This window comes from Prionailurus viverrinus, chromosome B1 (assembly GCF_022837055.1).
Source record: "Prionailurus viverrinus isolate Anna chromosome B1, UM_Priviv_1.0, whole genome shotgun sequence".
Taxonomy (NCBI): domain Eukaryota; kingdom Metazoa; phylum Chordata; class Mammalia; order Carnivora; family Felidae; genus Prionailurus; species Prionailurus viverrinus.
In genome coordinates this window covers 133,861,782-133,925,644 of record NC_062564.1, presented here as the reverse complement: position 1 = coordinate 133,925,644, position 63,863 = coordinate 133,861,782, and the positions used below count along the sequence as shown (strand labels likewise).

The following is a 63,863-nucleotide window of genomic DNA, read 5'->3' as shown; positions in this document are numbered from 1 at the left end:
AGGTTTCTTGAAGCATGAAAATTCCCTATGTGAATGATACTTGACCCAAAATTTTAGGACAACTATAAATACTTGACTTCAAGAGTTTGTTTACATAAGCAGTGTCACTGGAAAAGTATTGCTTTGTAGCTTCCACGGGTCCTTCTGTCGTAACAGACTGGCAGCTTGCTCAAGGAATTGACCAGTGAAAGAAAGTGAATCCCTTCGTATTTGTAGAGCTGTCCATCCCGGTGTGTATGCAAGAATATGTAAGTCAAACACTGTCCCAATGTTTGCTTAGGCAAGAACAATACCTGAGGTGGTGTTTGTTTCTTAAGGTGACTCTTCCTGCTTTCTGACTTAACTAGGATTCCTGGGAGAATCCTGGGCTATGAAGGTATGGCAGTTCTAGAAGTTATTCTGTCAGAATTCTTTCCAGGATATAGGTTGTGGCCAAGAGTACTTCTAAAAATTTTCCAAAAAAGAAAGTATAAATAGGTATTAAGTGTCCAGATCTGGTAATGTGAATGAGTATCTGAGGAGTATATTTGCAGTGGAAGAGACCTGGGAGGTAAACCGATACCTTTACCCAGGGTCACACAGCTAATTTAATTGTAAAAGAGATTTAAATCAAGAGAGAAATTAGAATCTAAGAGAGGTTTGAATCTAGGCTTTCCAACCACAGGTCAGTGCTCTTTCTGCAGGTTTTGATATAAAGGTGAACTTGCCAATTTTGTAATCGTTAATGATTAATCATTGAAGGCAGTTTCCTAAAACATTTTTCGTTAGAAATCTGCTAGAATTTCTATTGTCTGCAATTTGGAAATGGACTATAACATTGCTTAAACAGAGTGGATTATGGGAAGAGCACTAGCACTTGAACTCAAGAGACTTAGGTTCTTATTGATTAGACTCAGAAGCTTGTTTGGTCTCAAGTTTCTGGGACACTTAAATATTCCTCAAGATGGTTGGCTTTAAATAGTCTCAAATCCTGAAAAATTTTATCTCCGGCACACGAATGATTTAGGCCTGAGTTTCTGACATTTTTACAAAATACTGCGATGTCCCTGATTCTAAGATACCACCAATTGTAAAATGTACCATTTTAAGTGATAGTATTTTAAAGAAAAAAGAAATCTTAGAATAAATGTATCTGTTGTGAGATGTGTCTTGATTTCAGAAAATGTTTAAGTATGAAAAATATGTTTTTAGATAAGGAAATGGAATTTTTCAGTGTTATCTTTTGTAACTCCACTCAAGTATTTCTCCTCTGTTTTCATGAACTAATATTCTGAATAACTTACTGTACTAATAAAGGGCCTTATTAAAAAATTGAATTGTGTGCCTTTCATCCAAAAAAAAAAAAGCAGCATTATCTATTGGAACTTAGCTTTGATAATCTTTAATGTATAATGTGTTTATGCTAATGCTTCATTAGTGAAGAAATAATCAAGTCTTTTTCATTTCTCCAAAAGGAATTTATTCTGTAAGTCTAAGTCTTTTGACTCTTCACTTTCACCCTCATCAGTGATGGAAAAGGTTGTTTTGTCAATTTATAGTTTGTATGAATTGAATAATGAATGTAGAACTGTTTGTTTGTAGAATGTAGAAATGAACTGAGATTGTTTTTTGACTTTGAATTTAACAGCTGTGATTTATTTTGTTTCTAAATGAATTAGACTAATAAAGACAGAAATTTTTATGATGAGCTGGCCTATCTTATAAAGGGAGTTGAATGTAATATGTTTATGAACTTTATAGATTAACAGGGCAGATATATTTACCGTTATAAGATCATTAAGTGTCAGGACCTAGAATAAAGGAAACGTAATTAAATAATCAGGGAGTTGTAATTCAGCATTTTAACTCTCTTTTCTATGTTATACATTTTATATTACCTTGATTAATGAACACATGCTTTTTAGAATTCTTAGATTTCTAAAATTATGGCACTAAGATTCATATTCACTAATATAGTACCCATCCTCCCTTCAAACCTATATTTCTGGAAGCATATAGTCCACATTTTCTTTTGTGGTCTCCAAACATAGCAGGGACTTCTCGGAAAGATCATTAAACTTAGGCTCACTGGGTTGGAGCAAAGACTATATTTTAGGATCACTTCCTTATGAAAGAAATACTTTAATGTCATTCCCTATCATTGTAATAGTATCATTTAAAAATTTAGTAACAGTATGCTATAATATATACAACATATTTTTTGGTTTGTGACTAAGTTAATCTCGTCATGTAATTGTCCCTCCATTCAGCAAAATCCTGTAAAAAATGAAATCCTTTTATAACACGACCATAACCTTAAATCTAGTTCAAAGGATTCTAGGACAGATTCCATTTCAATAAGAATGTATTTTTCTCTCATTAATGGCAGATGTAAGCATAAGGGTTTAGAGGTAAAATGGGCTTTATAAATAATTCACTGTTTTATACTTTCTTAAAGGAAACTTTAAGTATAATTACCTGATTTGGATAATAAGGAAAAGGAAAAGGAATCGGAATCTACAAAAAAAGAAGGAAAACAAGTGAAGTGTGAATAAAACAATTTTGTTTTAGCTTTTTTCCTAATTTACTTACCCATCCATCCATCCATCCATCCATCCATACAGTATTGAACAATTATATGCTCTCAACGAGCCCACCTTCTGCTTGGTGAAGCTTAGATTCTAATGGATTTTAAATCTTTTTTTTTTCTCTCTCAAGAGATATGCTTTTGCTTCATTAGTCAAATCTAAAGCCAAAAGGAATCTGTTTGATGTGTTTGATAATTCTTGCAAATTCACCACCAGTTTGTCTACAGTAGTTGATTCTTTGCTTGCTTTTTAATACTACTCTGCCATCTGGTGGAAGGAAGAGTTTCCACTTCAAATGCTAGGGATTCTTTACTGCCACACAGATTTACATAAGATGTTAACAGAGACTCTTATATTCTAATTATAAACCAAAACTTCAAAATTTTTCATTAATTTACAAAAATATTTCTGGATTTCAGCCAAAACAACAACAACAGCAGCAACACCACCACTACCACAAAAGGGAAACAATGCCCCTGCCCCTTGACTAAAACCAAAATGACTAGCAATTAATGATAAATGCAAGTAGTCAGAAATTTAGTGGCTAGGATTCAAGTAGGATACGTGAAAACATTAAAGGGAAAGACTTCCACTGAGGACTTCAACTTTAGTGACAAATTTCCAAAAGCCTACTTAAAGTTGAGAAACAGTTTGAAATTAAATACAAGCAAAAGGAAGGTGCTTATTACATTTAGATATAACACTATGCAAAATCATGTTTATTTTAAAAATAGGTGGTAGACAAGAAGTTAAGCCAGATGCTATTTTAAAATGTGTGTGAATTTTTCACAGCATCATTGCTTAAATACTGTCCAAATTTAACATGTCTCCAATCTGTGTTGTAACCTCATTGTACTGATCATTCTTCTCCCAAACTGCCACGTCCTCAGGTCCCTCAGATACATTTGCTGTTCCCTCTGCCTGCAGTGCGCCCCACCCCCCCCCATGATCTGGCTCAGATAATGTCTCCTCTGTGAATGAAGTCTTTGACCCACAGCCTAAGCCAACTTTGTATTTGCACCTAGAAGTACTTATCAAAATACATTTTTACATTTATGAATCTTTTTCTCATCAGACTGTGAACTTATCTCATAATTTTTGTATTTCTAGCACTCACTATAGACCCTATCGTGCAGTAGACAGTAAATATCAATTGAATGCTATCTGTCTGTACAAATGTAAGTATTACATATAAAGTGAAGGAAATTCTATTTGTATATTTAGCACTGTTCTGGGCTTTATTAAAAGATGGCCAAGAATCCAGACATTAGGAGAGATTGGAGAGGATCCAGCAGAAAGAGCAAAATAATTATACTGTTTGACCTGTGGGAGAAAGCTGAAAAAACAAAAACTTTTTAGAAAAAAGTAAGTAGCAAGATGATTTAGAAAAAGAACAGGTATTATAGAAAGAGTTTAGTATATCCTTCATGAAGTGCAACTAGGCTCATCACAGTCAAAGGAAATTCAGTATAAACACCTTTTTGATGGCAAGTATAGAAGGACATTGAAAGAAGTCACCAAAAATTTTGGGGAAAATTTGCTAGCTCCTTGTCACACTCCACCGCAGGCTATGCGGGGAGAGGGTGTGAACAGCTCGTGCCTGGCAACATGTGAAAGCCCCAAATTTTAAATTTAATAACTATCATCTAACTAATAAGGGTTTTCTAATGTTTGTTTGTTTGTTTGTTTGCAATTTGAGAGTCCCCAAACCCATGTTTACCAAGGGCAGTTGTGGAGGTGGGGGAAACAGGATCTGAGGAAAAAATGACGGTCCTTGTGGCGGGTAAAAACCAAATCTCTGAAAAAAAGAGACATGATGCCAGTCATTTCAGACAACTGTAAACTTTTAAAATGATGAACATGTCATTTGAAAAAAACAACTAGAAGTTTACCTGTCCGCTGGAACTTCCTCCAGATGGTTCAAGCTTGTAAAACAGCACCGGCAACAAGGTAAAGCAACATATGGCAAGACATTATTTATTACAAAGAGATTTGATGAGAATAGGTAACAAGCCACTATTGAGCGTTACGCTGGTCAGTGGTGTACCTTCACTTCTGAAATGAAAAGCAGTTGTGTATCCAATGGGGAAAGGTTGAATTAATTTTGTCCAGTGATTTAGAAGGTGTACTTTTGGCTTTTAAACTTATTTCCAAATGATGTTTTTATTTACATTTCTTAAGAGTAATTACATGTTGCATGCCTCTTTATCTTCGAATCAACAATGATCTCAATTTCATTCTCAGCATTTAGAAGTTCAAAGTGAAGAGCATGTAGAAATGTAAATTTAAATTTCCAAACACAAAGTTTGAAAGCTCCCTCACTTTGAAAGCTCCTTTGTCAAAAAATGTGCAGGAAAGAGGATTTCTTGTCTACTTGGTGCCCTCCGTATTCAGACTGTAATCGACACAGATCACACTCAGAGATCTCATTTGTATAGATGTGGAAGGCACGGCTATAGTCAGCATGAGATGGTTTGGGGTAAAGGCATTATAATGAAACCCAATTTAAACTACATAACTAAGACCCAGGTCACTGTGGAATTTGAGTTCTAGCTTCCTAAATTTATTTGAGAACTTCCTATTTTCCAGTTAGGACTCTTATGTGCTTTAGAAACATTTTTATTATCTTTGCACTACTCTGAGGTAGTTCTTATGACTCATTTTACAGACTGGCAAGTCATGGGTTAGTTCCTTGCTCAAGGTCACGTGGTTTACAGATGCTATGTGGAAATGAGATTTGTGCTGAGAAGACCACTGGGCTGAGGGAACAGTGATAAATTCCTGATTCTATAGCTTCCTTGGACTCTACCTTTCTCTTTTGTGAAAGGAAAAGATACAGGATATGCCTCCTAGCCCAGAAATACTATCTCTAGAATAGAAATGGAGTGGAAAATGGAGGCAATGTACTCACAGGGATGGGCAGAGCAGCGGCAGTGCTCAAAAGGCCAGCCAAGAGGAGAACTTTCATTCTGAAGGAAGAGTCTGGAATTAAAGGGTTAGAAGATTTTTAGTTTTTTCTAAGTCCCATTCCTGTTGTAAATAGGCTGCTTAGTTAGAGGTATTGCAATAGTGGTCAGGCTAAATTATGCCTCAATTCAGGTTTTGTAAGCCTAGAACAGAGTTTTAAAAAAACTTTGGATGCCTTTAGACAAGACATGCATTCTCTGGCTCATAACATTGCATATACTTCATACACTTCCTCATAATCTCATAGTTCAACATACTTGTTTGGCCCCTGAAGTTATCTGAATTTGCAGTCTCTACCCACCAATCTCCACCACCACTGTTGCATCATGCTTAGTATTGGGGACATATCACCAGTGGCTCAAATGAGATTTTTTTTTTATAATATACACATAAATCCACCTTAAGCTTCTACCCCCATGAGACTTACCAGACCTTTGCATAGCCTGGATGCTGTTACAATTATAATTTCTCAAGGAGAAAATGATACGGGAAAAATCTTGTAAGGCAAATGGGTTGGTAGAGAATAGCACAATATGAGTGGATTCAATAAAACAAGTAAATCAGTGTGGTCTTTACTGGTCAGTAGATTCTGAAAGCAAACATTTTTATGGTCTTAAATCACATTTAATTCAAATTAACTTACCGTATGAATTTCAAACCCAACCACTGTACTCTGGAATTAAATTTTGAAAGAAAAATCAAACCCATCATATTCTCATTAAGATTTGTCCCCAGCATCGGAAACAAGGTATATCTCTTTATAAAAGTCACTAATATAAAAGTCAACTAATTTAGATGTATTTTAAACTCAACTATGACTTACCTTCATGCTATTTTACTTTGCCTGAATTTGGGCAACTTACCTCCCTTTTCCTTCTTTTTCACGTTTCTCCTTTATGTTTTTCTTCCTTTTGGATCCAAACCCTTGAATTTTTTTGTGTGATAAGTGGGCCTATTAGAAATCATTAAATTACCCAACACAAGAATATTTTAACAGTCTTCTACTTAGTGCAATAGAATCAGTCCAAATTATATTGTATGTCTTTGTAATTACCTTTGCTTCAAATGGCCCTCGGAGCAATGAATTCAAGGAACAGTGTGATCTTCTAGAACTGTATGCCCATCTAGTATTTAAGCCATATTACTAATACCTTTATGGTCATGGGCCATATGAGTCACAAGGTTTAAAGCTAAACTGAATAACTGGTTGCAGACTAAGAACTCCAACTCCTCAGGTATCTCACACAGAGAGAGGCTTAAAGACTGATTACTGAGAAAATAACTTCGTCTCCTCAGTTGGGATCAGAGCAACATCTTTATCACAAAGAATCCACAATTAAAATTTGTGGCTACCAAGAATATTACAGTGTTTCTACAATATATCATCTAGGGCAGCTATCCACAAGGGAGACTTAATGGACAGAAAAATTAAAGGTTCTAGAACTTTCTATTTTAAATACCATTTATTATTTCAAAATGAACTTACTTTCAAAGAAAACATTTTAAATAAACAGGTAGTGTCTTTAGAATTAAAATCATTTTGGGGCACCTGGATGGCTTAGTCAGTTAAATGTCTAACTTTAGTTCAGGTCATGATCTCACAGTTCCTGAGTTTGAGCCTTGCCATTGGGCTCTGCACTGATAGTGTGGAGCCTGCTTTGGATTCTTCGTCTCCCTCTTTCTCGGCTCTTCCCCTGCTTGTTTGCTCTCTTTCAAAAATAAATATTAAAAAAATAATTAAAATCACTTTTCACTATTCTAAAATGTTTAAAAATGGCAATTTAGGTCTAATCACCTCCAAATATAATTTCACCATTCCTGACAAATTCACAAATTTACAATTGTTATTGGTTAAGACCTCATGACATTTCTTTGCAGCTACACATAAGAACGTTTTGAATTTTGGAATAAGTTCTAAAATTATTTCCCTAGTTGGAAAAATTATAAATACTTATATTTTGATTAATCAAGCTGAACTTAATTATTTTGAAATGACATGGTGTGATATGGTGTAAGAACAAGTGACTCAGAGCTAAGAAAAGACATAAATAAAATTTTGAGGTTAATCAGAGAAAATTTTTCTGATAAAAAGCATACTCTTCCATAAGTTCCTTCAGATGAAATTCCTTGAGGTACCTTGTCTCAGTGACTATCAAGGCTCTTAACAACAACAGCAGCAACACGTTTTTGATTATTTGAAAAAATAACAAAAGGCAATTGCATTGATATCTTTCATTTCAGATAGGAAAATATGTTAAAAAATTAAAAAAAAATAAAACAAAATAATAAAAAATAAAAAATAATTTATTTCCTTATAGATATTGTAAGTAGAATATAGAAGTTGACAGTTTCTTTTACTGCCTTGTTTCAGACCTTAGGAAAAACTCTATTATGGTATCTTTTATTATTTTTGTAATCTAGCCCGTACTGTATTAATAGTTACCAAAAAAGAGTCCTAATGAAAACACAAAGTTTCTCTTATGACACAATTTCTTGCTATAAAATTGCAGTAGTAATATTTATCTCTGACTACACTGAACATTAAGACACTTCAGAGCTTTCTGCCTGTGTTGTCTTTACCCTTATTTTGAGTATATGAGACACGCAAAAAATTTGCAGGACCTCCACTTCCCCTAACACACACAGACAGCTGCACAAGAGCTAGAACCAGATGTACCAAGCAGTGCATAATCATCCACATTTTAAACTGAATTTGGTAAAGAGCACTTGGATTTATTTTTTTCTGTTTGAAGTTACATTATGACAAAGGACATTAATAAGCATCTACCATTTAATAACTGAATATTTGTTTCCCACAGGAAACATCTCTCCCAACCATACTCCTGCCTTTTTTTTTTTTTTTTTTAAGTAGTAGGGTCTAGGGAAACACAATTATAATTTGGTTTGAAGTGTGAGCCTTGAGTTGGTCTTTCACATATAGCTGTTTAAATAAACGACTGGAAATAAACTTGAGTAAGCATTTGGATTTTTATTAGGATATTAAGATACTGAAAATAATGCACATTAATGACAAAAGAGCATTATTCCACTTTCTTGAAGTGTACATGATATTATGAACAAAACGAATGTAGTATTTTCTTCAAGTTTCATAATTAGGAAGTATCTCACAAACAGATGTAGAGAGTGTTCACAAACAGCATACAGGATTTTGCATATGTAGACTTTATTTTAAAGTTTAATTCCAAAGTTAATGTTAAATGCTTAGTGCATACACTGTCAGCAAGCCATTACTCTTATTGTCATCTCACACATGCAAAATATTATATTTTGCTAAATATAAATCTACAAGTATCATGGATGCATATATTTTCAGGAGTGGTCAGGACAGAGAAGGATGCTGGAATGTTAGAATTCTTCCAAATCTTAATTCAAAACAGGAGATTTTCATCTATGTCTTCTGTAAAAAACAAAAACAAAACAAAACACATTTTTAGAAAACAGCCAGAGTTGTAATATAAACAAACAATGATAGAACTCGGGGATTAGAGAAACTATCTAATAAGACTTACAGGATAGTTCTCAAACCTGATAGGGCATCAGTGCCACCTGTGAAGCTTTTATTTATTTATTTATTTATTTATTTTAAAGTTTACTTATTTATTTTGAGAGAGAGAGAGAGAAAGGGAGGGAGGGAGGGAGGGACATAGGGAGGGGCAGAGAGAGAGGGAAAGAGAGAGAGAATCCCAAGCAGGTTTTGCACTGTCAGCACGGAGCCCAACATGGGGCTAGAACCCATGAACTGCGAGATCAGGACCTGAGCCGAAACCAAGAGTCAGACGCTTAACCAAATGAGCCACCCAGGCACCCCATCTGTGAAACTTTTAAAAAGATACCATATGGCTTCACTTACATGTGGAATCTAAAAAACAAAAAGAACAAACAAAAAGCAGAAACTGATGGCTGCCAGAGGGGAGGGCATGGGGAGATGGGCAAAATGGGTGCAGTGGGAGGTACAGGCCTCCAGTTATGGAATAAGACACAAGCATAAAAGGCAGAGCGTAGAGAATATAGTCAGTGGTATTATAATAGCGTTTTATGGTGACAGACAGTAGCTATACTTGTGGTGATTACAACATAACGTATAGACTTGTTGAATCACTATACTGTACACCTAAAATTAATGTAACATTGTGGGTCAACTATACTTCAAGTAAAAAAAGATATACTCTCAGGCCTTACCCCTGGCCTCCTGAATCAGAATCTCCAGGGGTGGGCCAATGGCATGTATACATCTAGAAACTCCACTGGTAGTTCTAAATGCAGGGTTGAGAAGCACCAACAGAGACCTAGCCAAGAAATGCCAAGTATACTAACCTATAAAGGTTGCTAAGATATAAGAGAAATAAATAGAAGTATAGGGTCAGTTAAATCAAATTTCCAACCAAGTAATTGTAAAAGAACTTGTTGCCACACCTTTGGACGAGAGAACAACCTTTAGGGGATATAAGATCACTCTTACCGGTATGGCTCACCCTCACTCAAGCATTGTTGAACAAATAAACAGATTAACTTGAAGCATATGAATGACTACACTGTCTGGGACACCAGGTAATTTTCCTGCTCAGTGTAAGTCTTACACAAGAGTAGGAAAGATTATGAACTTTGGTATATTTCCTTTGAACACTGGCTTCATTTGTAAAATGAATATTTTAGTCTCATTATTTATAAATTTACTTACTGTTGTGCTCACACTTTTTGCCTTCTTTTCATTGTTTGGATAAGAGATGTCCTTCCTTAACTTTAGGCTAATCCTCTGCCTATGCCCAGGATCTCTTCTGGCCTCAGAAATTCTCCCCCTAATTTTACTCTTTTGTTTTTCTTTCTTCTTTTTTTAATTAAAAAATTTTTAAAAATTAGGCTCTGCAACATAGGGCTTGAACTCACAACTCTGAGATAAAGAGTGGCGTGCTCTACTAAGCCAACCAGACAGCCGTGTTTTTCTCATATCCTCAATCTTTCCTTTTTTACTGGACCCTTCCCATGAACATGCAAATATGCTGCATAGCCAGCCTTGAGTGCATGGCACTATGGGGACCATCAGTAAACACTTGTTGAATGAATGAATGAATGAATGAATGAATGAATGAGTGCTCAAGCTTATTTTATTCCCAGAAATGCTTCCCTCAACTTTAAACCCCTTTTTAGTTCTTTCCTGTCTTCAAGCAGCCACTCTTTACCCTTTCTCACCTATTGTTTCTCAACCTATGGAATCTGGCCTCCATCTCTACTGTTCCATCAGAGTTGCTCTTACTAAGGCCACCCAGGATGCCCTTATTTCTATGTAAAAGGAGCATTCTTAGTTTTTTATCTTACTTGACGTCTCAGCAGTATTTGGCACTGTGATCTCTTCTTCCTCTTCAAATACCTCCTTTGAAATGGCACAATCCTGTTTTCTTCCTTCCTTTCAGGAGACTTCTCATTCTCCTTCATGAACTCCTTCTTTCTCCTCTACCCATTATTCTTGGTTCCTTGGTGTTCAACCCTAGACCTTTTCCCACGTGGCTCAACACATTTTTGTGGGGGAATTAATTCCCTTCCATAGCGTTAATTACTTTCTGTATGCTTGTAATCCTCAACTACGTACTTACATTCCAAAATGTTGCCTTGAAAAGCTGACCCATGTATTCATGTATCTACTGTTCATTGTCTCCCAAGTACTTAAAAGTTCACATCACAAATGGAAGTTATCATCTTCCCAAAGTCGGCTTCTGTGCTTGTGTTTTCTGTCTCTGTTCCTCTGTCTCTTTGCCTGGCCTGAGCCCGGAACCTGGGTGTCATATTTCCCTTTGTCTCTATCTCTCAACTGTCTGTTCCCTGCCCCCACATATTTCCTAGCAAATACTTATTATTTCTATATTATATACACCTTGAATATGCTTACGTTCTTGAATATATCATGTTTATATTTTTAAATATTATCTTGAGTGTGTTTCTTTTTCTTTTTCCCCACTGTAACTGCTCTAGTTCAAGTTCTAATCAACCATGCCTGGATTTACCACAGGCAAATCAGCCAGTTCTCTGGCTTCTCCACCATGTAACCAAAAGAATCTTTCTTAAGTACAAATCCAGTGAAACCACTCCCTTGTTTAAAACACTTTGGTGATCCTCCAGTACTTTTAGGATAATGTCTTTAACTGGCTCAGTAGGACCTGCATGATCTGACTCGTTTGCCTATGAGTCTCAGTTGGAGGGTTTTTCTCAAGATTAATGTGGAATGGTATGTCATGAACACCAAATAAATATTACTCCTCTACCTTTCAATTAAACCCCACTTTTACACAGAAGGAAAATGAGACTTGCTGCGGTTAAGTGGTATGCCCTAACTCACATAGCTAACTCATGACAGAGCTGGATATTCGAGCACACCTAGCCCAGATAAAAGGCAGTTAAAATTCAGAATGGCCGTGGCTAAAATTTATCTTGTCCTTTCATGGATTTCCCAGCCATGAGGGAAGGAAGGGCACGCTTACAAATAGAGATTTTGTTGTGTTTTGTTTTCCCTAGCTACAGCCCAAAGCAGTAACTTGTTTGGTTGTTCTGACTGAATATTAAATATCTGCTTTCTTGGTTTACTATGTGATAATTCTTTCCCTCCTTCAAAATAATGTAATCATGGCCAAACCACAGTGAACAAACAAGACCATTAAGAGCTTTTGGAGTCGCTGAACTTCAAGCCCTTCCTGCTCCTCCCAGACAACCACCCAGCACAGAGCCTGAGTGAGCCTACATGCTGAAGAGCTGCCAGAAGTTTCAGAGGAACAGTGAAGCACAACTGGTTTCCTTAAATAAATGGAATCTGTTCAAACTCAATCACTCTGTTAAAATCAAGTGCCATATAAAAGGGCACACACTGGGGCGCCTGGGTGGCTCAGTCGGTTAAGCGTCTGACTTGGGCTCAGGTCATGATCTCACGGTTTGTGAGTTCGAGACCCGCATCGGGCTCTGTGCTGACAGCTCAGGGCCTGATGCCTGCTTCGGATTCTGTGTCTCCCTCTCTCTCTACCCCTTGCCTGCTCACACTCTGTCTCTGTCTTTCTCTCTCAAAAATAAACATTAAAAAAAATTTATAAAGGGCACAATATATCCTGTCCCAGCTACGTTTCCCCCTTTTGATAATGGTGGGGTGGAGGGAGTGGGGCAGCTATACTTGGGTACACTTTGTCTTTTTAACATGGGAATTAGGAAAGTAGTTTTAGCCATTTTGGGGAATATATTTGAATTTATAAGTACTGTACTTATAGAATAGACGTTAGAAGGGAAATTGGTATTATTTATATGGGTTGGGGTCTTAACAGCTTATTCATTTCCTATTAATGCTAATAGGGTATAAACAATATGTCACAGCTTCTAAGACCTCTTCTCACATTATAGCAGGAGTTGGTCTGTGTGACCAAATGAATATGGCAGAAGTATGTCACTTCTGAGATTAGGTTACAAAAGACATTATAACTTAAGTCTTGGGTTCTCTCTCTCTTTTCTCTCACAGATGTCAAGCTGTGAGCAGTCCTATGGAGAGGACCACATGGTGAGGAAATGGAATCTTTCAACAGTAGCCATGTGGGCGAGTTCAGAGGAGATCCTAAGATAGAACTGTCCACATAAACAACTCCTAGATTCCTGATCCTTGGAAACTGTGAACTTGTAAGCTTCTAAGCTTTAGGGTAATTTGTTATGCAGTGATAGGCGACCAATATACAGCACTTGGTGCTTACAAAAATATACATTCTTTGCTCCTTACAGTTGTGCTTATTTCACAGAATAATATTGTAGAGGCAAAGAGCTAACCCTTTATGCTTACCTATTTATCAGTAAGTACTCAATACTCTCAGCTCTTTCTTTATAATTTCAAGGCATTCTACATATCATGAAGAATATATATATACACACACACACATATATAATATATATAAGAATATATATTACATGTATAAGAATATATATAATAAATATATTAATTTTTAAATGTTTATTTAATTTTGAGAGACAGAGTGTGAGTGGGGTAGGGGCAGAGAGAGAGGGGGACACAGAATCCAAAGCAGGTTCCAGGCTCTGAGCTGTCATCAGAATCATGAGATCATGACCTGAGCTAAAGTCGGACGCTTAACTCACTGAGACACCCAGATGCCCCATGAAGAATATTTTTAAAGTGAATGTCATACAAGTTGCTTCCTTTTAAGACATTCTGACCTTTGATAAACTTACTTTTCATGATTGGTTGGCTGCACATTCATCCTACTTGTATGTTGTGAACATAACATATAAAACCTCTGCTTTAGAGGTTGTTTACTGTTGATTTACACTGTGCAAGCAGTTTTGAGTGCTCATTTTTTGAGAATCTTTCAAATCTTGATTATTAAAAACATGCTTGCTAATAAAAATCAGCTTTAACTTAGGAAAACAAAAGGAAGTATGTTAAGACATAGACTGGCAAAACAAATATCTAAATTTAAGTTCCTCCATCACAGGGAGAAAGAAAGAACCCTCTGATTATTATTATTTTTGCCACTGAAGATGCAGTAATAGATTGAAAGCATAATATCTGGACACAACTTGTGATATGAGGCCCTATCTTTAGTGAGTTGGTAACGAATTCTAAGATTTTTCTGACATCTCCCACTGGCAGAATCAGACTTATTGTTTTACTCTTCACATATGACTTTTTAAAGTTTGGACCAATAGTCAGGTTAAGAAATGACATAAAATCCCTCCTTCTTCAGAAGGGTAGCACAGCTCTCTGGATTGACATCATTTTCTCAGGCTTAGCCAACTGCTAAGAACTCAATGTTGTGATCCCCTAAGTATTCCCACTTTTACTCTCTGAAAAAAAGAGTATCATCAAGGGAAGTATGAAGTAACCTTGCAATGACAGCATGTGCCCTGAGGAAGTCCTACCTGGGATGCTGCCACCTTGCTGTCCCTAGGTGTCAATCTGAGCACATAGCAGGACCTCTCCAGGAGGGCTGCAGGCCTTGGTGCTCTCCTGGAGAAGAGGATACCCCTTTCCCTGACTGATGATGAGTTTACCTTCTTTAATTCCAAAGCAGTGGCCCCACTCCTTCAGGGTGATATGCTTATCTTTGTTGGGATCACACTCCTCAAAGAAGCGAGTTATGCAGTGTTCCATGGGCACCAGAGATGCTCGCAAAGGAGCAAGCTCAGAATGTGTTAAGACTCTGCAATGAAATAAACGGTGGTGTATTAATGGCCAGCTTGTATATGAAAGTTAACTCTTAGGATAACTAAGGCATTTTTCTTCCACAAGATTGCTAGGAATGCCAAATAAATAGTACACTCATGAAAAGGTGCAAAATTATGGGTAAGATACACAGCACTTGAGATGTCACAAAGTTTCTTTCCTCACTGGGAAGTACTCTCCTGCCAACTTAAATTTATAGGGATGTGCCTCACCCCCCACCAACAATCATGTTTGTACAGCCTGACTCTTACCCACTGACCATTACCCAATTGTACATATCCAGATGTAAGCACTTGACCTAAGCTGGGCCAATCAGAGCATCTTGGGAATTCAGGATTAAGAATGAGAAGGAATTTAAGGAGTCTCTGCTACAGGCTGGGTCCTAATATCTAAACTTGGGAAACATGGTGTGGCCATATTGTGCTATCTTCAAAGCAGTTTTGTGTTTAGACACCTAACTGCATTTGTTTGGCATGTCAGTGTTCTAAAACAGAGGTGGAAACTTCCTAGATTTGTTTAGAAGTATCTTTGTATAGATAATTAGACATTCTATCAGGGAGATGACCTGTAATGTGAAGGTTAAGAGTTTTTACCTGTCCATAGGATGTTGGTCAAGTTCACCAAACTGCCAGTGCACAGGATACACATACATGTGGTAATTTTTCTTAAAGTCCCGTAAGAGAAGGTCAATGGAATGGTCCCCAGCCAACAGCCTCTTTTCATCCAGGTAAATCTTCTTGACCTGGGATTAGGAAGGGAGAAGATCATCAGAGAATCAGACAAATGTAATGTAATTATCACTGGTAAACTTTACTTGAAGAGTAACAGTGACATGACAGAGGAAAACAAGCCCAGGCCATCATGAGACCGAATGAAATCCTTTCTAGTCAACACTATACAGACTTTCTTATTTCTTTTTTTTTTTTCTTTTTTTTTTTTTTTTTTTAAATTTTTTTTTTCAACGTTTATTTATTTTTGGGACAGAGAGAGACAGAGCATGAACGGGGGAGGGGCAGAGAGAGAGGGACACACAGAATCGGAAACAGGCTCCAGGCTCTGAGCCATCAGCCCAGAGCCCGATGCGGGGCTCGAACTCCCAGACCAGGAGATCGTGACCTGGCTGAAGTCGGACGCTTAACCGACTGGCCACCCAGGCGCCCCAGACTTTCGTATTTCTACATAGAGTAACAGCCAACTAAAAAATACAACCTGTGGTTTTTAGAAGATATTTAAGTATTTTTGATCTTTCTTTTAACCGAGTACTGTTCATCACATTCCTTAAAATTATGAGAAGGTTTTAATGAAAAGGCCTGAAATGACCTAGGCAAAATTGTTGGTTAGTGAAAAGTCCCAATCACCACATTGGCATACTCTTAATTCTCTAAGTATTTCTGTCCAGTGTCTGATCAGAATCAGCTGTGGTGTGACACCATTTGGTCAGCCCCATTAAAATTTCCCTGTTTTGCATCTAATGCTTTCAAGACTTTCACTATGATGTATTAAAAAGAGAGGATAGAAATTATTTCTGGGCAATGCATATAAAACTCTCAGCTTATGATGTTACTCATGAACTAACTGGAAGCATTTAGAACAGAACTACCCATCTCCATGGTCACATCCACCAACTTCTCTCCTTGTTTTCATGGATGAACTTCCTGTGCTCTGAATATAAGCCCAACCCTTCACTGGTGCTCAGAAGCCTACCCCTTTCCATCTCCTCAAAACCACCCTATGGCAGTTGGGTACCTCTTCTATTCCTTATTAGTTTTTACCATCTTTACTGGGGTCCTACCAGAAGCACACAAACATCCTCTACTATCTCCCACTGGTAGATGGGATTCTTGAACTCACATTCCTGTCTGGCTGCCACCCATTTCACTTTTCCTCTTTCTAGCAAAATGCCTTGAATATATTGTCTATACTTGGTGCTTCCGCATCCTTCCTCCTATTCTCTTTTGAACCCTGTCACTCAAGCTTTTCTTCTCTCCAATCTGCAGAAACAGCTTCTGTCAAGGTTAACTCTGTGACCACCACATGCCAAATCAGTGCTCAACTCATTCCTCATTTTACAACCTGTAAGCAGAATTTGACACAGTGAATGCACACCTTCCTTCTTGTTTAATTTTTTCTTCATAGCATGTTTCATTCCACCTGACATACCTTATATATTTGCATATTTATTTACATGTTTATATATTTGCATGTATGCTCATATTTGCAATATGTCTATAAACACACATGTGCGTGCACACACACACACACACACACACACACATTTGTTCAGAGTCTCTTTTCCTAGGATGTTAGCTCATGAAGGCAGAGATTTTTCTTTGCTTCATTGCTGTATCCCCATCATGTAAATCAATTCCAGATACACAGGATGCACTCAATAGCTATTTGATGAGTGCATTTTCCCTGAGAACTTCTGGAATGAATATTCTGCACTTTTAAATCTTAATATATTACTGACATTGCAAATAAGGGATTTCTCTTATATCATAAATCTGTCTGGTCTATGAGGGCAAAAAGATGTATTAAAAATCTTTTAAATTTATTTAAATTTATTATTAGATTTAAATAATATGTTTGGGCCTGAATATATAAGTGCTGAATGGAGGTTCCCTTTGCTCAACCAGGATTTGCTCTGGGGTATGAGGTGAAGAGTCCTTGCTCAGGCCACTGCCCTTTGGACAGGAATGGGGTGGTTTGGCCATGTCTCAAACCTTGTGGCATGAATGGTGACCACTACTGTTCTGTTACTGCATGTGAACTTAGCAGGTGTGGCGAACCAAGTGGGCTCTTGCTGATATGCAGGGGGAGGTAGGCCCCCTCCTCCCCTCAACACACATACCGTTTTTCCTTAGGCTCTGTACATAGACACTTGGGTAGTTGACCTGTGGATAACTTACTTTATTTCTCTGCTTCTCATTTAGATATCCACCGTGTTCAGGGTTTGGCTCATAAAGCTGCATGAGAATATTCTTGAGCCAGTCTCTCATCCTTAGGGGAAACTGAGTCACTTCAAAGTCTGTACAAATAGGAATAGCTGTTCCAAGCAGAAAGAAAATAGATTTTAATCTTTGGATCTTACTCCTATCTTATGGCACGTCCTCATAACAGAAAGCTTAATAACATCTGGTGACTGACGGTACGCTCACTGTCCCACTGTCACAGCAGTGGGTCCTCACACCTGGCGGCAAAACAGAACTGCCTGTGGTGTTTTCAAAACATACCAGATTCCAGCTTTCATTCAAAGACATTCTGATTTGATTGGTCTGGGGTAGAATGTGGGCATCAGGATGATTTAAAAGTTCCAAAAATAATTTATTATTATTATTATTATTTTTTCTTTAAAAAAAATTTTTTTTTAACGTTTATTTATTTTTGAGAGAGAGAGACAGAGCATGAACAGGGGAGGGGCAGAGAGAGAGGGAGACACAGAATCTGAAACAGGCTCCAGGCTCTGAGCAGTCAGCACAGAGTCCGACGCGGGGCTCGAACTCACAGACCGTGAAATCATGACCTGAGCCAAGGTCGGACGCTTAACCGACCAAGCCACCCAGGCGCCCCCCAAAAAATAATTTTGATATGCAGGTTTATTTGATATGCAGGTTTATTTTGATTTTGGTTTATTTGATATGCAGGTTTATTTATTTGATATGCAGGTTTATTTTGATATGCAGGTTATTATTTGATATGCAGATTTATAGGTGGAGGGTAGAGGCTGCAAGAACTATTTATCAGGAGAAAAGAGAAAAAAGTGGAAATTAGATTAACCTGTGGTAACAATGTTAAATCTCAGTGACTTAAAAGAACAAAAACTTTTTAATTTTTTTAGTTTTACTGAAATATAATATACATACAACACTGTTTAAAATGTACAGCATAATAACTTGACATCCATATGTTGTGCAATGACCACCTCACTATCACCTCACTATCTACAAATTTTTTTTTCCTTGTGATGAGAACTTTTAGGATCTACTCTTTTAGTGACTTTCAGATATACTATACAGCAGTGTTAATTACAGTCACTGTGTTGTACATTCAAGGCCAATACAAGTTGACAGGAGGGCTCTGCATACAGGACCATACATATGCTAGCTCTTAAATGCAGCTGCCCAGAACTCACATGGATGATTTTTGCTGAAATTTCACTGGACAAATCAACTCATATGGCCACATCTAAGATCAAGAGGGGGGCGCCTGGGTGGCGCAGTCGGTTAAGCGTCCGACTTCAGCCAGGTCATGATCTCGCGGTCCGTGAGTTCGAGCCCCGCGTCAGGCTCTGGGCTGATGGCTCGGAGCCTGGAGCCTGTTTCTGATTCTGTGTCTCCCTCTCTCTCTGCCCCTCCCCCTTCATGCTCTGTCTCTCTCTGTCCCAAAAATAAATAAACGTTGAAAAAAAAATTTTTAAGATCAAGAGGGCTGAGAAATTTAATACTCTTGTGTGTCAGGAAAGACAGGAGAACTGGAAATATTAGTAAGCACTGCTAATGTGGAGAATCACTTAGTGATAAGGAGATCCAAACACAATTGAGAGTATTTGGGGGGAAGAAGAGCATTAAAAAAAAACTTCTAGAAGAATATATTGTCATAACACTTCTTGGCGGAGACTTAACGTACATTGGAAAAAGGACAAGTAATTTAGCAAAATTCCAATGATTCATTTCAATTATTAAGTGGTAACATTATCATAGTAATTCTGAACCCTGGCTGCTCCTTAGAATTGTCTAGGTTACTTTAAAAACAAATGAAAAAGCAATGTTAAAGCCCCAACCCCGTCCAATTAAATCAGTCTCTTTTAGTTAAGGCTGGGGAATTATTCTTTTTATTTTTTTTAAGTCTCTCTAGAAGATTTTAATGAGCATCCTAGGTTCAGAACTACATTAGCCTTTTTCCATTTGCATGTGGGAGTCTGTATATAGATTATTCAGATATGCATAGATTCACCCCAAATCCTCTCAGCAATGGTGGTTAGCAAGAGTGGCAGAATCTTACATTTGCAGGCTCCAAAATAATCCAGTTGTAGCTGGTGCCCTTTTTTGGTTCCCTCCAGTTTACATTTAGTAGCAAACAGATGACAGGAGCTGGCATAGGTCTGATTGTCAGTGCCACAAACCTAGGAAAGACAAGCATGAGAAAAAGCTCATGTTTCCTTAAAATTTTTTTTTTGAAAAAAATTTTAATGTTTATTTTTGAGAGAGAGAGAGAGAGACAGAGCATGAGCAGGGGAGGGGCAGAGAGAGAGGGAGACACAGAATTTGAAGCAGGCTCCAGGCTCTGAGCTGTCAGCATACAGCCTGACATGGGGCTCGAACCCACGAGCCTTGAGATCATGACCTGAGCCGAAGTAGGATGCTTAACTGACTGAGCCACCCAGGTGCCCCTTGAGCTCATGTTTCTGAATGTACACTAGGAAAATACTCTGCTTCTTAAAGCTCATAGGCAGACTGATCAGTTGTGCTGAGCCAGGTAAGTGAAGTTATTAAAATCATAACTGCCTATTTGCTTAAAAAAATCAACTAAATTATACCAATGGTGATGACAATCTAGCTCTAGATAAGTTCAGTAGAATGCAAACTGCAGACTTTTCAAGGATACAGTGAGTTTTAAAATGAGTTCTGAAGATATCAATGCCATTATTACCTTTTCAAGGTACAGTTGAAATTCCTTATTTTTGCTGGCATTTGTTCCTATTCAGTATTATTTCAAGTATTAGATGATAACTTGGACATTTTTTTTTTGACAAACATTTCAATTGCAAGCCACTTTCCTCCAGATCACTAACTACTTGGGGCCCCTTAGAGACTATTTTGTAGAATACTTACTTGGTCAAGGAGTTTTGCAGGAGGACAAGTCACTGAATCTTGGCAAACACAGTGCGGTTTTCCCTGCTGGTCAGCTTTACAGATGTGTCCTCTTTTACACTGGAAGTTCATGCAAGAATCTGACAGGAAAGATTGAACAGAAAGCATGAGCAAAGCTAAACTGAGTATGTAACCTCAAATTTATCTAGACATGAGCTCCATTTTCACTAATTAAAGAAAATTTGGGAAAATATTAGAAACCATTCTAATGGACATCTTAATGTTCAGATGGGACCCTCTGACATCAAACTGTGTTACACAATAGTCTAGATTTTCTGGGCAGTTTGAATTGGGAATATAAAAAGAACAAACAGCTCTTCTTGGCCTGCCTACAATGGTCATAGTCTGAAGTCTATAATTTAAGTTTGTGCAGGTTGGTCAGAAGTTAATAAGTCATGAAAATTTTGTGTTGAAATTTAAAATCTTTGTGATTGGGGTATGCCATTGGGAATTAGGTCTCAATTAAATACAGGATCTAAATTCACTAGTAAGTTATGGATTTGAGAAAAAATAAAGTAGGAGCACCTGGGTGGCTCAGTCGATTGGGTGTCCGACTTTGACTCAGGTCATGATCTCGCAGTTTGTGAGTTCAAGCCCCACAATGGGCTTGCTGCTGTCAGCACAGAGCCCACTTTAGATCCTCTGTCCCTCTCTCTCCCTGCCCACCAACCCCCCATCTCATGCTTTCTCTCTCAAAAATAAATATGACGTCAAAGAGAAAAAATAAAGTAGAATGAATTCTTCTCAGAAGCATAGGATTTAGGAAAGAAGAATTCTAGCTTTCACACTATTACAAGACTTCCAGTTTGTAAACACATTTGCCCATAGTTGTGTATAAAATGTATGCTAGAGATTGTCAACAGTTTATGAGAACATTTCTGTGGGGAGGATGTAAGAGAGGAAAAATTCTGAGAAGCAGTGACAAATAAATGATGGAATGGGGATAGCCTAATGCGGCCATTCCATTTCTTCCTTGATACAGTCATGAGCAGCTTAGCCTGGACTCACCAGTACCATGTACCATTCTGTTGTCTTCATATGAACTTTCACCTTCATTTGGTAGGCTTTCTGTTTTCTTGGCCTTTATAACAACAAGAGCAGAAGCTGAAGTTTATTTACAGGAAAGCCATTACATAATTTATATTTCCACTGTGTGTACCTTCACAAAGCTTTTCATACCCAAATCATTTCAGATCTCAAAATGATACCAGCCATAACTGTGGAAATAGACAGTAACCCTTTGAGAATAGGAGCCATTTGTTTCTTCCTCAACTGGATTCAGTGCTGTATCTCTGGGGATTATTCAATAAAAGTTGGAACTAACATCAGGAGCAAAGCTGGGACCTCCCCTTTGGATTTTGGAATGGTAGAAATGTAGTATTATCATGTGATTCTATAGTTAAGACACAATTACATCAGTAACCTCTATGGAGTTGTTAATAAAGGTTTCTTACCAGGTTTCTAAAGTGTAATAAAACTCCTACCTTAAAATGGCAGGAGAGTTCTCAGTAATCAAGGTCACTATTGACCTTGGCCACCAAAAGCTGTGTCAAGTCCTCCTAGTGAGTGGCTGCTGGCGTTTTGCCTGAAAGCTCCAAATGATTAAACAACCAATGACGATATGCTTCTTCCCTACTCCCACTCTGTTGCAGTTTCCTGATTATCATTTTGGTGTGTATTTACTTAAAATTGGAGCTGAAGTCTTTATTCTTCACCTTTATAGCTAAATCAACAAACATTCCTGGATTTCTTATTACATTAGAGACATTTTGCTAGACCTTGGTGATCTAACCTGAATATTACATGGCATCTACTCTTAAGACATTAGAGCAGTAGTTGTTAGTGTTTCCCATCCCTCATATCTGTCAGAATTTACCATTTTAGTTAGCTCCAGGCACTTTGAACTGCCTGTATCTGCATCTCTGTGCCTGGAAAACCATGACATCTATTTGGCCTGCTCAAAGGACAGACTGAAAGTGCTGGGGAATTAACACCTCTCTTAGCAATTCTCAGTCTGTACAAATGCCCAGCTCCCTCATTCTCCAAATGGGGTAATTCAGAGGAATGTGCTTTACATGGCTTTAATGATATACCTTTGATTAGCTTCCTTTCCTTCCTGATATCATGTCCCATTCCTCTTTGTTCCCTGAACTTCTCAAATAAACTACTTAAATCCAGGCTCTGCTTCTAGGGGAACCCAAATAAAATAGGCACTTTCAGCCTGGTGATGGAGAGTACAGGAAAATAAATAATTTTAATACATTTTAGTAATGTACTGGTAGAGATAGGCATGGGAGACTGAGAGCACAGAGAAAGGTCATGGCTATTTCTTTATAAAGCTAAGTGCTCTATCAGAAAAGCATCAATGTAAAGAATCTCACCCCTTGGTATTCTCCAGGTTCACTGGCATCTACATTCCCATTTTCACGTGCTCTTTCTTTTTCTCTTTCTCTTTCCTCTTCATATTTGAGGTGATAGGAAATGGACTGAGATCTTTCAGCCTCCAGGAAGGCCTCACTTGGGATGAATTCGTAGTCATCAGTTGCATCGTGTCTGGGATCATCATCACCATCATCATTAGCCCCATGATTTCTGGGCATGGTGTTACCATCACCAGTAGGCTCCACGAGCAAAGCCTCAGAAACAGTCTTTTTATCCATCTCCTCATGGTTGCTGGTAACTTCAGGTTTTTCTTCTTGGCTCTGCCATTCAGCATCTTGGCTGTGCTTAGTAATTTTTGATGCACTTTCCTCTTCCATTTCTGCATTGGAACTGTCCTCTTCATGTTCTTGGTTACCCTGCTCAAATTCAGCTTTCTGCATTTTGCTTACTTCAGTTGGTTCACTGGACTTTTCCAAAACATCATCAGATTTGGTACTATTTTCATCCTCCTTGCTATTAGAATGCTCCTTGGGAAATTCTCTCTCCCTTTCTTCGTTATTGTTGTGGGTACTGACTTCACCTGGCTCTTCTTCCCCTTCCTCTTCTCCATTGGGGATATTTGGATCCTGCTCTTGGTTTCCTTGATCATTTACATCTTGGCTATGTTTGTTGCTCCTGTTCAACTGAGAATGTAATTCATTCATTGGTTGTTCTTGTTTTTTTTCTGTTTTTGTGATGCTTTCTTGTTGGTTAATATCTACAATGGAACTAATATTAGGAGCAAGGAAATCAATGTTCTCTGGGCGTTTTTTCTTTTGAGGCTCATTCGTATCTTCTTTTAGGTCCAATGTACCTTCAGATGGTATGTACTCCACATTCTCACTTAAGTCACTTTCACTCTCCTCTTCATCCTGTAACCCGAGCTCTTGGCTATAACTCTGGTCCTGATCTGCTGACTGGTCCTGGCTTTCCTCCTTTGGCTTTAGTACTGAAGATTTTTCAGCCTTACAAGAAAAAAAGTTTACTCTTGAAACAATTGGTAATGGAATATCTACATCATATTTTAATTCATAAGCTAACCTTTAGTGTTCATTATTTTTTTCACATAATATCAGGTAAACTCATATACAATGTTCCTCACACTTTATAGTTGCAAGTTTATAACCTGAATTTGAATTTTGTGGTATGAAATTATATAGCACCTTGGCCAAAGGCATAAAACTCACTAATTTTCACAGTTCTTTTGATAATTGGAGATCACTGATACGATAATCATCTTTTAAAAATTAAGCTGAGGTGAGAATGAGGTAATATCCTTAACTATGCTTTGAAATTGAGACCTTTGGAAAAATTTTAAATTATAATCGCATAACCATGTTACTTTTACCTTATGGTCGGAATGGTCTTCTACAGGCACTGCAATTTCCTTTTCATTTTCTGCATCTTCAACCCTTAACATGGGGACTGCAGTGTTGTTAGGTGTTACTAACACTTCAGCCTGTTGGATGGAACTCAAGGAATCAGCAGTTGGTTTCGGATGATTAGACAGGAACCTTGCATTTGTCTGAAAAAAAGTAGAAATTGGCTCATGTTATTCACGTCTAGATGCTGATGTCTAAAATCTAGCTACTCCTTTATCGTCATCATTCTTAGTAGCACTATGGTTCATACATAACATCAATTAAAAAATACTCTTTAGAATTTTTAAGAATACAAGCAAATGGCTAGATTATAATCTTAGGTGAAAACAGACTCCCAAACATATTTAAGAAAAAGTTATGTATGCAGAGACTGGGTGAAAATAGAGCAAAGACTATTTCAATAATTGTCACCTTTGAGGTTTGGAATTATTTTCTGTGCTTTTCAAACTTAAAAAACATTCATACTCTATAATTTTAAGAACTGTGGTTAGCAGAAAGTCAAAGTCAAATTAAATTTACCGAAGATATAACTCTGTACATTTTCTTTTTAAATTTTTATTTAAATTCTAGTTAGTTAACATACAGTGCAACATTCATTTCAGGAGAATTTGGTGATTCATCACTTATATACAACACCCATTACTCATCATAAGTGTCCTCCTTAATATCCATCACCCATCTAGCCCATCCCACACCCACCTGCCTCTAGCAATTCTCAGTTTTTTCTCTATAGTTAGGAGTCTCTTATGGTTTTTCTTTCTTTTTTTTCTCTTCCCATATGTTCATCTGTTTTGTTTCTTAAATTCCACATGAGTGAAATCATATGGTATTTGTCTTTCTCTGACTGATTTATTTCGCTTAGCATAATACACCGTAGCTCCATGCATGTTGTTGCAAATGCCAAGATTTTATTTTTTTTGATGGCCGAGTAATATTCCATTGTATCTATAAACCACATCTTCTTTATCCATTTATCAGTCTATGGACATTTGAGCTCTTTCCATAGTTTGGCTATTGTTGATAATGTTGCTATAAACATTGGGGTGCATGTGTCCCTTCGAATCAGTCTTTTTGTATCTTTTGGGTAAATACCTAGTAGTGCAGTTACTGGATCATAGGGTAGTTGTATTTTTAAATTTTTGAGGAACCTCCATATTATTTTCCATAGTGGTTGCATCAGTTTGCATTCCTACCAACAGTGCAAGAGGGTTCCCCTTTCTCCACATCCTTGCCAATACCTGTTGTTTCTTGTGCTGTTAATTTTAGCCATTCTGACAGATGTGAGATGGTATCTCATCATAGTTTTGATTTGTATTTCCCTGTGATGAGTGATATTGAGCATATTTTCATATGTCTGTTAGTCATCTGGATGTCTTCTTTGGACAGATGTCTATTCATGTTTTCTGCCCATTTCTTAACCGGATTATTTGTTTGTTGGGTGTTGAGTTTGAGAAGTTCTTTAACACTGTACATTTTCTTAAGTTAAATTTTAAGTATTCACTGACAAGTAGCAGAAAAGATTTAAACCTTATTCAATATTTATTTTCTTAACACTAGCAGCCTTATATTCATCAAGAAATCTTATGATAAATAATTTAACATAGAACTAATTCAAAAACTGTGTGAAATAGTACACTAAGTCTAGTTAGGAAGAACAGCAATGGAGTATTATTTCAACTAGAAGGATGGCTCTATTTCTAGCAAGACTGAAGGCATAGGTGAAGAACTGGCAGTGATACATGATGGAGAAGTTTAACAACTGACCTAGAGATTAAAGATCTTCCTTCAAGTCTTGACTCTATCAGCTATCTATCTGTCATTTGACGAATTGTGAATCCCACCCTATCATCTGCCAAGGTGAAGTGAGCAGAAATATCAAGATAAGTTTATGTATATTAGTCGTCTGTAAATTATAAAGTAACCAAGTGAAAACTGACTATTGCTAGAAGTAATATCCTACAGTGGTAATACTATGAACTGTCCAATACTGTAAGCAGGTATTCACTACAAATCTTTCTTACAGAGATGCTAAGGATACTCATGTCAGGCAGATCGAGGTATAAGTACAAAACCAGATTTTATTTGCATTGACTTGTCTTTACTCTATTAGCACATTCTGTTGTACCAATTGTATAATATAAGGAAAGGCATGGAGTTCAGGGTTCATTTTAGATGTGGTTTGCGCTCTTGCTTATCACCTTTTCAACTAAAAGGAGTAATAACATTTGAAAAAATTTCCAAAGAAGCCATTTGTAAGGGAGAAAGGATAAAGAATGGTGGCCAGTTTGGCAGGTTTCCAGCAAGGGCATTATGGAAGGCAAGGGATGGAGGAGATTTTTGGCTTATTAGTAGAGAACTGCTCCCCCTCTGCACCCTTCCTCCTCTGCTCTCCCTCTCCAAGCTGAAAGAAATGCAGAAGGACAGCAGCTTATCTTCTTTCAGAAATTTTCTGCAATCAAACTCTCTTTTGTTGTTATTCCCACATCTATAACACCATACCCTCTGGAAATGGGTGGAATCCCTGAACCACACAGAATCCACTTACTTCCGTACAATTCAGTCAATCTGGGAAAATGACACAAGATTTGTAAGAGGTAAACCCTATGGGAAGATATTTAGCTTTTTAGTGTTTGACTGGATCTACATAACAAATTGTCCCCAAAAGAAAACCTTTAAAATGTGTCTATATGTAGATGTGTTATTCAAACATTTGGTTCAAAAGCATTTTTGGTGCCTGTTTATATACTGGGCAACAGCTGCAAGGGAAAACACATTTTTAGGAGAAAACAATGGGTCTGTGGGAGCTTCTTTCTGTGCTGAACATAATTTATCCCACTTTTGTAATTGCAGAGGACATGTATAATTTCAGCTGGAGTAGCTCCAGCTACTAAAGCACAATTCCTAGGAGTGGTCATAAATTCTGTTTTCTAAGAAATGCTTGGTCTGGGTGGCATGATGCTGGTCTTTGCGGACACATCTGTCAACCAAATGTTAGCCACCAGCTATTCAAAAAACAAGGACAGAATCTTAGACATAGTAGAGACGGAGGAAGAGAAGGGATGAGAAAAATTACTTTGTCTACTTAAAGGAGATTGATTCCTCCATTTGGCAAAAAAGAAAAAAAAATGGCATAAATCCTTTAGCTTGATTATGGATGATATGGATCATTTGGGAGACATCTACATGATCATCCAAGCCATTAAAAACAACATTAAAACAACAACAATAATAACTTTCAGGTTATTTTAAGGCTGCTGACATGGTCTCAAATGATTCTGATTTGTGTGTGTCTGATTTACTGCTGTGTGAATGGTGGTGCCAGGATATCTGATCGTGAAGAAAAGAATGTTCTAGTTCTGTCTATTATCAGCATGTTTGCTTGGAAAGTACCCCCTCCCCAACCACCCCCAAGGACGAGTTAGGAGCCAATTTATGATTATCATACCATTTCCTGGCCCTAACCCACTGGTTCTTGTTTTATTACAGACTCAGAATTGATCAGCCAGTATATATTTGATCTTGAAGAAAATGCTGCTAAAGAGTATGGGTGTGCATTCCCAAGACTTCTCATACTAATTTCTTAGGCTTCTCATACTAAGTGATAAACTTACAAAGGAAAATTTATTTCTTCCCATTCTCTTTGGCATTTGGGTCCTGGAAGATCCCCTTTCTAATAAATTATAATCAATATTTTCAGATTTATATTTATTGTATCTTGTAGAATCTGGTAGTTCTGAAGGAAATATTCTTTCAGAAAGTATTTTATATCAATATTTTGAGTCATTCATTCTCTGCTTGGGAAAAAATAATATTAAAACAAAAAAGAGAATTTCAAACCACTATATAAACACATTTTCTTTTAAATGGAGGATTTCTAAATTAAATGTAGGAAGGAGAGATGCAATAACAGAAAAAAGGGTATTTACCGGTATTGCAGTTGCAGTTCCCAAGATGTATAGGAGAAAAACTACAGTCTTCATGCTTTCTAGGCCTGCGAACGAAGAAGATAATTAGCAGTGGTGGGTAAAAGTTTCCTTGTGAAAAATTAAAAGATAATCTTCTTAGCAAATAATGAGCTCGATACTGACCTTTGTATTTAAACGCGATTACTGTCTTTACAGTAATGCCTTTACAGACATGTGAACTGACATATCTGGAAAGATGGATTTAATGACAGTTTTTATCCAGTTGTGTCTGTAAGAATGACTCCTTGATTTTTTGGCCCAGCTGTGTTTGGGCAGCACCTATCTCTGTTTTTGACTGTGTTTCCATGAATAAAGATGCTATGCAGATTTAAGTCTTAAGATTTGTGAGTGCTCACAGTAAAGATAAAATTGACAAAGTGAAGTAATATAGTTTCTCAGGTTGGGATAAAATAGCCTGCCTCTTTGGTGGTGGAGAAACCCATACATTCAATGCAGAGTTTTAGGAATGAGACATTGTACTGCCTAAAGTGGTCGTCAATGTTCAGCTAATTTATAAGTCTCACATTGCAATCTGTGGGTTGGTGGTGGCCTGCAGATGGGTTTGGTTTGGCAGGCACTGTGTATTTTATTTTATTTTAATTTAATTTAATTTAATTTAATTTAATTTAATTTAATTTAATTTAAATTATTATTTTATTTATTTTGAGAGAGAGAGCGAGCGAGCGAGCGAGCAGGAGGGGAGCGGCAGAGAGAGATGAAGACAGAGAATTCCAAGCAGGCTCCATGCTGTCAGCACAGAGCCCGACATGGGGCTCAAACTCACGAACCGTTAGATCATGACCTGAGCCAAAACCAACAGTTGGACACTTAACTGACTGAGCCACTGAAGTGTCCCAAAGCATTGTGTATTTTAAACTAGCATTTTAAAATTCAGAGGTTTCATGCAAAAACTCAGATTTGCAGTTTCTCTTGAACCAGTGGGCCTTTTAGCAACAAAAGGTCTTCATGGCAAAGCCGGCTGGTTCTGAGTAGAGACTGTCCTTTGTAAGGGATGCTGGCATTTGTACCTGGTCTGTTTCACTTGTTATTTGCCTCGAATTTGAGTTTCGTTTGTTCCAAATGAACTTTTTCAGTTTAGAGATGAGGCAAGCAAGGCTCAAAGAGGCTAAGTAAATTGGCCTCCAGGGGAATTTTCTTAAAAGGAGTGAGCTGTATACATTTCTCTGCAGAGTATCTCTAAGCCTAGTAGTCCAACTCCCACTGGTATTAGGAACAGAGTTTTTAGTCTTTAAAAGAGATTCTCTGGATCGCCTAGAAATAGATGTCTCTTTTAAGTTATTTTTTGCAATCATAGTTTTATACATAAATGTATAAATCTATAGAGCTTTAAAAAATAGTTTGAGGTTTATAAAGAAAGTGAGTTCTCCTACTGAAATAGAAATATGTGTATATTTCTAAACAAATACTTAAATGGATATTTAAAATATATATTTAAAAATACATTAATGTCAAACATTCTGTGATTTAATACTGTAACAGCTATCACTTCATACACACACACACACACAAATGCTCCCTTCCTAAAATAATTACATCACAATTGCTATTTAAATCACTATTTAACATTTATGACAATGTGCATACTCTTCATAGCTGAGTCAACTAGTAATTTCCTGTGTTGAATCATACTTACATTTATTTCTTGAACAATATTGTGTTTTGTCTGGCCCTAGAAATTGCCTCCTCTTTTAATGTACTTTTCCAGGTACATTTATTCTTCCCAAATTGTCCAACAAAATTTAAAAGTTCATTTTAATATGCTAACAACAACGACTACCACAACAGAACAACAACAACAAACCCATAGGGGATCCCCAAGCCCCATTTTCCTCAGGGACATGTCCCTCCCAGGTGTTGGCTCTCTTGCTCCATTTGACAGAAGCCCCCCTCCTCCTCCTCCCCAAGCAGCTACCCTGCTTTCCTCCTGGGATCTCTAGTTACCACCACCCTGGGGATCCCCCTTGCTCTTTTCTTATGTTTGAGTTCTTGCTTCCTGGATCCCATATATTTTTCTATCTTGGTGTTCTCCCTCATTTTTATGGAGCACATACTCCAGAAGCTTCCTGAGAAACAGTATATAGGAGACAAAAGTTTTGAGACTCTGCATAGCAAGAAAACATGAGTATTTCATCCTTCACTTGATAGACAGTTTGACCGGATATAGAATTTTAGATTAGAAAAATTATTTTAACGTTTATTTATTTTTGAGAGAGAGAGACAGAGAGTGAGAGCAGGGTAGAGGCAGAGAGGGGGGGGGGGGAACAGAGTTTCCAAAGCAGTCTCTGCTGCTGAGAACAGAGAGCTTCATGAGCAACTTCAACTCATAAACCATGAGACCATGACCTGAGCCAATGCTTAACTGACTGAGCCACCAAGCTGCTTCTAGATCAATTTTTTTTTGTCAGAATTTTAAAACATGATCCATTTTCTTTAGTTTCTGGTGTTGCTAGTAAGAGCACCAATGTTGGTTTTTCCCATTTTTTAAAAATGAGAACTGTTTTTTTTTCTTTCTGTAAGCTTTTAAGTTTTTGTCCCAAGTTTTAATATTTATCTCTAGTATTTTAAAATATTACAAAAACACACACAAAAAAACCAAAAAAATAAAATATTACAATATCTGCCTTAATTTGAATCCTTTTAAATTTTTTTAATTTTTTTTTATTTTTGGGACAGAGAGCATGAACGGGGGAGGGGCAGAGAGAGAGGGAGACACAGAATCGGAAACATGCTCCAGGCTCTGAGCCATCAGCCCAGAGCCCGATGCGGGGCTCGAACTCACGGACCGCGAGATCATGACCTGGCTGAAGTCGGACGCTTAACCGACTGCGCCACCCAGGCGCCCCAATTTGAATCCTTTTAAATTTACTTTAGGCACTCATTAGTCTCTTTGAATTTGGAAATTCAACTGTTCTGAGAGATTTTAATATGTAATTCTTTGATAATTTTTGTCCCTCTAGTTTTTTGTATTTTCTTTCTGGAATTCATAATAGTTAAATGTCGACTTTTGGGATTGGTTTTCTAATTTACTTACAGTTTTTGTTCTTTTTTTCCATGGTTACATTATTTTTGGAAACTTCCTTAATCTTTTTTTTTCCCTTAATCTTTTAAAAAAAAATTTAAACGTTTATTTATTTTTGAGACACAGAGAGAGAGACACAGCATGAGCAGGGGAGGGGCAGAGAGAGAGGGAGACACAGAATCTGAAGCAGGCTCCAGGCTCTGAGCTGTTAGCACAGAGCCCGATCCGGGACTGTGAGATCACGACCTGAGCTGAAGTGGGCTGCTTAATCGACTGAGCCACTCAGGCGCCCTGGAAACGTCCTTAATTTTATCTTTCATCTCTACTATTGGTTTTTTAAACATTTTTTAAACATATTAAAAACATTTCAAACATTTTTAAACTTTCAATTTCTGATTTCCTGATGCTCCCCTCTTTAATATTATCCTCTTCTGTTTTCATTAGTGTGATATACTCTTATCTTTTTGAGGATATTAATTAAATATTTCAAAATTTTCCTTTGAGTCCTGCATTTTCTGTTTCCATATTATCCCAGTTTTTCTTGTATATTTTGTCTTTGATTTTTATGTTAAAAGCTTTTCTCGAATGTCCAATGTCTTTGGTTGTATGGTAATATTTAGTAGCAAGTCACTACACAGCCAGTTAGACATTTCATGGGCAGGGCTTGACACCTTGGAGAGCTACCTTGGAGGGGCTGAGATAGGAACCTAACATTTTTGATGTGGCGCCCTCAATGTCATTGTCAGATTTTTGTTCTTGGAGAGATTTTTTTTCTAGAGAAGATCTCCATACCTCCAACCCCAGGGAGTGGGTAAAGGCTTGGTTGCTACATTCTGTGAGGTGTAGGAGTGAAGGGACTGGAGGTCTCTCAGTGCAATATACTGACTCTCACTCCCCAGATTTCTGTATGGCACCATATCCTCCCCCATCCCCACCGCCTGTCCCTATGGTGCCTATCTAGAGCCCAGGACCAGAGAATAACCTTCCCTTTTCGTTAAGGTTGAAATGGGGAGTCCTCTGGCAGTAGACACAGAAGGAAAGATCTGACATCTGTTTATCTGACAGGCTTTCCATCAGTCCTCCTGGTTTCAACCTCTCCCCATACCTCAACTTTCAAATGACCTGGTACTTCCAATTCTTGAAACTTTTCTGGGTTTTGCAGTGTGAACTGTCTTCTTTGTCTATGGTACCCTTCTCTGAAAATCCTTAGATTTAAGCTTTCCCTATTCTTCCAACTGCTTGCTACCTTCTAAAAATTTGCTGGAATCTTTTATCTTGTCACCTCCTCTTTTTTCTTTGTTATTGTGAGTTTATATTATTATTTCTCTTTTTCTATCATTATACTGGAATTTTAGCAGGGAGTGGCAATATGTTTCATTACCCCATTTCAGTTTTTTAAATCTTTATTTTTGAGAGAGAGAGAGAGAGAGAGAGAGAGAGAGAGAGAGAGAGATAGCAAGTGGAGGAGGGGCAGAGAGAAGAGGGAGATGCAGAATCTGAAGCAAGCTCCAGGCTCTGAGCTGTCAGCACAGAACCTGACGCAGGGCTCAAATGCATGAACCACAAGATCATGACCTGAGCCGAAGTCAGATGCTTAACCAGCTGAGCCACCCAGCACCCCTTCATTACCCCATTTAATCAACAGATTATTTCCATTTCTTCATCAGATTTATATCCCCATTACTACCACTACTACTGTTATTACTGCTGCTGCTGCTGCTTCGGGGACACATAGGAATTACTATGGGTCTTTGTTCTAACTTCGCTAACAAATAAAGATTTTATTGAAGAAAAGGAGCCTACAGGTACTAGCACAGACTTCCTTATCATGTTAGAAAAAATAAAAACACTCTTTCACCTATCCTCCTATTCAAACCCCCGAGGGTGGGCCGCCCAGACTAGGGAACAGTGTGTTGGAAGAACGGAGATTAAGTCTTGGGGGAAAAACTCAAATCACATATAACCTTATAACACCTTAAAAAAACTAATCAATTCCATGTTTAATGAAAGTAACATGTACTCAGCTTGGAGACTTAAATTTAATTCCTCTAATGGACCCCTCTGAAAATGACTGTACCTAATGTCAGAAACTCAGAATACTGACAGTGGCATGTGTGTTCCATTTATATCTTGAAATAAACATTTAGAACTAGTAATGATGTGTAACAAATACTGGAAGTTTATATTACCAAAGTGCCTTGTGTTTATCAAACAGATTTACAAATGAGATATTATCTTATTTGACCTTTGCAACAACCCCATGAAGTGGGAGATGAAGAACAGGACTAGAAAGGCTATGACAGGATAGGCTGGAAGTTGGAAAGATGTTAAGAAGGGAATCAGGCTCAAACTGAGCTTTCCTGGCTCCAGCTCTGGTGCTTTTGTAGCAATTTTGCAAATAAAGACCTCTACTTTACCTCTTACACACAGATGTAGGGAAGGAGGAAAAACAAAAAAAAACAAAAAAACTTCTGAACAGTACTGGGAAAAATTTGGAATTCACTTTGAGTTTTTAAACAAAGCATTCCAAAATGTTAAGGTTTAAGATTTTGCATACTTAGTAAATACATTTTTTTGTGTTGAGGAAAAAAAGTCTTATCATAGAAAGTTGGTTGGGTTATTTGATATCAAAAGTCCCTTTCAATGCTTTTTTAGTTGAAACAAGGCAAAAACATAGAAATTCAATTTCCTTTGAATGAAGAACATGTTTAAATAAAAATATATAGCAACTCCCTCTACCCCACATTCTAACACTTCAGGGATATTGAAAAACACCTTGGAATCAAAAAAAGCATGTAACTGTCAGGAAAGCTGAACTCTGGCTCTAACACTGTTATTAACTGGCTAAGAGGCCTTGGATAGCTTACCCTTTCTTAGATACAATTTCCTTAAGTGATGAACAATGAAGCAGATGACCTTGATGATCCTTTAGCTTTAGTATTTTATAATTCTAAAATTGAAGATAATTCTATGAATTTCATGAACCATAAACTGCTGCTTTTTTCTGTAAACTACTAAATCCACTGAAAATATATTCATGATTTTATTGTATCAAAATTAAATATATTATATTATGGTATTTACTGCTTTGAGCATATAAGTGGTATCTATTTCCTATCTTTATTATTGATGATAATTTAAAATATTTTATTCTCTCAGTGAATGCTAATGTAAAAAGTCATTGAAAAATGCAGTTTCCTTCCTCCATATTCAGAATTTAGCATTCATTCATTTTATCAGATTTATGAAACTAAATCGTTTATATTTTATTAAAAAAATTAAAAAAAATTTTTAAGGTTTATTCATTTTTTAGAGACAGAGACAGAGCATGAGTTGGGGAGGGGTAGAGAGAGAGGGAGACACAGAATCCGAAGCAAGGCTCCAGGCTCTGAGCTGTCAGCACAGAGCCTGATGCGGGCCTCAAACCCACTTGTGAGATCATGACCTGAGCTGAAGTCGGACGCTCAAACAACTGAGCCACCCAGGTGCCCCTATTTAAAAAATTTTTTTAATGTTTATTTATTTTTGAGAGAGAGAGAGACTGGGAGAGGGTAAGAGAGAGAGGGAGACACAGAATCTGAAGCAGGCTCCAGGTTCTGAGCTGTCAGCACAGAGCACGATGTGGGGCTTGGACCCATGAAACGTGAGATCATTATCTGAGCTGAAGTCAAAAGCTTAACTGACTGAACCACCCAGGCGCCCCTATAATCATCTATATTTTAGATCAGCCTATACTGTTTAATAGAATAGTTTTGGAAAACTGTAAAAATATAAAAGAGTACAGTTTAAAAAAATAGTACATTTAGTGCAGGGATTCTTTATCTTGGCACTGTAAACATTTTGGGTGGGTAATTCTTTGTGGTATGTAGGATGTTTACAGCATCCGTAACTTCTACCCACTAGATACCATAGCAAGTCCCCTCTTCTACCCACTAGATATCATAGCAAGTCCCCTACCTGCCACCAGCTATGACAACCAAAAATGTCTCCAGATATTGCCAAGTATCTCCTGACGATAAAATTGCCCTGACTGAGAACTACTAGTTTAGTAGAAGGGGAATGGTGCTTTGGTGCTTTGCCGACTATGTGATCTTTGGCAAATTACTTAAGCCTCTAAGCCTCAGATTCCCCATCTAGAAAGGGGATAATGTCTGTGATGGTTAATTTTATGTGACAACTTGACTGGGCTGCAGGATGTCCAGATATGCCGTTAAACATTATTCCTGGGTATGCCTGTGAGGTTGTTTCCAGGAGATATTGGCATGTCTATAGTATATCTATAGCATATCTATAGCAGATTTATAGCATAGATCTATAGCATATCTATGCTAATACGGCATACGCTATCTAATTCAGTTTTGTGAAGATTAGAAGAAATAATAGTTGTAAAACTGCCTGATACCCAGGACACTCAATACATTTTTATTATTTTTTCTCTCTTCTTTCATAAAAGTCAAATTGTGATTCTTTTTATTTTTGAAGGAAATAAATTGTTTATTAAACCAAGAACCATAAAATACCCAGGAGTAGACCTAACCAAAGATGTGAAAGATCTGTATGCTGAGAACTATAGAAAGCTGATGAAGGAAATTGAAGAAGGTACAAAGAAATGGAAAAACATTCCATGCTCAAAGATTGGAAGAATAAATATTGTTAAAATGCCAATACTGCCCAAAGCAATCTACACATTCAAATTGTGAATCTTGAATAAAAAACTCAGAGCCTCAGAAAATAATATAAGTTTTGCTGTGAGGTCAGAATATTTTTCCAGTGGAATATTTAAAGTCTCTTTTGCCTACACATTTACCAAAGTTCCTTTTAACTTCAGTTTTTCCTACATTCATCACAAATGACAATGAAATTAGGCTAAGAGACTGTTACCACATTTTCTTATAAATAATAGCAACATAAAGAGTAAGTAAGAATCATCAAAAGTGTTGTGGGTTTCAAGACTAATTTCCTTTGATTTTAGTTTTTATAGCAATATGTATAGTTAAATTAGAGAAAACATTGCCCTTTAACTTGATCATAGGATCTCATAAATTCCCTTCACTTTCTTGAATCTAATGCAGCTGAATGAATCAAGAAGAAACACATGTCCAGTTGGCCATAATGTGCATCACTCATTCACTCTTTTATCCATTAAGTGCTTACTAAACACTGCCTAAGCACAAGGCCACATAGTTGTTGTTTTTTTTTTAATGTTTATTTATTTTTGAGAGAGAGAGAGAGAGAGAGAGAGAGAGAGAGCAAGCAGGGGAAGGGCAGAGAGAGAGGGAGACAGAATCCCAAGCAGGCTCCATACCATCAGCACAGTGCCTGATGCAGGGCTTGAACCCACGAACCATGAGATCATGACCTGAGCCCAAACCAAGAGTTGGATGCTTAACCGACAGAGCCAACCAGGCACCTGTTTTTTTTTTTTTTTATGTTTATTTTTGAGAGACAGAGAGAGATAGATATCGAGTGGGAGAGGGGCACAGAGAGAAAAAGAGAGAGAGAGAGAGAGAGAGAGAGAGAGAGAGAGAGAGAGAGAGAGAGAGAGAATCTGAAGCAGAATCCAGGCTCTGAGCTGTCAGCACAGAGCCTGCCGCAGGGCTTGAACCCACAAACCATGAAATCATGACCGGAGCCAAAGTTGGATGCTCAACAGCCTGAGCCACCCAGGTGCCCCTACAAGGCTACAAAGTTTCTGTTTGAAGACTTAAAAAGGAGGAAATCAAGGAAATCAATGATTTAGTATAGTGTGATGTCTACCTAATGCAACAGAAACAGAGATAAGAAGCATTTAAAATTAGATAGTTAATATTACTAACATTTACTAAGTCTTAGGTGCTAAGTTACAGACACTGCTCTGAGGGCTTTGCACATAATACCTCTTTAATCTTCACAATGATCTTATGAAATAGCATTTTGTTTTCATCATGTTTCCATCATAAGGTTAAATAACATGTTCATGGTTACACAAGTGGCAGAGCCATATTTGAGACCTGGCTGTTTTATGTCTGTGTTCTTAACTACTATGCTAATTTGCTCTTCTATAGAAAAAGCTTTCAGAGAAAGTAATTCTTGACCTGATATTTGGAAAACCAATCAGTGGTAGTTTGCTGTCTCAAAGATGGAAAGAACCCGGAGAGTCGAAACAGTATAGATGAAGGTCCAGGGACATAAGATAGCAAACATTTGAGTCACTAGGGTGTTAATAGGGGAAGTAGAAGGAGATAAGGCTCAGAAACAAGGCAAATCTTTGTGCTTTAAACAAGGAATTCCAATTAAAAAGCTATGAAGTCTCAATGGATGACTGTAAGCTGGGGAGTGGTATAATCAGGTTTGTATGTTAAAAAGGGAGACAGACCAATGTGGAGACAGACCAGTACAAAGACTTACTAAAATGAAATTGCAATATCACAGTGAGAAGTGGACAGACCTTTAAATTTTGGCTGTGGTCTTGGAAATGGAGAAGGGATAGATCCAGCTTGTACTGTCTTGTGAGAGCCAACTGTTAAATTTCTAGGAGTACTGGGAACTATTAAACAAAGCCACCACTAAAAATTACATTATATACACTTAATTATATTAAAAACAAAGGAAATAAATATTCAAAACTCATCACTTCATACTCATTTTACTACATTTTGCTGTTACTTACTCTCAAGGTTATTTATGCCTGTTATATCTGTAGGTGGAAATATTTTATAATGTGTGCTACCATGCATCTCTTCCCAGTTCTGTTCAGTGATGTCATGTCTGACATCAGTAGCTTGAAAACAGCCATGGTGGGATGATTACAACATGAAAATCATCAAATGCCACCCAACAACCTCTCTATCCCCACCCCATCCTGCCCAAAGCTGGTTATTAAACATTTACCACTGGAGACTTCTGAGAACTATTTAAAGGCAGAACAGATAAGCATTAATGACCAATTGGACACTGTGGGAAGAAGAGAAGGAAAAGTCTTGGGTTATCACATTTATAATTTGGGTAGCTGGGTAAATTTATCACCAAGCTAAGGGATTATAAGAGAAGGATCTGGTTTTATTTTTGTTTTTTAACTTTTTAATGTTTATTTATTTGAGAGAGAGAGAGAGAGAGAGAGAGAGAGAGCGAGCATGAGTAGGGGAGGGGCAGAGAGAGAGGGAGACACAGAATCCAAAGAAGGCTTTGGGCTCTGAGCTGTCAGCACAGAGCCCAACATGGGACTTGAACGTACAGACTGGGAGATCATGACCTGAGCTGAAGTCAGAGGCTTAACTGACTGAGCCACCCAGATGCCCTGGGGAGGAGAAGGATCTGGCTTTAGAAGAAAGATGATGAATTAGTTTCAGACTCATTGCATTTGAGTAGAGACATACTTGGATAAATAGGTGTGGAGGTAAGCATAGAGCTTGGGGCTAAAGTAGAGTTTTCGATGCTATTACTATCAGAAACCATACAGTGAGTAGAGCAGAGGGCAGGAGCCACAACCCTGGTGAGTAAAGACCATTAGGTAACATTAGAGGATTAGAAAAGGTAAAGGTACAAAGGATGAGGGAAAGGAGAGTCACATAAGAAAAAGAAAGTATTAAATGTCATAGAGAGGTCAAAGTAAACAAGGCCAGTGAATTATCCATTGCCTTTGCAAATACAGAAGTTATTGGAGAGTGGAGGGAGAATAAGTTTGGTGCAATAGTGTTGGTACAGGCCAGTCTGCAGTGACTGGAGACTGTATAGACAGTGATGTGATGAAGACAATGAATGTAGACTACTTGTTTAAGATGGTTGGCTGTGAAAGGAAGGTAAGATGGTAGCTAAGGGGGGACATGTGGTCACAGGAAATTTTTATTTGTATTTAAATGTGGTCGTTAAAGCATTTTCTATGCTGAGGGGAAAGCATAAGTAACGAATGAGAAGAAAAAGGGAGAAAGGAGATTTGCTAAACAATGATAACCCCAGTGAACCACAACTTCTGGGCTTTATGCCCTGTGACTTTGGCCTTGGTCTTGTGACTTGTTTCAGCCAATGGAACATTAGCAAACATGATGTCAGCAGAGGTTTAGTAAGTACTGGCATATTGGGATTTGTCTTTCTATGAAAGTCATTTACCATGCTGTAAGACAGTTTGGGCTAGAGACAAGTTTGGACCACTGCATGATAAGTGGCCACATAGAACCCTGGAAAATGACAGACTATCTGGGATGGTTTGGCCCAGCTGAGCTCCCAGCTTGCTGGAGTCATGTGAATGACTCCAGACAAAAATCACCAGAAGAACCACCAGGGTGAGCCCAGTTCAGATTGCAGAATCATGTACAAATAAGGGGATTGTTTTAAGTCATTTAGTTTTGGGTTGGATTATTACGCATTAATTGATAACTGAAATGGAGAAAACAGAGAAGCTGCTCAAGTCACTGTGAAGACAATATTGCACAGTGATTTAAGACACAGGCCTTCTGGGCTCACTACTTAATTTGCATAATCTTGGTTAAATTATTTAGTTTTGGGGTGCCTGGGTGGCTCGGTCAGTTGAGCATCCAACTTCAGCTCAGGTCATGATTTCAAGCCCCACATCAGGCTTGCTGCTGTCAGTCTGTCAGTGCAGAGCCCACTTTGGATCCTCTGTCCCCCCTCTCTTTTTGCCCCTCTCCTGCTTGTGCGCACATGTGCGTGTGTTCTCTCTCGAAAAATAAATAAAACATTAAAAAAATTTAGCTTTTTTGAGTCTCAGTTCTTCATCTGTACAACGATGAAGTGAGATGACAGAATCTCAGGAAGCCTTTGATAAATATTTGCTGGTCTAATATTAAAGCACAGGTGGAAGGTTTAATTTTGAAGAGAAGAGGGATTCTTTGTTCTTTCAGACAGAAGGGAGGAAGGCTTAACTATAAGGATATATTGAGGCAAGGCCCCAGGAATTCATGAAGTTGGACTTAGCTATACCTTTTTTACATTTATATAACATTTCACGGTGATAAAGTACTTTCTTTATACTCTCTTCATTTGATCCAATAAAGAAAGGAAGTAGACAACATTTAACTATAAAGAACCAGAAGCTTAAAGAATCTGAATTACTTTGCTAAATGCAAGGCTTAAGAGGTGAGCAAGGACATTTGCAATGACACGGGTGGAGCTAGAGTGTATCATGCTAAGCAAAATAAGTCGGAGAAAGAGAAATACCATATGATTTCATTTATGTGGAATTTAAGAAACATGAACATGGGATAAGGGGGCAAAATAGAAGGAAGCAAACCACAAGAGACTCTTAATTATACAGAACTGAGGGTTGATGGGGGGAGGTGGGTAGGGACTGGGCTAAATGGGTGATGGGTACTAAGGGGGGCACATATGAGCACTGGGGTGTTGTATGTAAATGATTAATCACTAAATTCTACGCCTGACACCAAATTTACCATATATGTTAACTAATTAGAATTTAAATAAAACTTCAAAAAAAAAAGAGGTGAACAATTAGAATGCACTGCTTTGGACTCTGAATTCAAGATTCTCAAATGGCTGCGGAACTGGCTGCAGACAAGAAATCAGAGATTCGGGCATTGCGCCCTGGCTCTGCCAAGTACTAAATACTACTTTTGAGCAAATTACTTAATCTCTCCAAACTTCATGTATAGAATGAAAATAACAATTCCCTGCAATGTCAAAGAGAGCCATTGAGGGGCACCTGGGTGGCTCAGTCGGTTAAGCATCTGACTCTTGATTTTGGCTCAGGTCACAATGCCACGGTTTATGAGTTCAAGCTCCGTGTCGGACAGCACGAAGTCTGCTTGAAATTCTCTCTCTCTCTCTCTCTCTCTCTCTCTCTCTCTCTCTCTCAATAAACAAACAACTTAAAAAAATGGGAATCATTGAGGTGGAGAAGCTGTTTGCAAACTCTGAAGTAACAGGCACATGTAAGTAATTATTATTTCCATTGCCCTGCCTTGTGCATCTCATCAATAATATTATAGTCGTTTATGTCTTCTATTAAGTATGACATAAAGGAAATGAATCTTCAGTGTTCCTTTGCTTTTTCCCTCCATTGTTCCCTGTCTTCTTCTCCTTGGTGATCTCAAACTGCCCAGGAGACCTAGTTCCAAACATGTTTATGTTTAGTTCACTCATTAAAAACAAAAACAAACCTGTCCTATATAACACATATTTAAATTCTAGTTTTCGGGGCGCCTGGGTGGCGCAGTCGGTTAAGCGTCCGACTTCAGCCAGGTCACGATCTCCCGGTCCGTGAGTTCGAGCCCCGCGTCAGGCTCTGGGCTGATGGCTCAGAGCCTGGAGCCTGTGTCCGATTCTGTGTCTCCCTCTCTCTCTGCCCCTCCCCCATTCGTGCTCTGTCTCTCTCTGTCCCAAAAATAAATAAAAAACGTTGAAAAAAAAATTAAAAAAAAAAAATTCTAGTTTTCTACATGCTTCTAATCCATACTTAGGAGAAAAGGATATTCCTGAACTAATGTCTTCCTAGCCTCAGGTAAGAGGTATTTTCACATTGGCTTTAGCCCATAGGAGGCTACCACAGTGCTGAAAATCTTGGCATAGCTGTGGGAAGACGTAATAAGACTTGGAGTGAGTATAGAGTTTGTCACATGACCTCTGTCAGCCAACTGTGCAGGTTTTTTGACCATCAACTCAACATCTCCTATGTGATCCCTGATTATTGACTGTGTCCAGGATGGAACTATTTTTTAAGGGTCTCATGTTTATTTCCATCCTGAAAAAACAAAATATGAAGACAGAATATAGCTGTGTCATTTAGAATGACCAAAGTGGGAAATCACCCTGAATTTTCACTTTTTTGTTTTGTTTTGTTTTGTTTTAAAGTAGGCTTCACATCCAGCGTGGAGCCCAATGTGGGGCTTGAACTCACTACCTGAGATCAACAGCACTCAACAGACTGAGCTACCCAGGCACCATTCAAATTTTCACTTACAAAGCAGATAACAGTGTTATCTTCTAAAGACTGGACCTCGTGGAACAATCTAGTATCCAGGATGTAGAAGGCCTCGAGTTCTTGTGCTGTGTCCTATGTTGTCCTTCAGACCAGTCTCTGGGCATTTTTGTCTCACTGAGCTAATTGTATTTGCCACACACTGATCAAAATAATTTCACAGCCTTTAGCTTATTTTAAGAACTGAACAAATGTGCTGATTTGTATAAATAAGACAGAATAGAGAACTTTCCTGGAAAATGAGAGATATTTTGAAAATAACTGTCACACTGAAGACTACAGGGAGGCTTAATTAGCTGATGCTTGCAAAGTACTTTGAAAATGAAATTCATGATGTCCTTGCTAAGTATGATGAATACCATTTAATCTTGGATAAGTAAAAAGTCACATATTTTGAGGCATTCAAATTTGGTGTGCACTGTCTACAAAATGCAGAATGTCCTTTTTGTAGAAAGAACAAATAAAACTCTTGGTGAAAAATGAAGAAATGAGACAAATTTTTGAATACAAAGTTATTAGTCTTGAAGACTTAAATATGGAGTGTTGATGTGAAATTAGATCGTTATTTAGCCCAACTGAATGAGTCTATCCAGAGACATTGGCATGGCTGAAAGAACACTGGTATAGAATTGGAATCTAAGTTCCAGACCTGAACTGCATCTGCCAGCCAAGAGACTTTTTTTATTTTAATTTTTTTAATGTTTTTATTTATTTTTGAGATACAGAGAGACAGAGCATGAGCAGGGGAGGGGCAGAGAGAGAGGGAGACACAGAATCCAAAGCAGGCTCCATGCTCTGAGCTGTCAGCATAGAGCTTGATGTGGAGCTCAAACTCATGGACTGTGAGATCATGACCTGAGCCGAAGTTGGACGCTTAAATGACTGAGCCACCCAGGCGCCCCACCAAGAGACTTTTTGTCAAGTCACTGGTTTCTTCATCTACAAAGTAGGAAAAATTATAGTACCTTTCCTATTTACCTTCTAGGGTTGTTTTGAGACCCAATGTGACCATATAGTCATTTGATGATTTCACCTGTAAAAAATGAAATGAAGGGTATCATTTCTTTACAACATTCATGAGGGAAAAATGGCTTAATAACTCCAATAATTAATGCTTCACCGAGACTTTAACTCATCCCTTTAGAGTTCTTAAGTGTTTTCTTTCTTTCCTTTGTACCACTGTTTCTTTTCATGGGTCTGAAGAGGTTAGAGATGAGAGGTGATAAGGAACTTTGAGGCGAGCCTTTTTCCTCTGTTAGGAGCAGAGTGTCTCATTACCAAACTTTCAGGAGAACCTCATTTGGAATTTTAAAAGATGATAGCTAGACTGCATTTTATAGGAATGGCCTTTCTGGGGAAATGTAGGATTTGACATTTCATATGCCTGAAGTTCTTCTACTGGCCAGCCCATGCAGCATGGAAACAAACAGCCAGATGAAAGAAACATTTAGCACGGCAGAAACAGGTCTCCCCATTAAGAACCAAATATCCATGAATGTCAACAGCTTACATGGGTAGCTGTTTTAAGACCATTTCTACCATTTCTTATTTAATACACATAAACATTACAGTACAGTGAAGATGACTGTAAATTCTTTGCTGTTCCTCCTGTAAAGAGGTGGAATCTAATTCTCTTCCTCTTAAATCTGGACTGACTTTAGTTACTTGACCATATGATTGAGGCAGAAGTGATGTCTGAGGACTCTGGAGTTTGGCTCATAAGAAGCTTTGGCATTTTGACCTAGATCTCTGGGATATTTGTTTTGGGAGGCCTGATCTTCTTTGTAGGAAACTCGATCCACCGAAGACACTGTTCAATGGTGCCTGCAGATTACAGCTTTCCATCTGTCTTTGCAAAGGCATAGCATATGTGAGCACAGCCACCTTGGACCCTCCAGAGTAGTTCATTTGCTATTTCAGTACCTCTGAGTGACCTGCCCAAACTCCACACCCACACAAGCTTGAGACATTATGAAATGGTTATTGTTTTAAGTCACTAAGTGTGCAAGCAGCAATACATAATCGGAATATTAAATATCTTGAGTGAAATAGCACTCAGGTATAGTCAGTAGTAGTAGCATCACTTATCTTCACCCAAATATAGTTTTATTGAAAAAGTAGGCTTTGGGGCATCTGGGTGGCTCAATTGGTTAAGCATCCAATTTCAACTCAGGCCATAATCTCGAGGTTCATGAGTTTGAGCCCCACCATTGTGCTCTGTGCTAATAGCTCAGAGCCTGGAGCCTACTTCAGATTCTGCATCCCCCTCTCTCTGCCCATCCCCTGCTCGCTCTCTCTCAAAAATAAACATTAAAAAAAAAGAAAAAGTAGATTTTTATCATTGACTATTATATATAATAATATACTAGCTTTTATTTTTTGAGATTTTACTATATGCCAGGTACTACACTAAACGTTTCATCTATGAATCATCCATGTATTTGTACCTATTGCTTCACCTCTACCTCAAGGCATATCCATTCAGTGACAGCTTCCTGAGCTCTGGACCACTGTGACCAGTCATGGATGAGGAAGACGGAATTATTTTTCAGGGACATTCTCAAAGATTTCTCTCTCTCTCCAGCTCAGGAGAAATGAGTACATTCTCCCTCTTCTATAATGTGTAACTGAAAGATTACTTTAATTATTATCTAGAGGATCTCACAGGCTTATCTTAGGCAAGGCTGTGCCATAGCCATGTTTCCACACCTCTTCATCATTCCTCTCAGATCTCCTCATCTGATTGTACCACTCATCACTCACTAATCTCACTGGGTCTCATAACTCTGTATAGGATGGAGCCATGGAGGCTGTGCTCTTTTCTTTTCCTCAGGCATTTGCCAGCCCTTCTGAAAGTTTCCACTGTTGCCTATGTTAAAAATGATTCCAACAGGCTAAGAGAGCATGAAGATCTGAGCAAACATGGTGTCTTTTTTTTTTTAAGATTTTATTTTTAGGTAATCTCTACACTCACATGTGGGGCTCAAACTCAACAACCCCAAGATCAAGAGTCACACACTCCACTGACTTGATGCCATTGTAAACATGGTATCTTGAAATCAGTTACAGGTTTTTACTGACCTATAAACAAGGTCAAGTCTTTTTTATTTTTTTGAGAGGCAGAGAATGTGTGCAGGGAAGGGGCAGAGGGAGAAAGAATCTTAAGCAGGCTCCTTGCCCAGCGTGGAGACTAACATGGAGCTTGAGCTGAAATCAAGAGCTGGGTGCTTAACTGACTGCACCCAGGTGCCCCAAGGTCAAGTCTTCTGACTTTAGTAAATCTTAGGCTATGATTCCTCTGGTTCCTATCATATCATATAGATGATATATATAACTGAAGCTGAATCAAGTATAGTAAAAATGCTTTGCTTTTGGAGCTGTTTGAGAATGGTGTAGTGGGAGAAAATATTTTGGCCATATTTATTTTTCTTTGCTCAGATAATATTATGATAAATGTCTTTTTATTTCTTCTCTGTGCATGTAGGGTTTTCTCATACTTATTTTTTTCCTGCCCTCATCTTTTTGTATATCATTTGGGGTAATAGATACTTGAGTGTGGCCAGAGGTGGATATACTACAAAGCTAAGAAGCTTAAGCTTTAGAGCTCCTCACTTGAATGGGCTCCTTACAAAGTCCTACACTTAATTTTGATTTTTCTATTTGGAAAAAGAAGTCCCCACACATACAGCAAACTTTTGGTTCACAAATTCTGAATCTACTCCTGAGTATGACTTACCTGAAGGCTTGGGGCATTTGTCATATTGCAGACTTAATAACATCCGAATGGTTTGCTTCATGTTGTTAATGGCATGACAATTCACCTTTTGAAGCCTAGCCCATGATGTGATCAGACATATTATTCCTATTCTTTTTCTGCCTTTAGTTCTTTTCTCTACCCGTCCCCCCTCCTCCCAGTTTATTTTATTCCCTACGTCCCTGGAATTATTTTCCCCTGAATGCCAGGTTCTTAACTTTCTGCTCTGACTATTCTTATTTGAATTTCCCTTATTAGTTAAACTCTACCAGGATAATATAAAACCTCTTTGGATTCAATGGAAAATGTCTCCCTTTTGTTAATAGAGTAAGTTGGTTGTTAAGCTCTGCTAGTTGGGAGAGGAATTTCAAGTGCTTTCAGCTTTGTGAATGTACCAAGAACTATTCACTGGGGTAGTTCTCTTCCAGGATTAAGAAAAACAGTAAATCATACCTAAGAGCAGTTCCAAGTAGCCTCATTCTCATGGTGTTGGGATCTGCTGGGGAACAATGGTGGGCTTTGATGAGTAGTTCTTGTGTGAACCACTAATGAAAGCACTCACTCCAAGTAGAAGTCCCTCCAGGATTCAGCACATGGTTGAAGCTTCTCATGTGCTTTGGCGAGGTCCAACACATTAAACAGGGAGAACAATTGCTTGCCCCAGTGGTGCAATGTTATTCATTACCTGTCTTCTCTGAAAGAAGCAGATACAATAACCCTAATGAATTTTATGGTTGAGATTTGAGGAATTCTTTGAAAATAGGGTGAAAAACCAAAGCATATTTAGGCCTTAAGAGAGGAAGCTCCAAAAGATTCATTTAAGCAAGGAGAGGACACAGCTGGTCTACAGCTGTTTTCTACCTCTCCCACACTGGGAAAAGATTCTTTCCCCCCAGAATCTAGAAACCTTCCATTTGTTCCTCCAGATGCACACCATCTCCACTCTCCACTCTTCTCCACCCTGAGCTATCCCAGGGCCTGTGAATTGCATCATCAGGTTCTCTTGCCTGATGGTTTCTGTTGGGTACAGCCAGTGGAGTGCACTGCAGGAGAAATTTGGGCGAAGGAGGAGAGCAAAATCAAGGTATACATTTTCTCAGTGCCCTCTCTGTGACTATGTCCCTCTCCTGAAGGTCATAGCCCCTCTCACCTCTCAGTGATCCTCTCCATGCAGCATTTTCTGTCTGGGTTCAGAAAATGCTCTCTCCCATGGTATGAACAAATTTAGTTCTTATCAGTCTGTTCTTAGAACCCCTTGCAGGTTCTCTATACCCTGCCCACACCTTGATAAATAATCCCATTATACATTTTCTCAAGTCCCCAAATTCAATTTTTTTGGCCTGGATCTGTCATTTCCTTCCTGAAACCTTGACCACACAACACTTGATTCAAAATTTAGGATTCATGGGTTTGGATATTTTCAGATCCTTTGCCAACAAAGCTGCCTCCTGCTCCCCAGTGCTGCCCTGTTTCAAGTCTGTCCAACAGTTGCTGTGGGGATCCACTTGGAACTTTTGTTGGTATGAAGATTATTCGATGCAAAGGGCATTTGAGATTAAACAGATGCAGAAAGAAACCTTCTTGGAGCTTCCTTTATCTGACCAAAAGCAGAAACTTCTGAGAAATGAGACATTGCCATGAATTCCCTCTTGAGGGCAGATTGTACTCCCAGGAGAGAGACCAAGAGTAAACCTACCACAAATTCCTCTCCAGGAGAGTTTTGTGGCCACTTATACTTGTATAAACAAACATTTTCACAAAGTTTCTTATCTCCAGTTTGTTCTAAAAACCCTTGTCTTTGCTAAAAAATCTTTTGTCCTTCTCACAGATGCTGTTTCTTCCCCTACTCCTTCCTTTCCCCTTTGAAGTTAGCTATCTATATAAACCTTAAACTTGACCTGCTTAAGGAGCTAGCTACTTTTGTTGGCTTCTGTGTGCATATGAATGAACTTTTTTCTGTTAATCTGTCTTTTGTCAGTTTAATTTGCAGACCCCAAATACTGAATATAAGAGGGTGAGGAAAAGCTTTTTCCTCCTCTACATTGCCTTAGCTGGGGCACATATTTCTTTTTCTTTATGTTTATTATTGTTAATTTTTGAAGTAAGCTTCATGTCCAGTAGGCTTCAATCCAGTCAGCTTCATGCCCAGTGTGGACACTTAACCAACTGAATCACCCAGGAATCGCCATGTTTTTCTCTTTAAATGTAGCATAGCAGTCCTCATCTTTGGAGAGAACCCAAAGCTACAAGGTATTCAAATGTGATCAGCACTCAATAAAGATGATTTTGCTGATAAAATCACAAATTTTGAAGGGTGAATCAAGGAGTTTTAGAAACAAATATGGACAACTAGGTCTGGGAATACCTATGGTTTTTTCACTTTATAGTCCTCTCCCATTTTTCTTGTCATGCAATCTCTAGAACGTTGACACCAGGATTAATCTGAAACCTTAGAAAGTAAGTTAGTCCTTCTGCTCTTTTCCCCTCCATTATGCAGTCTTTTCTATGCCAAAGGAAATCCAACTCATTAGTTCAGTCTGACTAAACATTTTAAACACTGTTCTAAAACCATTGTTTTTGGGTGGTTAGTCCTGGAACATGTAGAAATTTGCCTAATCAAGAGTAGTCTAATTAGCCAAATTGAAACAAAGTTGTATTTTGGATGAATAATACTGTACAAGGGAATCTGTTGTTAATTCTTTTTGGACAATGACTATTTTTGGTTTCATGGCACTAAAAATGTACACACCACATTCAATAACTAGGCTACAGATCTTTAGAGCTATGAGCCCTATTATCATGATGCTGGGAAGTGTGAGGTGAGTCAGCCACCTCCAGCCATGACTATAACCTCAAACCTTACTGTGGCCACCATCCAAACACAGAGGATTTGAGAAAAATAAAACAAAGAACCAAACATATAGTAAACATAGGCTAGATTTTTGCCCGTTACCTTGTGGGAAAGAAAAGAAGTCAATCATACCCAGAACTCAGACTATAGTAACCTTGTATGTTTCTACCCAGAGTATTTTTCAAATTATAAGAAAACATTTGCTTTTGAAATCAATCACTTTAAATTGTTTTCAGATTACAAGGGGACATCAATCAGTTGATTTTATCAGTGAGCTAATGCTGTACTCCTTCCCTGCCCCCATACCTAAGAAGCTACTAAAATGCAAGATCACTGGGAGTACCAAGGTTTAAACCAAAAGCGTTCTTAGTTTAAAACAAAAGCCTGTAGTATGTCCCTTTACCTATATTTTAGGAAATTACTGAAAAGTTTTCCTGGAAAGAGTTTAACTTGCACTCCACTGTGAGGTCCTTGAAGGCTACTATTATGTGTTAAAATTGGGGATCAAAAAAGAAAAAGAGAGGGAAAGAAGACACTTGGGGTTCAGCATTTGTGTTTTGATTCTTCTGAATTCCAACAGAATGATGCATTGATTTAGAGTTAGCTCAAAGTTGTTTGGTCCTCAATGAAAGGTTGAGAAAACCCTCTGAACTAATGGCTTGAGAGTTAAAAATGATCCAGTGGGCTAAGAGAGCATGAAGATCTGAGTAAACATGTGTCTTAAAACCAGTTAGACGTTTTCACTGACCTACAATTACATATATATGTGTATGTATGTGTATGTGTATATATATATATATATATATATACACATACACATACATACACATATAGAGAGAGAGAGTGAGAGCGAGAGTGAGAGAGAGAGAGAGAGAGAGAGGGAATAGATGATTAGGTAACTGAGGTTGAATCAAGTATAGTAAAAATGTTTTGCTTTCAGAGGTATTTGAGAATCTTTAAATGGTGGATTTTATACTTCTTTATGTACTTATATTAACTTTATGGGTGTAGCACTTTATCTGAACCTAGGATGAACTTTATCCTGTTAAAAAAACCCACTACTCCATACATATCTGATTAAAAACCTATTAGATAACTGGATGCTCCTTCTAAATTGCCCATGTTTTTGGATAAGCTGAAAACCTGGATTTTATACATATTCTGTGACTACAGTGATTGTGTAGACTGATAGATATTCGAATGTGGTTAAATTTTATTGTTTCAGCAATTATAGACTTATGCCAGGTACTTGTAAAATAGTATTTTCACAAATGACTATTTTGAGAACTGTCTCTGTTTATCTCATTCAGGTTTCAGGAATTTGGGTGACACTTCTGTAAGCAGCGCTGCAGTTTCTCATTATCCTCAAGTGAGCAGGTGGCTGACAGGGTGGCATAGGAGGTCAAAGATGTCAGGAACAGATTATAGGAGGATATTAGATTAAATAATTCACTACTTTTTTTGTTGTTGTTCATTTAACATATTCCAAATTCAATAAAAAAAAAGTCATCTTGCTGATGATGAGGGACCATAAGGCAAGCAGAGGGCAAAGCACAAGCTAGCACCAATTCCAACCCCTTCCCCCCCACAGGGTGGGATGTATGCTACATTCTTCAGGCACTCCTGGCTGCCCAAGGACAAAGGAAAGGGAAAGAATACCAATGGTTAACTGATAGAGGTCACAATCATGCAGGACAGGAGTCTCTATCAGTTTACAAATATCTTAGTGAATTATAAGAAAAAGGCAATCTTATCAATAGCTTAACTTCCAGAAACCTATAGACTCAGTTTCCTGGAGCCCTTAATATCACCCTCCCCTCTATAGTGACTCGGGGAGCAAAAACAAGAAGGAAATGGCAGGTAAAATGAAATTTCCTCATAACCTGCAGCCCACTGACAAATACTTGAGGCAAATACAGAGTATAACATTTCTCCAGGAACCCCCTACCATCTTAATGATAAAGCTTTGCTAGAGGGAAAACAACCGCAGCTCGACAATAGCAAGGCCTCAGGTATCTTAGGAGTTCTCTTTAGCATATCAAAGTCCCTCTGGAGGCCTCCCTTTTGCCTTTACCTCTCACAACTCCACAGTATATAACCAGTCACTCCTCACAACCCCCGTGCAGCTCTTTCTGCCCATGGGTCCTGTCCCTGTGCTTTAATAAAATCACCTTTTTGTACCAAAGATGTCTCAAGAATTCTTTCTTGGCCATTGGCTCTGAACTCTCATCACTCCAAAACCCCATCACTGAATCAAAAATATGTGTCTGGAGAGAGGCTCAAAATTTGCTTTGGTCAACTAATGGATGCTTGAGAAAATTCCCAGAAACTTCAGCATCAGATATGAAAATATTTTTCCTTCTTATGAGAATGGGAGTAGTAATAGATTATGACCACTGTTCCTACTCAAGCAAGTGAAGGTCACTGCAACCTTTCTGCATAGTTGCCTAAGAGAAAGCAGAACACAGTCATACCCGCTGCTTGAAGCCCCTTTATTTGGCTTCCTTTTGTATCAAAAGGATTGGCTTTCACCATGGGAGAGGTTGTAATTGGATTTTACCATGAAAGGAGGTTGTAATTAGATTTCTCAGCAGGTCTACAAGCTCCCTCCCTGGAAAAACAAGGAAAAGGGCCTGGTTATCCTTTCCTCTAGCTGGGAAGGTAGCCCAGCTAAGCTTGAAGGCATTAGTGAAAGGCACAGGCAAAGTAGGCCATGTGTGTATCATCCAACCCCATATGATGGAGCGAAGACCTGTCTGGCCTCTAAGACCAGTGTTTGGTCCTTTAGATTGAGGGTGGAAAGCAGTGCATGCGACAGGTAAATATTGCTTGGACACTGCATTTGGTGTGGAACATTTCTAAAAGGAACCCTCTGACACTCGGTCTATCTTTTGATGTCCTGCGATTTCTATCTCCCAGAGAAAGGAAGGGCACCTAAAGTCTGGCACTCCCGAGAATATCATCCTCCATCTAGATTTAAGAGTGAACTTACACAAACTTACCAGAATATATTTTGGGTACTCTGATTCGTTTTGAGTTCTTACCTGTAATTGGTTGCATTTCAGTTTCTAGGGTATTTTCTAGAAGTTTAAATTAGAGTAAGATTGGGTCAGAGTAGATTTTTGTATTTGATTTCTTTTTAGTTTCTAAAGTTTTTTAGAACACTAAATAAATTTATTACTTTAAAGCACTAATTTAAATTTAAACTTAAAAAGCTAAGTCTTCTTTTCGAAGTTCTGCTGTCATCTTGCTGCTTAAATCTACCTACTGTAACCATTTTTCTCCACCTGGCACTTCTCGTGTCACTACCTCTTCTTTTTATATCTCTTCTCTTTTCTTTTCTCTTAAGCATTAACAAGCTCTCTGACCAATGAACTAGTGTAAACAGCTATCCATTCCTCTAAAAGGAGGAACAGGCTTGGAGTCTATTCTTTTCTAGCTCTTCTATTGGTTATGTAAATGACTCCTTGGAAATGTTAGTGCTGGGAGTTATTGTTTGAAGTCTTTTTAACTGAACTTCCCTCTTGTTGCCTGGAGTTACCCAGGCAGCTGAACTGCCCCCTTTCTCCCTAGATGTTGGCTTCTTCTTAGGCATTCCCAGCCAAACTTACAAGTCTTCCTCCTTCCCTTCTAGGCCAAGGAAACTAAACAAACGTTGCTTCAACACTTTTGGTTTTCAAGGCAGATTATGATTACTTGATCTGTTCATCTTACCTTGTCTAAAGTCCAACAAACTGAGAAAGACACACCATATACCCTAGAAAAAGGAGAGGTTTGCATTGACCATTTTCCCTATTTTTCTTCTTACTATTGGCATATCATTTCTTAGAGTATGCACATCCATGCTTCTAAATAAGGCTAGGTATATCTTCTGTTGGATTCATTTATATCAGAGGAAGCCTGTAGGCTGCTATTTTTAGTAATTATTTTAACTGTGGAAAAATTTCCTTTCAGGGAAATGTAGTAAACAAAATGATTATCATGGTTATTTCATAATCAATCACAAACAGATCATTTTCCTTCACCCTGTCTTTACATAATAGTCAAAGCTTTTGTTATTAGAGAGCAAACCCTTTAGTCACATTTTGGCTAACATATACATATTGTTACCCGATCCAGAGTTAACACTGATGCTTCAGGGCTTTTAAAGTATTAATGAGTCTCTTAGGAGAGCTCTGTAGCTTGACATTAAAGTCATCTGAAGGATTAAAAAAGATGTTCTTCTATTTTGAGTTCTCTGCTGAGTCACCATCTGACATCAAGGTGACCCAGCCCGGTGAATGATAAAGATTTTCTGGAGCTTTGACCTTCAACTCACCGTCATCCTTCCTAACCAAACCTACTACAGTCATGTGGGGCCAAGTGAGGGATAAACACGGTTTATGTCAGTTGGGGCACTGAGTCCAACCTGGTTTTGACAAGAGTTCAACATGAATCAAGCAGATAATAAAAATGCTTAGTGATCAGGGAAGAGGGTATTGTGGAGAGTTGCTTAGGATTTGCATCTCCCATCACTCTGCTCTTTGCTCTCAGAGGAGCTGGCCTTCTCTGTATTCCTCAAATAGACCATGATCTCACTTGCTGCAGGGTCTTTGCACAAGGTGTCACACTGTTAGAATTCTCTTGCCAGCACCCACTTGCCCCAATCACCACACACACACACACACACACACACACACACACACACACACAAGCATACACAAGCACACACAGAGACACCACAGAGTAACATCTATTTAGCCTTCAGATCAAAACAGCCATCAGTGACCTTCGGCAGAGGTCAGGCTCCTTAAACATACTTTCTTAGAACAAAGGTGCTTTACCCTCTTAACACTTATTTCAGCAGATGATTATATACAATACAAATTCAAATATACTGTGACTTTTTCATCCCCCAAATTATGCTATAAGAAAGAGGGATGTGCTTTATATTTTAGTGCTTCCGAGATCTCTCACATTAAAGACCACTGTCTCAATGACTTCATTTTGAACAACAAAGTACTGTTTCAGGAAAACAGCCTGAAATGATCTCAAGCAATGCTTATTTTGGTCATGCTTAAGATGGTCATCTTGACAATAAAAAAGGAGGTAAAGATATTTAAAGCAGATTTAGTAATTATTCGTGAGGTATGACTTCATTATTGCAAGTGTTAAAATCGCAGTTTTAGAAAACCACACTTTACAAACTCAAGTGTTTTCAAATAAGCCTTGAAAGAGGGCTGGAAAAAACAAAGAAGTAATAAATAGAATGAGAATTTATGCTTAGGGATCCAATTTGCAGCATCCACAGATTTTTAAGAAGTGTGTTATAAACAACTTGCGGAGGACTGATGATGCATTAGTCTGTACTAGATAATTACAGAGTGGATTCAGTGAGTAGATCTTAGGTATCCTCTAAGTACATATTACAATTTACTACCCGTTTGTGCATTTAGGTTGGCCAAGGACTTTGGCTGAGAGTCTTGTCATTAGAAAAATAAAGATGGCTTTGTATTCAAGGTCACCTTATGTTTGCGCATAAGCACTTTTTATTAATGTGATGATTTACTTAATGACAGTCTCCCTAACTACACAGTAAGTGCCACTAGAGCACAGCCCTCTCTATATTTACTCCTGCAGCATCTCTGGCATTTCTCATGGTATAGAACATTGAAATGCATGAGTCGTTCAAGACATAAGATTATTTATTGACATAATTGCATGGTCTGGAAAACACTGGAGAGACTAAAACACTAAGATGCTTTAATGCAAAGCATCTTAATAAAAGATGTTTTAATAACCTTTTACTGTAAATCAAGATGAGAATTTTCTTTATAAATGTAAAAACTCTTATTTATTTTTCTTTAGAAATTCAATGGTTCACATTTATACAATGATAATTCTGACACCTATATTCATTACAGTTTACTCATTGGGAAATTCCAAGTTCAAAACAGCTAGCTCTGGGGCACGTGGGTGGCTCAGTCAGTTGAGCTGACTCTGATTTCAGCTAAGGGTCTTGGGATCAAGCCCTGCATTGGGCTCCATGCTGAGCGGGAAGCAGAGCCTGCACTCCCTCTCCCCTCTCTTTGCCCAAGCTCTCTCTTAAAAAAAAAAAAAGCTATTTCCATCAAAGGTGGACATAGCGATGACAAGTATTAAAAGACTATTAAAAGTATTACAGAGTATGAAAAGAACTACTACTTATTGAGCACTTACACATCATTTCAGTTAATCTGACAATGAATTAGCTGTTACCCCCATTTAACAAATAAGGGATATAGGGGCCTGGCAAGCCTAATAGCTAACCTTGACCACTGGTCACATACTGTAATGAGAGCCTTACACTATCTCATTCAATCTCCACAACAATTTCATGACTATTCTTATCTCTGTTTGCAGATGAGAAGACAGAGGCAAAGAGTGTGTAAGGTAAAACACTAGAGAGTGCCCGGATGCAAGTCCTGGTAGACGCCCCAGAATCCCCCTGGATAACCACTGTACTGTGGTGCATTGCGAAGATGGGAGGAGCCGGCAGGAACTCGGAAAATGGATTTATTCTGGGCTGTGCAGTATGTGCTTTGAAGTGAGGTTATTTCTATCTCTCTTCCTTTGCCTTCCCAGTAGTTCTCCCCCCCGCACTCCAGAGTAAACTGGTCACTGTTTTAGTAGCTTTCTTGTTCATTTTCTTAACACCTATTCATCGAATCTCTAAAGAAAACATTTAGCTACTCCAATTGGTGTACATAGTTGGTTGCATAATAGGAAGGAAACAAGCCAAGACTGGAGACTTCATTTCTAAAGAAGGATTTTAGAGCAGACTAAGAGTTATTTCACAGAGTGGGTCATGAAACTCAGTCTCTCTATACCCTTTCATCGCTATGACGACAGGCTGCTCCTGCTACATGTAGCCAGAAAAAGCAGCTGACATTTCAATGCTAGGAGCACAGGGGGAGAGGTTTACAAAAACAAAAAACAAAACCCAAACCCTTTCGTTTGAATTTCAGTTAGAAAGGACAAAATACCCCTGGAGCAAGTCAAAACCCCTATTCTTGCCTTTAGAAAAGATAAGAAAGGAGAAATGTTGGGGGCCTTCTCCCCTGTCCAACTAGGCCAATAAAACAGAATCAACTGCAAAGCAGCATTTCATCTCACTCTCTTAATGGCAATCTGAAACAGAAAACTCCCTTTGGTTTCATTTGACTTGGTCCTTAAGAAGAAACTAATTGATGAAGCAGTAAAGACTCACAGTAATAAATACTTCATGTTGAGCACCGCCCCCCCCCCCCAGGGGAGTACAGTAGATTCAGATTTATTTTTCCATTCCTTTGGATAAAAAAAAAAGACAATTCAAAGAATATTTCCTTCTCAATCCCCAATTCTGTTATCAGAAAAATCATTTCAAGTGTATAACTGAATACTTTCTCACGCTGTGCCACTCTGCCAGGTGCTACACTTGGTATTTTAAAAACATCTCATTTAACTCCTACAACAACTGCATTTGTGGGTATTATTATCACTGCTTGCTTAATAGATGGGTAAACTAAGAAACTTGAGGGAAAACCGAGAGTAAATTCCTTTTTACAGAGTTCCAGTTGGGACACCTAGGTAGGGTGGTGTTTTCATTATTAGCTATGATTAACTGATTGCTTCATATGCACCAGGCATAGGGGTTTTCTTGACTTAATTATCATAACAAATCTCTGAAATGGCAAATAATTTTATGATCCTCATTTCCACAGATGAGGGGACTGAGGCTCAAAGACCCATTTGTCCAAAGTCACAGATCCTGGTAAAGCCCAGGTATAAGCCACGTCTGTGTGTTTCCAGAATTCATGATCTTACTTTATTACACCATCTCCTACAATTATTAGAGACCGCACATTCTGTCCCCCAGAGTTCTGTGTACCTTTTGATGCCCAACACAAAAACCAGGCCCAGGTGGTATTACCAGTGCAAGCTCAGCCTTTGGCAGAAGATGCCCTGTGGGCCTTGTGTGAACCAGAGCCCAGCTTAGCTGGGCATCTCTTGGGCAGCCAGGTCTACTGGGGAAGTTCTCCTGGATTTATGGGGCCCCTTTCCCCTTCACTGAAGGCTGTTCCAGAAGGAAATGTAAAGGAAAAGGGCATCTGAAGTCTTTTAACAGCAGTTGTTTATGTTTTTCTTGGTGGAAAAAGCATAAACAAACAAATGTTTGTATACTGTTATTAAATGGAATAAAAATAATAGTCAAGAGAAAATGAAATAAATAGTGTTCTGGAGTTGTCTAGAGACATCACTGTTCATTTCATTCTTGTCATCACTATTTTTATGTAGTTGATAGTGAAGTTGCACATGAGAAAGTACTGGGGATTGAACCCCAAAAGACCTGGAGAAGAAACCTCAGGAATTGCTAAATAGGTGCACAGAAATTCCATAAAAGGAAAAAGGCAAGATTCATGAATAACATGTACGCATTCTTTTTAAAAACTTGGGAAGTAGCATTAGTTGATTGGATGGTAAGTAGATGAAACAGACTGATTGCTCTTCTTTGCTAGATCTGGTTGAATGAATAGAAATATAAACTTAAATCTTTCCTAAGAGGGGTGTCCTTTTTTTAAACAGTCATGGTTAACAATAGTCACTACCACCAAAGTTTAGATGAATAAGCTCCGAACTCAAAAAAAGTTGGTATCCAAGAGAGAGGGGAGAATTTATTAAAAAGATTTTTGCTGAGTTGGATCGAGTGAACATTTCTATTCAGTGCAGTCAGGCAGTGGGCCAGAGGAAAGCTCAGACACAATGCCAAGGTGACATATTTAACCTCTTTGCAGATTAAAGGCAGTGCAAAAGAGACAGTCTTTCCTCAGTACCGCTTGGTTATAGTATCAACAGCACCCATCTACAGTTGAAAGGATGGTTTTCTCCTGCAGGGGGACCTCTAATACCTAGGAGGAATGAGTGAGCACGACGTACATTATTGTTTTATTCTAGTAGAGCCAGAATGATAATACCGTATGATATAGGATTTGCCATAATCTCCTCAGCTCTCTGGTTTCCCTACCTCCTTCCCTCCCCAAGTAGGACATCATCAGGAATTAGAGAAATTTTATGTGTGTGCACCTTAAAAAACAATGGAGGGAGACAAGAGACAGCTAGTCATAAAAGTATAAAAGGGAATTAGGAAAGGAATAATAGTCATAATAACTAAAAAACAATAAAAGAAGATTATAGTAGTGCAGCAATTTTCCTGCCTTTTGGAAAAGCAAAATGTTCCATGTCTATATTGCTGGTAGGTACACACTGGGACAGTGGTGGTGATGAAATAATTTCAGATAATTTAAACATGGAAAACATACATGTTACTTTGATTTGAAAGTTCTTTTTTAAACTACTTCCCTTATGATTTACTTAATATACTCAGTAAAATATTTTTATAAAACACATTTCCAGATTCAGACTTCACCAAGATCTGAATGCTAATCTGGCCAACAACAGTTCTACATTTGTGCTCTTGCTCTTCATTAAAACCATCATTTATTACTACTAACTATATAATCTTGAAGAAGAAAAGGAAACATGAATACAAGAGTTAAAATTTCTTACTAAGTAGCTTTTCTGTAAATCACACAAAAGTTTGTTTGTTTTTTTTTTGTAAATAAATGGCTTTGTCCTAGGAAAAAAATATTAGACATCTTCATTGGATCATGCAGCGTAGTATAACAAATGCCATTAGATGATACAGTAAACTTATTAAAATTTACCTTCAGGTAGGTGGCTGGACCCAGAGCCTCGATACAAAATTGCAGTTGAATCCTCTCTTTGCACACAGCCAAGAAATAAAAGTTTGACAAATACCCAATACACTTTAAAAAATCTCTTCCCTCATTAGCTCTGCTTCTCTGCCCAGACACACATTCGAGTCTGTTGGAGTTGAAATTCTGCTGCTCTGTCAACTAGTCAGGGTCTGAGGTGACAGACAAATGTGGAGGTTGGCACTGGGGGTATTTCAGGCTGTCATCGTTTTTGTTGCAGATTCCTGCAGTTCTCCGGCAGGCTGGCCTCTCCGAGGGCGCGAGGAGCTTTCCAGGCAGTGCAAGCCAACAGGGAAAGAGCTCATTCTGCCAGAGAGACTATGGGGTTAACAGTCCTCCCCTCAAGCTCTTGTTCTCAGAAGCTAATAACTTGGCCAGAAGAGAAGCACGTGGCTCTTCATGCTTTTTTTTCTCCCCCTTTTTCAAACAACTCTAAAAGCAAGCAGGATCCCTTTTTTGGGGATTTTTTATTTTAAGACTTTGAAAAGAAACTCTACTGTTGTTTCTTAAAGGAAATTGAGGGGGGGTTAAGGAAGGGGAGAAGAATAATTGCAGCAGATGCATTTTTAAATTTTTTAATTGGAAACTGTCTCACGAATATACTCTTGATTTTAATCAAAGCAGGGTACTTCAGATACTTCAAACTTTCTTTAAATGACCTTCAGGGATTTATGTATATATGAAGCATCACTCATTCATATTATAGATCACTTGTATGCTGATTCAGAAACCTTTGCGGTTCACAGATTATTATTCTCCCCACACAACTCCCTACTAACCGCCCCCCCCCCCCATATAATGACTGATCTGTTAAGAAACTTTCTCATGAAATAGCCTGGCGTTATGCATTTATTTTTGACTTGGCATTCTGGTTGTTTGTTTGTGTCTAATCTGTTCTACTGCTACTCTCACATTTATTGTACATTTATTATGTGTCAGACACTGTGCTAACAGTTTGTTATGTGCATTATTTCAGTTGAGTCTCACACGTTTATATGAGGTGAGTATGCTCCCATTTGAGGGTGGTGTAGTATTAAGTGGTAAAGTCTGCATGTTTTGAGGGCACACAGCTTGAGTTTACATCCTGGCTTCACCACTTCCCAACTATATGACCTGGGACAAATTATGTAACCTCTCAAAGCTTCAGTATCCTTATCTATAAGATGGGGGATACAAATATGGGGATGAGAATAATATCTATCTCAGGCAGTTGTTCTGAGTTTTAGGTAAATACAAATGCACAGAACACCTCCTGTCACCCAGCAGATGCTCAAATGTTAACTATTGTGGTTTATAGGAGGAAACCTAGGCTTAGTAGCTGAGTGATTTTTCCAGAGTCTCCAGCTCGTAAAGGTAAAGAGTGGGATTCCAACCCAGCTACCTTGGCCAACTGCTATGCTTGTGTTACTCAAACTATAGGCTATAATACCTCCTTCTGAGTGAGCTGTGAGTTCCTTGAGGGTAGAGATGTGCTCCTTCTTCCTGGCACAGTGCTTTGCAGACTGTAAATGCTCCATTAACTTCAAATGAATGGTTATAATTTAATTTAGATTTTCTACATTTATGCCAAAGTCAGGCCAAAAGCAAAACAATGACAACAAAACTAAACAAACACCCCACCTACAGTTGTAGGCAAATATGTCCTCAGACAACTGTCTCTAGCCGCTTTAGGAACATTTGCCCTATTTATTTGTCAGAACACCACCAAAGAAAGGTAACAATAATTATCTCTGTTTTGCAGTTGGGGAAATTTGGAAGCAGAGGAAACTGGGCAATTTGCCTAGGAACCGAAAACAAGTCACCGCGCAGCTGGGAAGTGTCTCACGACTCTACCATCAGGATTACTTGTTCCTAACGGCCTTTGCAGGCACAGGATGAAATGACGTGATGTCCTTTTGCCTCAGACAATGGGATGTTTTTCCTTAGCCAAGGTCTAGGGTGTAAGCAGTCTCCTCAGAGGCAGGATCAAAGGAGTGGTCTGTGTTCAACTTTGTTTCTCTGCCTCTGTGCACATCTGGGTCTGAGAGGTGGAGGAGACAGAGGCACCATTTTTCCAACAGTTCCCGAGGGCCACGGGGATGAGGTACTATTGCAGGGTATGTAGGATAAGCATTTCTGAAGATTTTCCCTGGTTTGGCTATGGAAATTTTCTCTGGAACCCAAATATTGACTTCTTATTCTAACCACATTCCCTATTTATTTGAGATAGCTTTATGAGATTGATTTCAGGTAATTACATCAATTCACTGAGAATGTAGGGAAAGTTTGAGCTAGAAGACAATGGAAAAAAATGTGCTCAACAAAAATACTTTTTTCTAATACTAAAATTGATATTTTACATTTCTATGAAATGATCGAAGTGAAATTTCTTAAGGAATCTGTATGAACACAAAAATAATTTGCTTAATGCAAACTAGATCTCTTAAATGAAAATATGTGATTTATCTCTTAAGTGTAAATATATAGCTACAGAGTTCATTTGTAGGTGGCAAATCTTGAGAATTTTGACTGTGTTTCTTATAACTAGATAACAGAGTATTATTTTTTTTAATAAAAAAACTTTGAATTTACAATGTCTTTTAAGTATGGCTTTATTTTAGTAATGTTCATGGGCAGATATCCAAACTCTTATTGTTTCTAAGGCTGTCATTTCTAAAATAGTTTACAGTGCATGAAGCTGAAGACAATAAACCGATAATATCCACCTAACAGATGGAGCTGTAGATCAGATTTAGAAACTCACCCAGCATCTTGGGGTCCTTGGGTGGCTCAGTCCATTAAGCATCCGAGTCTTGAGTTCGGCTCACATCATGGTCTCGGAGTTTGTGAGTTCGGGCTCTGTGCTGACATAGAGCTCTGCGCTGACAGTGTGGAGCCTGCTTGGGATTCTCTGTCTCCCTCTCTCTCTGCCCCACCCCCCTCAAACAAAACAAAACAAAACAAAACAAAACAAAACAAAACAAAACAAAACAAAACAAAAGCCAGAGAAACTTACCCAGTGCCTAAATGTGAACTTTGACAAATAAAGAGCATATCAATTACTACATATGAACTGATCCATATAACATCAGCATTGGTCAAAAGGGTCTCACAAAAGCCAACATGAAAGTTTTTTTGTTTTTTTTTTAACTAAGTGCTAAGTGCTAAGATTCCTTTTGAGAATCTGACAAAAGCTGTGGGCAGGCTCCTAAAATACATTTATGAATTACCCACCCCCCCAGGGGTTCCATGAACTTAAGAACCTCTGATTTAGGTAAACAGAGAACACATTAATCAATCCTTAAGCACTGAATAAGCTTTTTTGGTTTCTGGGTGATGTGAGAGAAATACAGTTCCTGACTATTAGCAGTCTAAGACACAGGACATGCATTCATTGTCAGAAAGGAGCATGATTCCTGTGGAGTAGTGGAGAGCTCCAGGTAGGAAGTGAGTATGGATGAAGGTAGGAAGTGCAGTGAAAGCAGAGTTTCAATAATTATTTTGCCCAGGACCTGGCCTGTAGGACTTTCCTCCTTCCATGTATTAGTTTGCTAAGGCTATCGTAACAAAATGGCACAGACTGGGTGGCTTACTTGGCTAACAAAAATTTATTTTCTCACAGTTCTGGAGGCTGCCAAGTCCAGGATCAAGGTGCTCACTGGGGTGGTTTCTTCTGAGGCTTCTCTCTTTGGCTTATTGATGGCTATCTTCTCATTGGTGTCCTCACATGGATTTTTCTTTATGCTCACACAATCCTGGTGACTCTTCCTTTTTTTAAAAGGACATCAAGGGGGCGCCTGGGTGGCTCAATTGGTTAAGTGTCCGACTTCAGCTCAGGTCATGATCTCACGGTCTGTGGGTTCGAGGCCTGCGTAGGGCTCTTTGCTGGCACTTCAGAGCCTGGAGCCTGCTTCCGATTCTGTGTCTCCCTCTCTCTCTGCCCCTTTTCTGCTTGCTCTCTGTCTCTCTCTCTCTGTCTCTCTCAAATAATAAACATTAAACAAATTAAAAAAAAAAAAGGACACCAGGGGCTCCTGGGTGGCTCAGTTGGTTAAGGACTCTTGATTTTGGCTCAGGTCATGGTCTCACAATTCATGGGATTGAGCCCCATATCAGGCTCCACATTGACAGCTTGGGATTCTCTCTCTCCCTCTCTCTCTGCAACCCCCTCTCCCAAATAAATAAAAAATATTTAAAAGGATACCAGTCATATTAGATTAGAGCTCCATCTTTAAAACCTCATTTACCTGAATTACCTCTTTAAAGGCTCTATCTCCAAATTCAATCACATTAGGGATTAGGGCTTCAACATGTAAATTTTGGGGAAGACACAATTCAGTCCATTAACACCCCGTTATCTTTCATACCTTTATATTTAATTCCCTAAGGTTTTACTTCTGGGACCCATACTCATTTCTCAGTTCTGGCTTAGCTACTGACTTCTTGTGACATTCCCCTACCTCCCAGCACTACCATCATATCCTGGCCCTGAACCATTTCAGATTTCTCAGCTGTCTTGGTCATCAACCTATTGGGTCAATTTCTGACCATGGGTTTTTGCAGGACGTTAGCCATCCTTTCTCAGCCTGGCTCTTCTATGGGCTTAGTCATACTCTCCATCTGGCCTTCAGCAGAGGCGTGACTTACGGAAACAATAAGCAAGAGAATAGCAAAATATGCATAGTATTTTGCTAAATATAATGCAGTTAATGTGATTAACTGCTATTTTTCTCATAATAACTTTCAAAGCAAAAGGAATAAAAATAAAAGGAGAAAGACTGGCTAGGATGAGGTGAATTTTATGTCAGTCTAAGCAGTTTGGCTTTTATTCATTAGGTAAAAGGGAGCTCTGGAAGACTTGACCCATTTAAGGTTAGGAAGAAGAGGATGGAACAAACATAACATACTGTATCTAGCAGGCACTTGACTGGCTTAGTTGGTGGAACATGCGACTGTTGATCTTGGGGTTGTGAGTTCGAGCCCCATGTTGTTTGTAGAGATTACCTAAAAATGAAATCTTAAAAAAAAAATAGTATCTATCAGGATAGGTTGAGCCACAATAACAAATATCCCCAAAACATCAGGGACTTGCAACAAAGGTTTATTTTTCATTCATGCTACATGTTTACCGTAGGTCTATTGGAATT

The 63,863-nt window shown here is 38.3% G+C and overlaps 1 protein-coding gene across 4 annotated transcripts; it reads right to left on the bottom strand.

Moving 5' to 3' along the window:
• Positions 1-8,503: 8,503 nt before the first annotated feature.
• On the bottom strand, positions 8,504-59,082 carry SPARCL1 (SPARC like 1). Of its 4 annotated transcripts, XM_047855146.1 has the most exons (12): positions 58,687-59,082; positions 43,338-43,392; positions 28,351-28,415; positions 24,391-24,567; positions 23,003-24,007; positions 21,630-21,702; positions 20,583-20,701; positions 19,753-19,873; positions 17,661-17,797; positions 15,345-15,493; positions 14,580-14,728; positions 8,504-8,952 (listed from the first exon to the last, which is right to left on the bottom strand). In XM_047855146.1, the coding sequence occupies exons 2-12, from the start codon at positions 43,369-43,371 to the stop codon at positions 8,924-8,926; spliced, it is 2,058 nt and encodes a 685-aa protein (XP_047711102.1). In that variant the 5' UTR covers positions 43,372-43,392; positions 58,687-59,082; the 3' UTR covers positions 8,504-8,923. The 4 variants fall into 4 exon arrangements, with proteins under 4 accessions (XP_047711102.1, XP_047711103.1, XP_047711106.1 ...); XM_047855147.1 differs by lacking the exon at positions 43,338-43,392; XM_047855150.1 differs by lacking the exons at positions 43,338-43,392; positions 58,687-59,082 and adding an exon at positions 43,537-43,541.
• Positions 59,083-63,863: the final 4,781 nt, after the last annotated feature.

Bases quoted from the DNA above. Each gene is read 5' to 3' on its own strand.
- SPARCL1 (XM_047855146.1), bottom strand. From the start codon at position 43,371: ATGGTCACATTGGGTCTCAAAACAACCCTAGAAG. The intron at 24,568-28,350 runs GTAAATACCCTT...ACTTTTTTTCAG, and splicing joins GAACTGCAACTGCAATACCG to ACAAATGCAAGGTTCCTGTC. The intron at 19,874-20,582 runs GTAAGTATTCTA...TGTCTTTCCTAG, and splicing joins CTGCAAAACTCCTTGACCAA to GTTTGTGGCACTGACAATCA.